We start from the raw sequence: 72,089 nt of genomic DNA, 5'->3' as shown, positions 1-72,089 counted from the left end.
GGGCATCGGGCACTGTGGCAAAACCATATGGTGAAACATCATGGCGTGAACCAAAGACTTCTTAAGGTTTGAGTGAACATGGAATTTTGATTCCAGTGGAAGTGTTTTACCATCTAAGACACGGTGTAGTGGATATAGTACATGAGCCAAATTCATCAATAATGATAATGATAATAACTGAACAAATCTAAATAAGAATGTAGCTGGGATACATTGACAGGAGTGGGAGCATGAACTAGCAAGTTCACCTTTCCTTCAGTCGTGTAAAGACTATTTTTGTCCACTATATATGTACACTACTCCAAACTATCACGGAAGAACTCTCACTTCTGTGTGTTTGATATCAGTCTGCATTCCTGTGGGGATTGTAAAACTGCTTCAATATTTGTTTTATTTTCTGCATTATATTTACCAGTGATAAGCATGTAGTCTAATATGCAATGGGCGTTTGGAATACCTGCCAGGATCTCAACTATTATTTGTTGCCCCACTGCAAAGGCTGGGGAAATTCCAGGTATCATCCACCCGTGTGTAATGAAAAAGCTCTTTGTGAATGTTAATAGTGAATAAATATCTGCAGTCTGGATGTACCTCCAACTGTAAGTACAGTTAATGTAAGTCAATTTTTAGAAGTTTTTCAGCACCCGCGAGGGAACTAAACCATAGTTTAATATGTGAGAAAGGATATTGATCAACAAGTAATTGAGGGTGAAATGCCACTTTGAAATCTCTGAAAATGAGAATGTCCTTATTTTTTTCATTGGGGAGGCACGTTCCCTGCTAGGAACCATAATAATAATATCTTAAAGGATCACAATGCTTTTCTATGGACGTTCTGTGTGCTCAATGCGATTTTTGCATTGAGCGTCGGGGAAGCGCCTCTAGTCAGGAAGACAGCCACTAGAGGCTGGATTAACCATGCAATGTAAACAACGCAATGTTAATACCTGGGGGACCTGGCACCCAGACCACTTCATTTGAGCTGGTTGTAGTGGTCCTTTAATGTTGCATTCGTTTCAATGATGCTTCTATTTTAGTTTTCAAAACAAAATAGGTGCAACTCTTAGTTTAGAAAATTTTGGAATAGCATTTTCTTTTTAATTGAAGCCTAATTGCCTTGCTTTTGACTTAACCTATCATGCTATAAAATGCAGTCTTATATTTTTGGTTTAGTGCTTTAATCCAAGTAGAATTTGACATTTTATTTTGGTCCATTCAGATTAATAGGTAACCGGTGTCGTGACTTTAGCACATTGAAGGTTTGATCCAAGATCTACCAAGCAATGGTGGCACTCCTTTAGGTAAGAATAAGATGCAGTTATACTGCTTTAGTTACAGCCTTAAATGTCATGGTAGGTGATACTCACCCAATAGGTTTTAGTATCTCATTTGAATATGTTTGCATGGTGACAGCTGGTGGAACATTTTGGTGTTCTAGTTCCAGTCAGTGAATGTGATTACAGAGACTGCTGCTCCTGTATCTATTTCTATAGTGAGAGATTTACCATCTATAATTCTATATGAACCTTTGCTTGCAGTCCTGAATTTGTCTTTTTATGTCTGTAGAATTGTAATTTGTATAATGGTATGTCTTCATCAGAAACAGTTTGTGGTTTACCCACTTTGAAATGAAACTTGTCTTTCTTAGTTTTATTTCTGAGGAACTTCTGCATACTCTTTTTGTATGACCAAGCTTCCCATAGCAGGTGCTATTCTTTAACATGCAGGTATTTGTCATGTGGTCTTTGTCACCATATCTGTAACACTGTGTCTGGAGCACTGATTGTTGGCTTGGGTATTGCTTATTTTGGTACATACAGGCATGAAAAAAATCCACTTCCTTCTTCCCCCTCCCCCCTCCCCCCTCTCTTTCTCATTCTTTTTTCCCACTCCCCCAGCCTTTGCCTCTCTACCCCTACTCCCCACCTTCGCTACGGGAATAAGCCGGAGCACGCGCTCATTGGTTATAGAAAGAATGATCATGTGGACATCCAAGCTGTATGGACAAACCAGATACTATATACCAGTGTGTCGTGATACCATAACTGCATTAGATCCGAGATATACTTGATAATCCCAGTTACTAAAGTTACTTAATATGTGGTTTGAGATCTTAGAGCAGTGATGGCGAACCTTTTTGAGCCCGAGTGCCCAAACCGCAATACATGCCAACTTTTTTTTCCTTAAAGTGCCAACACGGCAATTAAACCTGAATACTGAGGTTTAAGTTTAGAAAAAACAACTCGTACTGTTGTCCGAACTAATTAACACACACACACGACTGCTGAATACAGACACCGATGAATACACACACACACAGACTGCTGAATACACACACACACAGACTGCTGAATACACACACACAGACTGCTGAGTACACACACACACACACAGACTGCTGAGTATACACACACGCACAGACTGCTGAGTATACACACACACACACACAGACTGCTGAATACACGCACACACACAGACTGCTGAATACACACACATACTGCATTGAGGGGTGTAGTGTATGTGTTTGTGTGAGGTGCTGTGTTTGTCTGAGGGTTGCTGTGTGTGGTGGGGTTGTTGTTGTGTGTGTGTGTGTGTGCGTGTGTGTATGAGGGGTGCTGTGTGTGTGTGTGTGGTGGTGTGTGTGGGGAGGTAGGGGTGCTGTGCTGGGCGGGAGTAGGGGTGCTGTGGGGGGATAGGAGTGCTGTGTGTGTGTGTGAGGGGTGTTGTGTGTGTATGGGGGTTCTGTGTGTGTGTGTATGAGGGGTGCTGTGTGTGTGTGGGGGGGTAGGGGTGCTGGGCGGGGTTAAGGGTGCTGTGCTGTGGGGAGTAGGGGTGCTGTGTGTGTTGTGGGGGTGCTGTGTGGGGGGGTAGGTCTGCTGTGTGGGGGGGTAGGGGTACTGTGTGTGTGTGGGGGGTAGGGGTACGGTGTGTGTGGGGGGGGTAGGGGTACGGTGTGTGTGGGGGGGTAGGGGTACGGTGTGTGTGATGGGGGTAGGGGTACTGTGGGGGAGAAACGTGTTTTAAAAAAAAAAAGTATATTAAATCATTATCTCCCCCCCCCTTTTTTACCTTTAATGAAGGGGGGGGGGACAGTCATCCCTGGTGGTCCGGTGGTGGCAAGTACTGCTTCCGGGTCGGGAGGCAGGGGGAGGGATCTGTGAAGCAGCTCCCCTGTCCTCCCGCGCGATGCTGTGTGGAGCGCTGCCATGGTAACGTGCGGCAACGCTCCACACAGCTTGCTCACGGGAGGACAAGGGAGCTGCTTCACAGATCTCTCCCCCTGCCTCCCGACCCGGGCAGGCAGGCGCCTACTCTGCATTAATGGCGAACCAATGGCCGTGTGCCCACAGAGAGGGCCCAGCGTGCCACCATAGGTTCGCCATCACTGTCTTAGAGTCTCCTGAACTGTTCAACTTTTACAGCGCTACGAGTCTACCCATGCATCTTCTACTGCTACTTTTACTGTTTGAAATACCTGCGAGAGACCTGCGAGTCTCAATATTCTACCTTGCTATGTTTTGACAAACCAATACAAAAAGATATTTCCAAAAAAGAGAGAAACTCTTTGAGTTTGAGTTGTTAAAATTGCCTTCCACACAATACAACAAGCACTAGAAACCTACCTTTATTTGTTCTTTGGCTTCCATATCTCCTTAAAGGAACCATATAGACACCATAACATTGACATTAAGTTGTTATGGTGCCCCGAGGTCTGTGCCTCTGGCTTACTTTTAGGGGTTAAACCATTCACAAACAGTTTAATCCCAAAGTCTGTGCTCCAGTGCTGGATCACTTTACCCCCATTCCTTCCGCTTTCTAAAATTCTTCACATGATATATAGTGCCTGATTACAGTTCTATACCACGTGAGTAGTTCTTATTTATACTTTGTGTTTCATGTTTTATTAAATATGTTGCGCTATGAAGTTTTTCCCTCTTATTATCTTTTGATATAGAAAATATACTTCAGTGTTTAAAAGGAAAGTATTGTGTTTTGATATTTGACACATTGTTGTGATGGTTATACACCAATTCTTATATATATATATATAATTTGTGCACTTTACCTGTTTTTGTAATTGCTATACGTTGGGTGTGTGTTGGCACCATTGTACAGTGTTGCATGTGCAACTCAAATTATTTCTTAACGGAAATTTGGACGAAGCTCCAAAGCATTTTTAGTAATTACAAAAGAATATGTATTGATGAGACTGTTTGTGTTATATGCAATTATACTATAAAAGCCACAACAACCTCAACAAGAACGTCAGCTGATCACTCTCAGTAAATGAGCGTAGCTCAATCACGAGAACTTCTGGCAGAGAGGAGGTATGAAGTGCACTTGGTGGACCCCACGTAATAATTGTTACTATTTGGTTTGACTTCTCATATTGAGGGATGTCACCAGGGCACTCTTTGCACCATAACCACTACAGCCTGCCTTTCTGTGAAAAGGCTTCTCAACTTATTTTGTGGTTTATTTATCCTACATGATAAATGGAACTGCTGGGGTGAATTATAATTGAATTCCTTCGGGACTGAGGTTTTTGAGATAATGGGAATTGCCAATAAAGAATGAGAGACTCCTAATTGACCTTGGCCGGGCTCACTTCTTCTGTTTTCCTGTGGATTCTAAGCAGTTTTAGCCGTTTTAATGAATCATTTTCTTATTTTAACTCTATCTAAATGTAGGTTTTGAATATTGTGTTATGTGTTATAAATAGAGATTACCTTCAACCTGGAGTGTTCCTTTAAAAAAAGGAAAAATATTGACAAGGGTATATAGATGTTCCTTCCCTCTGGGAAATTCTTTATTGTGAATTCTGCAACCATCAAGCTGGATTATCTGAATTAATTAATTTCTCTGGATATTACATATAGGCTATTATGTCCCCAGGGCCGGATTAACAGAGGGGCTGATGGAGCTGCAGCTCCAGGCCCAGGCCCAGGCCCATTAAAAAAAAATAAAAAAATGTCTTTTTTTTTGTTCTTTACACTACTCTTGGGTTTGCCACCTGACTGGTATTTTACCAGCACAGCCGATATTTGAGGCTGCCTGGCCGTGCCGGTATTGCAGTATATACAAATGCAGATATTTTTTTCAGTATAAACAGAGATTGCTCTGCAATACCAGCACCGGCCAGTAGGGGTCACTATGTGTGGAGAGAGGCAGGGATTGGAAGTTACAGCATATCCCTCCCTGCCTCTCTCTACTCACTGATCTGCTGGGGAGCAGTTACACAGCACAGAGAGTTCAGACAGCAGCTCCCAACCTACAGAGACAGACTACAGTTCAGGGAAGTGAAGGATAGGAGGGAAAGGCAGCAGGGAAACATGAGGACACAGACACATGGGGACACTGAGACACATGGGGATGCTGTGAGACATAGGAATATTAGGAGACACATTGGGACACGGAGACACTAGGGACATGGTGTCTCCATGTCTCCCAGCCAGTGTCCCTAGTATCTCAGTGTCCCTATGGCTACCAGTGTCCCTTAGTCTCCCAGTGTCTGTGTCCCCAAGTCTCTCAGTGTCCAAAGTGTCTCAGTGTCCCCATGTCTCCCAGTGTCCCCATGTCTCCCAGCCAGTGTCATCATGTCTCCCAGCCAGTGTCTCAGTGTCCCCATGTCTTTGTGTCCCCACATTTTTCAGTCTCCCAGTGCCCCCATGCCTCCCAGCCAGTGTCTCAGTGTCCCCTAGTCTCCCAGTGTCTGTGTTCCCATGTCTCAGTGTCCCTAGTACATTAGTGTCCCCAAATGTCTCAGTGTCCCCATGTCTCTGTTTTCCTAGTGTCTGTGTCCCCATGTTTCCCATTGTCCCCAATGTGTCTCAGTGTCTCTGTGTCCCCATGGCTCCCAGTGTCCCATAGTCTCCCAGTGTCTGTGTCCCCATGTCTCTCAGTGTCCGAAGTGTCTCAGTGTCCCCAAATGTCTGTGTCCCCATGTCTCTCAGTGTCCACATGTCTCCCAGCCAGTGTCACCATGTCTCCCAGTGTCCCTATGTTTCCCAGCCAGTGTCTCAGTGTCTCCATGTCTCTCAGTGTCCCCATGTCTCCCAGTGACCCCACATTTTGCAGTGTCCCCATGTCTCCCAGTGTCCCCATGTCTGTGTCCACAAGTGCCCCCATGTCTCCCAGTGTCTCAGTATCCCCATGCATCCCAGCCAGTGTCCCTAGTGTCTCAGTGTCCTCATGTCTCCCAGTGTCCCCTAGCCTCCCAGTGCATGTGTTCCCATGTCTCACTGTCCCTAGTACCTTAGCATCCCCAAATGTCTCAGTGTCCCCATGTCTCTGTGTCCCTAGTATCTGTGTCCCCATGTCTCCCATTGTCCCCAAGTGTCTCAGTACCCCCATGTGTCTCAGTGTCCCTGGGTCTCGTGTCCCCGGGTCTCTCAGTGTCCCGATGTCTCTGTGTCCCTAGTGTCTGTGTCCCCATGTCTCCCATTGTCCCCATGTGTCTCAGTACCCCCATGTGTCTCAGTGTCCCTGGGTCTCTGTGTCCCCTAGTATCCGAGTGACACGGGAAACACAGACATGGGGACACAGGGAGAAATGAGGACACAGACACTGGGAGACTAGGGGACTGGGCGACATGGGGACACTGACACTGTGATACATAGGGACACTGATGCCAGGCTTGCCTTCCAATTCTTTGGAGATACAGTCCCCTTTTTGGGCATGTTCACCTCTTTTGGCAGTTCTCGTCACATGATTCGCGTCAGTAGCCCAACCTTTTACATCGCCCATTGACTTCCTGCTTCACTGGACACTGCTGTTAGGGGGTATGGATTTACTTGAAAGATGAAAGCATAAATTAGAGAGAGATTAGCATAGAGTATGTGTATTCTTATAGCTGCATTCTTTGAGTTTCCATCCAACACCATCTCCATTAGATACATGAAGCTTGGGAGGTATGACTGTTATGGTTTTTGGTCGATAAGATTCTGTAATTAGGCCATCATAATTGTCAGCACCAGGCCCACTGGGCTCTTAATCTGGCCCTGTATGTCCCACGGATAGACCCAGGAGAGGGATACAAGAGGAAAAAAGCAAACATGACTGTGCCTCTGAATTCAGGTCTCATTGCAAGCTAACACATGCAAAGAGCAAAGTTTGTTATGGTGCATAGATTTTAATAATAAATGTGTCACTTTAGTTAAAGTTGTGCAAAGGGAATTTAGACAACCCAAAACATCTATTTCATGTTTATCTATTTTGCTACAATCTTCGCTATTATTAATATAACTCAAAAAGCCTGCAAACATTCAGTGCCGAAAATGGTATTCAGAATCAGTCAGTGTTTCCATGTGACAGAGTATGTTTCAAAATTTCAACTGCTATTGCGCTGCACTTGACCGTTTTTCATGGACTTATCACAAAATTGATGCAGAATTCACAGAAAAACCATGGATGCTCTCCTGGGAATTTTCATGGAGTGAAAAATTGTGCAAAGGATGTATTAAAGCCTGATGCATCATCAAACAGCATGCACGGCCATGTAGAGTAGGTAGAAACATAATAGGCCCAGTATACTTGAAGGAGGTTAACGCTTTTTTATTTGGGTGGTCCTACATACGTGATAAAAACTTCATCTCCAAGTCAAGTCTCCTCCCATCACGTGGGGCACATTATGTCGAGGAACGTACGTGTGAATGGTGGAAATGCACTTGGCAAAGTACAGTCCATCATTTCACCAATGCTTTCCTGTATACCAGAATTATGACTCAAATCTCTGTGATGGGAACAGAAACAGACAAAGGGCTTTGTGTCCTGTGTCTGCTCTGGATGATGCCCTATGTCATTAATTTTTTCTCAACTCATTAGTGCAGTCAAAGTACACCAGGCAAAAAAAAAGACTGCATTCCCAATCCACTAATTGATTCTGATATCCCACTGGTTTGCTTTTGTTTGCCCGTGTAGTTCGTGACTCAAACACACATCTGCTCCAGGCATCTGCCAAATCAGTTGTTGGCGTTAGTAAGCACTAAACGCTCAGACATTCATGGATCTCTGGAGTATGAATCTGTATCCAGTCATTCTGTTATAAATAAATATATATGCCAACACATAATTGGCTGCAACATTAATTTAAGAGTATTGTCTGTATTAGTATAAATCTAGTTTGTGAGCCTAAATCACTGTTTACCCGTATGAAAAGGTTTTTGTTTTTATGGACTAACAGAATTTTGGAACAACAAGCTTTTTGGAGATCCTCCCTTTCTTTTTTTTTTAATTCTTTATTTTGTTGTGCAGAAAATTCCATACAGGTTTGTCATGCCCCAAAAGCAATTGACAAAGAGACATGGTACATGGTTTACATGTAGTAAGGCATTGATAGAAACTTGTGAACATTTCGAAGAAGTATTGACAAGTTAAGGAACATGCGTAATAAACAAGGCTTAATAAAACGGTCTAGATCTATATTGTGGTGTTTGCTGTCAGAGTATGTAAATCTATCTAGACTCTGGGGTGAATGGGGAGGTATGTCACAACAGCTCCATCAAGCATAGTGAAATAGGCAGGATATATGATTAGCCTGGCATTAATAAAGATTGCACATTTTTATATAGGGGTTACAGGTGGGGAACAGTGTCCTAATAATAATAATAAATGTCAGTAGGTAGTTAAACAAGATTGTGTGGTGGTCAAGCTATACTAACTGACATAGTCATCACTAGTGCTGAGTGTTTTAATATGCAGGAATGTGCATGTCTACAGGTTCATAAGCTTTTTGTAAAACATATCCATTCAGGCAAAGGTAACCAGCCTTCATTTCCTCTGCAGTATTGTCGATTGTTTCTGAAGTACATTTAAAACCAATGCTTGCTAATACAGAGCATGACACGTTGTTATAAAAGAAAAAGTTAAGTCACGCTATGCACATATCTAGGGTGTTGGATTACTAGCGGATCATTAATCTGTAGATATCAGATAATCATATTGAAGATTGGCTACAAGCTATGCCGTGATTGAGGGTGTGTGACTGGTGTGAGTTATAAGTCATCATTTGAGTAGTAAGAAATTACCATGAGGATGCCTAACAATTAAACACTTAAACACATAAAAACTATTGAACAGTTAGGAACATTCACGTTTTGAGGGTTGTTGTAAAGTTCTCTCCCGCTGTGAATCTCAGTTAGGGAGGCTGCGTGTTGGTCTGGTCAGCGTCTGTCATGGCATAACGGTCGATTAAGTGGGCCAGGTAGCGTAAATAGTCCAGGTGTAGTTCGGTACAAATCAGTCCGTGAGGGAAGAGCGTGACGGTAACTGAAATGTCCAGGCTGCATATTAGTGGTCGATCACCCCATCCCTTGTCTTGGTACCAGGGCCGGCGTGTCCATAAGGCGGCACAGGCGGCCGCCTTAGGGCGCACCGGCTCTGGGGGCGCAAAATTCCAGTGACCGGCAGGAGGGAAGTGCTCCCTCCTGCCTGGTCACCTCCTGGATCCCCGGAGCTGCTGCGCGGCGTGCGGCTGAAGTTGATCAGGAGGCGGCGAGGGAGCTCTCTGATCTCTCTGACCGGCTCCCTCGCGCGCCTTTTGCTGATGCCGCGGGAGCCGGAATATGACGTCATATTCCGGCTCCCGCGGCATCAGAAAACAGCGCCGCCTCCTGATCAACTTCAGCCGCACGCCGCGCAGCAGCCTCACTGGACCACCAATGAAAGACCCACGCCAGCACTCCAGGTAGGGAGGCTGGGTGGGAAATTTTAATTTAATTTAGATAATTAATTACTGTGTGTGCATGTGAGTGTGAGTGTGTGTGTGTTCGAGTATGTGTCTGTGAGTTTGTGTGTGTCTGTCAGTGTGTGTGTGTGAGTGAGTGTGTGTCTGTCAGTGTGTGTGTGTGTGTCTGTCAGTGTGTGTGTGTGTGTCTGTCAGTGAGTGTGTGTGTGTGTGTGTCTGTCTGTGTGTGTGTGTGTCAGTGTGTGTGTGCATGTAAGTATGTGTGTCTGTCAGTGTGTGTGTGTTCGAGTATGTGTCTGTGAGTTTGTGTGTGTGTGTGAGTATGTATTTTTCTGTAAGCCTGTCTGTATGTATGTATCTGTATGACGGTATGCCTCTGTATGTATGTATGTGTCTGTATGTCTTGTACGTATGTTTCTGTATGCATGTATGTAACTGGATGTATGTTTGTCTCTGAATGTCTGTATATATGTCTATGTATGCATGTATGTAACTGTATGCCTTTATGTCTCTGTATGTACGTATGTGTGTGTCTCTGTATGCCTGTATGTCTTTGTATGCATGTTTCTGTATGTATGTATGTGTCTGTATGACGGTATGCCTCTGTATGTGTCTGTATGACGGTATGCCTCTGTATGTATGTATGTGTCTGCATGCCTGTATGTCTCTGTATGTATGTTTCTTTATGCCTGTATGTCTGTATGTATGTGCCTGAATGTCTTTGTATGTATGTTTCTGTATGCCTGTCTGTATGTATGTGTCTGTATGACGGTATGCCTCTGTATGCATGTATGTCTTTATATGCCTGCATGTCTCTGTATGCATGTATATCTCTGCTTGTATGTCTCTGACTGTATGTGTCTGTATGTCTCTGTATGATTATTTCTGTCTTTGTATGACAGTGTACCTGTATGACTTTGACTGTGTGACTGAAAAATTATGCCTGTGTGCCTGTGGCTTGGGAGGAAAGACACACAGGTGAAGATGCATTTTTTTTTTTTTAAATTAGGGTTGGGGGCGCCAAAATGCATCTTCGCCTGTGTAACTAAAAATCCTAGCACCGGCCCTGCTTGGTACCTGGCTTCTTCGGGGTGTGAGAGTCTCAATGGCCCTGATCTTGTTGTGTTGTTTTACCCATACTTGAGTCGGGCTCCGGTTTCTGCCGGTCCGGCTGCGTGCAGCTCCTCCGCTGGCTTGGTGCAGTGCAGTGCCGGCTTGCTCTTGAAGCCTCTTCCTCTGGAGGTGCGAGATGTGCGCCGGGAGGCTCACCCTTGCTTTTTTCAGCCCGGGGTAGTGGTGCTGAATTTTAGTTGCTTTTGGGCTCCTGTAAGTGCCCGGGGGTCGGTTGCGTCGCCTCCGCTGGTGTAGAGTGCGTGGCGTGGAGGTTGCATGTTTAGCAGGTCGGTGAGTGGCAGACGGCGAGCTTCGCTGTGAGCTGTCGCCCTATTCCTCTCCTCTCGTTGCCCTTGCCTGACAGCGAGTTTGCGACAGAAGTTGGCGAAGATTTTGTCCACGCGCTTCATGGAAGTCGCAAGGCTGCCTTCACATGGCACGTCCGCCATTTTGGGACGTCTGATTTCAAAGGCCTCAGCTAACTGGGGCTTCTGCGGGATTACCTAGGCCCCCTCTTTTCGATGGACAGTCGATTATATACCGGCAGGGGGGGAACGGGGAGTCCGATCGCCTCTCCTTGTCAGGCAGAGTGTCAGCAAGGAGAACGGACGTTTCTCACCAGCTGCCTCCACCGCTTTTTCTCGGATATGCGTCGAGGTAAAATCACCATTCGATCGGTAATATGCCGTAGATTGTGGCTCAGGGTGTCCTCAGCAGGATTTGTCAGATTTGCTTGGGTATTGAGTCAGTTTATCAGCTTTTTCTTATAGTTTAGCCAGGAGCTCACTTCATGTTGCGACCGCTCAGAATGGCGTTTAGGCCCCGCCCCCTGGAGATCCTCCCTTTCTTAAATGATTATTACAAACCTTATATATAGTGAAACACCATAGGTGATGTGACCTTGCAATATCCAGTTGATGAATATTCAGTGAATTTTACTTCACCTTCAAAAGTGGACCCGGAAACATCACTGGAAAGATTAATTTGGCATATATAGTGTTATTACTTGCACCAAATTATTGTTATCCTGTAACAAAATCCTGTAATTATTGTAATGACATAATTTTTTAAGTCTGTTAAGTGATTGTTATATGTAATTGTTGGAAAGCTTGTTGATACCTCCAGAATGGGTGAAACATCCCATTATAGGCACCCTTATTAGTACAAAGGTTATAAACACACTTTCTCCAGTCAGTGCAAAACATGTTACTGGCTGCTTTGTAATAAGAATATATAAAGATGCACACTGCGGTCGTTGCGGTTTTATTCTTTTCTTTTGTCAATGCAAAAATGTCAAGAAACATGAAAAAAAAAATATTAGCTAAGTCTCTTTACTGTCCTTTTAGAACACTGGAGAAAACACACCATCTGTGATTACAAAGTTTGCACTAGGTTGCTAATTGAGATTTTCTCTGCTATCTACAAATGTACATGTGTAGTGTTCCACATCTGCCTCTTAATATGAAACAATTCTTCTAAAGAAACTGACAACTACCACATTCGTACAGATATACACACACACACACATTATATATACTGATTTTTATTAGTATTATTATTACTGAATGGAAGGTGCTGATTGGTTTTAGGGATCACAGTGGCACAAAGTATATCCCACTGCCTGCTATGATATGTAGGTACCCTGCTTGCAGTAGGGACACAGCTGTCCATTTTTAGGTAGTACAGCCAACAGGGGAAGTATTGTCAGACAGGCAGGAAATGTGAGCAGCAGGTCACATGACTGCTGGAGTCCTCCCCAGCACATCGCTCTTTAATCTCATCTGTCTCCAGGATCATGGCGAAAGGATGCTGTGTGTTTGTGCTCTGTGCTGTGATCGCCTCCTGCATCTTGCAGCAATGCTCTTCACTGCACACTAAGGGCTCCCTTCATCTGGACCACATCACTTTCTACAAGGTAATGGGGATCTTCAACCCAGTGCATCCCCATGCAGCTGTGTGTAACGTCATTCATTGCTCATCAGCAGCCCCCTCGTCCATGTATAATTCATTCCTTATAACAAACAGGTGTGTGCCGTCCCACCACAAATAAAATACTGCCTTCTAATTAACCCCATTGTACTCATTATATCACGGGTATTCTCTCCATCGAATGTTGATGCTAACAAATACATTAACCTGCTTTGCAATTCTTGTCTAGATCATTCTAATGCCTTGGTACATATTCTATCCAGACACTTAGGCTGGGCACTGATATAGTAAATATGTGATTTCCAAATCTGTATTAGCTTACACTGTGTCCACTTTTGCTGTGTTTTGTTTGCTTAGCATTAAAAAAAATGTCTCAAAAAAGGTTAGAGAGATTTTAGACATTGTTCTGAGAGAAAGTCACAAGCAAATGAATAGGTGTTTATTCACTAAACTGTGAACTGTAGCGAATTAAAATTTGAATGGCAAAATTTAGACAATAATAGCCAATGTGGAAAAATGTTTTCCAATTCAGCTATTGTCACAACTTAGCAAATTATACCAAAATTAGCTTTCAAATTAGATTTTTGCATTTTTCACACACAAACAAATATGAATGCTAACTTTGGCCAGTGTTTGTGACTAAGTGGCTACTAAAAAAAAATCGGGACATACCCCATTTGTAATACCTTGGGTTGTCTACTTTTGCAAATGGTCATGGGGGTAATTTTCATTCGTGGGCTACCATATGGTCTTAAAGGCAACATAACCAGCCGGGCAAGTTTCAATGTGTATAAACCGAAAAATGTAATGTTGTATTTCACCCTGTAACTTTCCAAAACACCATAAAACCTGTACATGGGGGTACTGTTGTACTGGTGAGACATTGCTGAACACAAATATCTGTACATTATTGCAGTAACAGCTAACAGTATTATAACCAGGGCCGCCACCAGAAATTTTGGGGCCCCTAACTCAGCTCAGGGTCAGGGTCACCGTTAATGGGACACAATAGTCACTAGAACAACTACAGTATAAAGTAGTTGTTCTGGTGAGTATATAAGCTCCCTTCATGCATTGTCATGTAAATTTTTCAGAGAAAAGGCAGTGTTTATATTGCTCCTAGGGACACCTCCAAGTGGCCACTCCTCAGATGGCCACTGGAGGGCTTCCTGGCTCAGAGCTGCACAGTAAGCAGCCCTGCTGTTTAGCGTCCCCACGCTCTGCATGGAGACGCTGAATTTTCCTCATAGAGATGCATTGATTCAATGCATCTCAATGAGGAGGTCCTGATTGTCCAAAACGGCATTTGGCCCCGCTCCCGTGCCAATTTTAGCCAATCCAATGCTTTCCCTATGGGAAAACATTGGATTGGCTAAAAAGTGGCCATTTTGATGATGTCACAAAGGGGGCGGAGACAGCGCCAGCTGACACGCGCGGCGCTGGAAATAAGGTGAGTTTTAAACTTTTATAGGGGGGCTAAGTGGGGGGGGGGCAAGCCACCTAAATGGTGAGTTTAGCACTATAGTGTCAGGAATACATGTTTGTGTTCCTGACCCTATAGTGTTCCTTTAAAATGCCATGCAGAACTAAAAAATAAAACAAATTATTAAATTCTCAATATGTTTTATATTTTATTCATATTAAATTATGTTTAATATATACATTTTTGATGAAAGCCGTGTTTCTCCTGAACAAAATAATATATAATATGTGTGGGTGCATTTAATATGAAAGAGGTGAATTACGGTTGAACAGACAAATAGAGCAAATTCAAGGTTTTTTTTAGGTTTTGTTTTGATCAGAACTTGTACAACTGCCTCGGTCCTTAAGGGGTTAAATAAAATTACAATCTGCAAGACTTAAAAATCGCAGTTTAGGGAGTAAGCAGGTGCGCCAGATTGTGTATTTTTTATGTTGTAGAAATTGGCCCAAGCAGAACCTTATAATATATGCATGTTCAGGTGAGTGCAGCCCTAGCCATCCTTGGTTTCATTTATTTATATATATATATATATATACACAACTCTCCAATGCCCCGCACTCAGTTTGCTGGTCTTGTACTTGCCTCGGTGCTGCCTCAGCCGTCAATGTATACAATGAGAAAGGAGTGCACTCGAAAGGACTTCTTAAGAAAAAATAATCGGTTTATTCACAAACGTGCAAACGATCAAGTCGATGTTTCAGTCCCCGTAGGACTTTTATCAAGACAATGAATAGCGGGAAAACAGTGATTTAAGTATGGTGTAGACGAAATCTGATTGGAGAGTGAGAAATGCGAAAGGTAATAATCTACTAAAGTTCTATATAGTGAAGCTTCGTAATAAAAAATGGATGAAATGATCCTACGGAGTAATCTATTATACCAGATAGCATACAGTCATGTGTAGACAAAAAAGTAGCAAAGACAAGTATTAGAAAGTATAAAAAACTAGATATTAAATGTAGCATAATATCAACACATATTAACTTCAAAGAGACTTAGTCACGGAGCAGATATACTGATATGATGAGAGCAATGTAAGTATGCTATAGACATAAAACAATGTAAAGCTAGATATCTTTTCGGAATGAAACAATTCAGAGGGTTTATCTCATTAAGCCCCCCTGGAGATAATGTCCCCAATGTAAAAATCCAAAAAGCTCTCTGAAGGAGCAAATTATCTCTGTTACCCCCCCCCCCCCCTCAAGGGAGCCGGGACATGTTCAATGCCCATGAATTTCAAAGTTGGCAATGTGTGTCCCATCTCAAGAAAGTGATTAGCCCTAGGGGTAGTTGCTGTACCACTGGAGAGTGCTATTCTGATGGTCGATTTGTGTCCCCTCATGCGTTCTCTTAAGTCATTCAAAGTTTTCCCAATGTACATAAGACCACATGGGCATACTATACGATAGACAACGTGTGTTGTAGTGCATGTGATACGTTGTCGTATCTTGTACTCTTTGCCTAAATGGGGATGGAAAAAAGATTTCCCTGGAGTCATATTGTTGCAGGCTGTACATTTCAAACATCGAAAGCAGCCAGAATTTTGATGTGCAAATCGATTTGATACTTGTAAATCAGTATGAACAAGATAATCTCTCAGGTTCTTATTTCTCCTATAGCTCATAATTGGAGTTTGTTGAAATACATCTGGTAATGTATTATCTTTCTTAAGCACCTCCCAATTGTTACGTATCATTTTAGACATATTCAGAGAATGTGAATGGAAGGTTTGTGGAAAAATTAGTCTTGTTTGTTGGTTAGTTTCCATGGGTCCATCTGTATATAGCCATAATGCCTTTGAATAAGCTCTTTCCAGTATGTATCTAGAGTAGCCCCTCTGGGTAAATTTCTCGAACATTTCTTGTACTTGTATAGCAGCCCTAGTGGAGTCAGAATTGAAGATTATGCTAGCGCTAGTGTACTTATAATCTTAATTTTAATAATGACAGGAGGCGAGTATTTTGCATAAACTCTCTTTACTAACTCACACAGCAGTAAAGAAAAGTGAAAACATTAACCAATCAAAAAATAGTAGGAGGTATAGTATTCACAGAGATGAGGCTCCTCCCCCTCTTTCGAAAGCGACATCAAATACAAGAGAACATATTTAAGAAAAACGGATAAAATCTTGAAACATGCACCAACGGGTGACTATCCAAAGTACGAAGTCCTAGAGGTTGGAGGATGGTCCGAACGTGTACCAATGGTTGATTTTCCAAATTACGAAGTCTTGGTGGCTGAAGGAAGGTCCAAACATGTCCATCCTGAGCGTAAACTGTAATGTCTTGAAGTTAAGCTGAAAAAGAGCGTGGGAGAGGTTAGGAACCGGTCTGGCAACTGTTTGCAGTATTGTAATAAACCCAACACAAACTCCAGCGATATATAATTAGTCTAGGTAATACATTGAACGGTAACAAGGTTGTAGCTAAACAAGGTACAAGTCCGCCTATACAAGGTGAGAATGGAACATAGAGAAAGGAAGGAAAACTCAGAGTATAGGTATACATACATGAGAGTAAAGGTATACTTACATGAGATCTCATCCCTTGAGGGTGCGGAGGGTGGGAAAATACTCGCCTCCTGTCATTATTAAAATTAAGATTATAAGTACACTAGCGCTAGCATAATCTTCAATTTTACCACATGACAGGAGGCTTCATATTTTGCATTTTTAACGCTGAAACAGGAGAGACGTGGCTGCCCCCGAGTTCGGGCGGAAGTAGAAGGTCCGAAAGGTTGATTCTCGTGACCAATCTGCGGCTCGTAGGATGACTGCCAGGGACGCTCCTGCGACGAAAGCTGATGAGGCCGCCGCACCCCGGACGGAGTGGGCTCCGAAGGTCTCCTCTACGCCCGCCAGAGATAGAATCCATCTTACCCATCTGGCCAGGGTGGTGGTAGAGACTGGTACGTGGGGTCTAACGTAGGACACCAAGAGTTGGCCCGAAGGTGAGATCCGCAGTCGGGATGTGACTTCCACGTACCGATGAAGGGTGGACACCACGCAGAGAAGCGGTTCTGTAGGGAAAAAGGGGTAGAAAACTGATGTGGAGTCGGATTTTGTACGGCGTGAAATTTGGAAGGTAACTCCCTCCGGGGAGACCGAGAAAGCGTTGATGTCGAATGCTCGCACGTCCGAGACTCTGCGGAACGAGACCAAACAACGCAGAAGCGTCAGTTTAGCTGATAGCTGTCGGAGTCTGTTGTTGTCCGGCCAGTCCCTAAGGAATTGTAGGACGATCTCGACATCCCACAGTCGGGAATATTTAGGTCTTGGAGGCCTCTGTAGTCTGATGCCCCTGAGAAGACGGCATACCAGTGGGTCTTTTCCAACGGGGATCCCCCGGGCCGGTACGTGGGCTGCCGTAATTGCGGAGCATACTACGTTGAGGGACCGATAAGATCGGCCCGTGGAGAAGAGGTGGGAGAGGAAATTCAAGATGGCTGCTATAGGTGCCGTAAAGGGATCGAAATTCCGCACACTGCACCAAGTAGACCAGGAGTTCCATGCTGATAAGTAACAAAGTCTGGTTCCTGGCGCCCATGAGTCCCATAGGAGGTCTCGAGACGTTTGCGATAAGTCTTCGGTTTGCCAGGCTCCCCTGAAAGCGTCCAAGCCACCAGCGTGAGACGGTCTTCCAGGATGAGCGGGTGTTGGTTCCCTCTCGGGTCCGTAAGGAGCGTCGGATAAGACGGTATGAGGAGAGGATCCTTGTAGGATACTGTTAGGAGGTCCGGAAACCATGGTTGACCCGGCCATAGGGGCGAGATGAGGAGCAGGGAGCCGCGTTGGGCCTTCAGGTATTGCATCGTCCTTGCCACCATGGTGAATGGTGGAAAGGCATACGCTCCCAAGGGAGGCCAAGGTTGGAGAAATGCATCTACTGCCTTGCTCTCTGGATCCGGGAGCCAGCTGAAGTACTCGTCTGTCTGCCTGTTGTTGCGGGAAGCAAAAAGGTCGAGGTGGAGGGGACCCCTCCTGTCCGAAAGACGTTGGAAGATCGCTGGGTCCAGTCTCCAGTCGCTGCTGTCCCCCCCAGTGGCGTGAGAACCAGTCCGCTGTCAGGTTCGTTTCTCCCAGGAGGTATTCTGCCATGAAGGAGATTCTTCGGGGTAGACAGAATTCGAAGATGTCCTTGGTGATCTTTGAAAGGAGCCTGGATCGGGCTCCCCCCAGGCGATTGATGTAGCGGACCGCCGAGATGTTGTCCATCCGGAGGAGGATGCAGCAGTCCGTCCGATCCCTCGCTAGGCTGCGGATCGCGAATGACCCCGCCAGGAGTTCCAAGCAGTTTATGTGGAGGTTGGTTTCCTGAGAAGTCCAAGTGCCTCCTGTCGATCCGCCCTCGCCTGTGGCGCCCCAGCCCCAAAGGCTGGCGTCCGATTCCAGGACGATGTCGGGAGTATTCCCGAAGATGGCTCGGCCATTCCAGGCTTCCATGCTGTCCAACCACCATCCGAGTTCTTCCTTGACTTCTTCCGTTACTGGAATGGACTGGTCGTAGGACGGGTTCTGGCGGAGGAAGGAGGCCTTCAGATGTTGCATCGCCCTGTAGTGTAGTGGGCCCGGGAAGATTGCCTGTATGGATGCGGACAGAAGTCCTACGATCTGAGCTAGGCTACGTAGTGGAATGGTGCGGCAGCGGATGACTCTGCGCAGTTCCTTCTTGATGGCTGTGATCTTTGAGATCGGGAGTCGTAGGGTGCTGGTCCTGGAGTCGATCTCGAAACCTAGGAACTGTATCGTCTGGGTTGGGGATAGTTCCGATTTTTGGTAGTTCACCACGAAGCCTAGGGACGTCAGGAGTTGAATGGTATATCGTGTGTGTTGCGTTAGACTGCACCTGTCTGAGGAGAACAGTAGCAGGTCGTCCAGGTAGATAATGCACCGAATTCCTTGAGTTCGTAGTCGTGAAACGACTGGTTTGAGAAGCTTGGTGAAGCACCACGGCGCTGAGCTTAGGCCGAAAGGGAGGCATGTGAACTGCCAGGGTTGGTTTCGCCATAGGAATCTGAGGAATTGACGGCAAGATGCGTGGATGGGGACCGACAGGTAAGCGTCCTTGAGGTCTAGCCTCGTAAACCAGTCCCTGTCTTGGAGGAGATCTCTCAGAAGATGAATGCCTTCCATCTTGAAGTGCCTGTACATTACAAAAGCGGTGAGCCCCTTCAGATTTATAACCGGACGGAACTCTCCGGATTTCTTTTTCACTAGAAAAATGTTGCTGAAGAAACCCTGTCCGTCGGGGGCCGGCTCTATCGCCCCTTTCGTTTCGAGCTCTCGTAGTTCGCCGTTGATCAGGCGGCGGTCCTCCTCGGAGCATTGAATGGGGTGTGGGTGAGTGAGCTGGTAGGGGGGTTCTATGAAGTCGATGACGTAGCCCCGAACCGTCTGGAGGATCCATGCGTCTGTGGAGATGGTCATCCAGTTCTGAAAAGACAGAGCAATACGGCCTGCGGTATAAGGGGTAAGTGAAACCAGAGGAGAGATATTGCTTACCTGTGGGGAAGCGTGCTCTGCCAGGGCTACGAGGTCCTCTGCCTCGGTCTGCTCCTCGGGTATAGGAGAAGGGTTGTCTGAAGCCCACTTCCGGGTAGAAGGGTTGTGGTCTGTGTGACCGGGGGCCAGAAGGCCAGAAACGGCTGGCTGCACGGCCCCTGTAGCGGCCAGCCCGTCCAAAAACACCCCGACTGGGGTAGCCTCTGAAGACTCGCTTCATGGATGTCTGAGCTTTATTCAGGGACGTAAAAATGTTAACATGCTTGTTCAGCTCTTTTAAGAAGGGTTCCCCAAATAGTTTGCCCTGTGCCAACGGTCCCAGTTCCTTGGTGCCCAATTCCACCAGTTTTCCGTCAATACGGAGTAAAGCTGCCTTGCGCCTCTCAGAGGAGAGGGCTACGTTGGTGTTGCCAACGAAACAGAAGCACCTTTGTGCCCATTCTCTGATGTCATGTGCCCATTCCTTGACCATGCTAGAGTCAAATTGGTCGGCTCTGGTAAAAGCGTTGTCTGCCAGGTATAATATGCGTGAGAGTGGGCCGATAGCGTCCAGCAGCTTGTCTTGGACCCCGTGGAATCCCTTCTCCACGCCCCGTCGAGGGTCGCGGCCGCCCCGGGTCATAAAGGTGTTCATCACCTGGTCAAACTCCGGGGTTTGAGTTACGTGGTCAGGAAGCGAGGGGCGCGGGCATTCTGAGCGTAGACGGTTGCGCACCGTTTTATCAAGAGGTTTGCGAAGCCAGCGGTGCATAAATTGGGAGAGGTGGTCGGGGGGTGTCCAGTCCCCAGAGCGTGGGTGGCGGATATTGCGAGGGTCAAAAAGACGTTGCCCTGTGGGGTCTAGGATGGCTGCCTCTTCCTGAGTAGGTGTGAGGTCGTCTGGTAACTGACTGTCATCTAGGAAGGTGCCTCGTAGGAGGCCCGTATGGGAGCCAGAGTCCGAGTCCCAGTTGTCATCTTGCGGATCAGAGTCCGCGGCTTGCCACTCATCCAACACGGCCATAGAGCGCGTGTGTTCTTCCCCCTCATCCGAGGAGTAGTGGGCAGGTGTAGGTGGGGCTGGCCTATGTCGTTTAGGCGCCTTACCCTTGCCCGGTGCGTCGCCCGCTTTCTCACCTTTCCAGTGACGCTTGGTGGGGCGTGGGTCCGCCAGTACGTGTGACTCCGAAGCCTCAGAGTCCTCGTCCTGAGGTTGGGTCAGCGTGGCTTTTTTAGATTTGTCGGTAGATGCCGACATAACTCTGGACAGTGCTTTTTCCATAGAGGCGGAGATGGCTTCCGCAATCATAGACTGGAAGTCCGCAGGGGTTTGGGATGCTTCCATCGTGATTATGTTGGCACAGGGGAGATGGCTAGGGGTCAAGTAACTAGGTATGCACTCAGTAACAATAAAGTTCGCAATAACAACACCCCAGCAGGATGTGTAGTAGTATAGGTACAAGTAGTAGTACCAGGAAAAAACAACCCCAGCAGGGTAAATTGGGTTTTTGTCTTACTGGGCTGCACCCAGGAATGTATATGTATAGATTTGTGAGGGTGGCACAAAATCCACCTAATCTGATACCAATATGGGGTTGGACTGTCCCTTTAACATATACATATATAGGTGGCACGAAATCCACCTGAAGGCAGCAGTGTAATAAGGGCTTCACCCTGTAGAATTAAGGGTGGCACGAAATCCACCCAGTAAATAAGTAGGGAACAACAGAATTGACAGTGGACTCACCACTGAGTAGGGCCAGCAGCCTCTGAGTCCTTACAGGACGATTGTGACCCCTGCCAGAGCGATAAGAAGCTTTTTCGGCACAAATCTTGTATCCCAGACGGCTGGGATATGAGGAGAGCGAGCGTTATGCGGTCGGAAGCCTGCACTAGATCGCGGAACTCCCAAAATGGCGGCCGAGAATCTCGCGAGACGCGAGATCCAAGATGGCCGCCGGGAAGAGGTTTCCCTGCGTGTCGGCAATACAGAAATGCGGCTGGGGAGCCGCAGGGGAGTAATAGAGACAGGGTGAGCGTTACCGTGAGGGAGAAATGAGCTGGGAGGCCAGCGAAAACTGAGGAAAAACTGAGGGGTCCCTGAGGGCAGGGGAAAGAAAGGGGGAAAAAACGAAATAAATCGAACATGAGATAAACATGTAATAAAGGGGTAAAGCCCCCTCAGGATAGGAGGGGGAAGTCCCCCAGAGGAAAAACAGTAATATAAGAAAAGAAAATACACATATACAGTAATATAGAAAAGAAAATACACATATATAATATGAATACAATGTAAATAAAGGGAAGAGCCTGAAACTCTGACCTGTCTGCTGATGGAGCAGTAAAGAAAGAGGGGGAGGAGCCTCATCTCTGTGAATACTATACCTCCTACTATTTTTTGATTGGTTAATGTTTTCACTTTTCTTTACTGCTGTGTGAGTTAGTAAAGAGAGTTTATGCAAAATATGAAGCCTCCTGTCATGTGGTAAAATTGTTTCTCAATACTCTAATAAACTGTGATACCGGTAGAGATTTTATCAAATTGGGAGGGTGATGACTAGTTGCGTGTAATAATGTATTTCGATCGGTATTCTTAGCAAATAGAGCAGGGGTAGGCAACCTTCGGCTCTACAGATGTTGTGGACTACATCTCCCTTGATGCTTTGCCAGCAATATGGCTGTAAAAGCATTATGGGAGATGTAGTCCAAAACATCTGTAGAGCCGAAGGTTGCCTACCCCTGAAATAGAGTATAGCCCAGTTTGTTATTTTCAATAAAAATTCGAAGGTCCAAAAAATGCATCTGTTTATTGCTTATTTGATATGTGAGTCTGACAGGTGAGTCAAGATGATTAAGTGACTGTAACATGTCAAGTAGTATTTGTTCCTTCCTGGACCAGATGATGAAAATGTAGTTGATATATCTAAAATACTTCAAGATGTAATGACCATATTCTTGTAGGATGTATCTGTGTTCATATACATGCATGTATGCGTTGGCATACATTGGAGCCATTGGGGCACCCATAGAAGTCCCGAAATTTGAATGTAAAATGACTTCTCAAACCTGAAATAATTCAATGTGAGGCATAATTCCATTAACTCTAAAATGTATTCAATGGGAGGCTCAATTTTCTCCTGACATTGTGATAATACCTGTCGCATTTCTTGTACTCCCTCCTCGTGGGGAATGATGGTGTATAAACAACTCACATCGATGGCCGCTAAATGGACCCCTTGTGGAGGGAGTTCAATAGACCCCAAGGCAGCTATAACCTGAGCAGAATCTTTAACATAGGTGGGTAATGCCATTAAAGCTGTCTTAAATTTAGTGTCCAGCCATCTTCGAATGGGTTCCAAGAGACCCCCAATTGCGGACACAATTGGGCGACCTGGTGGGCACTCTAAGTTTTTGTATACTTTCGGCAATGTGTATAAAATAGGGCACCTCGGGTGGGTTTCAAAAAGGTATTCAAATTCAGATGTAGTAAGGAAGCCTGATTCGAAGCCTCTCTGTAATGTCTGTTGGATGATTTTACTGAATTCATTAACTGGGTCTATCTCAGTATATTCGTAGACCGTAGAATCCGAGAGTTGTTTAAGGATTTCCGCCCTGTAATCTTCGTACTTCAAAATGACGATAGCACCACCCTTGTCTGCTAGCCGTATAATGATTGACATATCATTAGCCAAACTTTGTAAAGCCTCCCTTTCAATGTTAGTGATATTAGATCTAGAGTTACTTTTTGTGGTTACCACTTCCATGGTGTCGGTTTTAAGAATCTGGGAAAAACGTTTTTAATGTTGCATTGGAGGCAGGGGGATCAAAGGAACTGCATAATTTAAACCGTTCCATATCTTCCTCTTTAATCTGATCTTTTCGATGCAGGTTTTTGAAATGGTCTACTAAACTGAGTTTTTTGTTGAATATAAACTGATCAATTTCCCATTGAAATTTTTTGATCCTAGATGTAGGAACAAATGAAAGGCCCCTCTTTAATAGCATGATCTCTGCTTTAGTAAGGACTCTAGACGATAAATTAATAATAGGATTGTCTACCGTCTCCGTGGTGGTCGTCCCCTGTGACCAGTGCCTATTCCCTTTCTGCCCCCTCCTAGTGTAGTGATGATGTTTGGAGGGTGCTCTATTCCAGAATGACTCCGGCTGGTCGATTCCCTTATAAGACCTAGTCCTGGTTCTAAAAAAGATGATGAAGAGGAATCGATTTGTTCTGAGTTTTTAGAATATAATCTCTCCCTCTGTGAGATCCTTTGTTCAGAGTCAGACGCCGACTCTCCTGATGTAAAGTCAACTGTGGAGGCAATAGGTTTTCTAATGCGAGGCTTGTATGATCTATATGTGGGTCTGGTATTGTCTCCAGATAACCACCTGTATACTCAATGTTCCGAGTAATCAGCCTGAACTTTGGCAAGTTTTTCCCTCTTAAAGGGACTCTCCAGGCAGAGTCTTTTACTCACCTGGTTCCAGCGCCGGGAGCCTCGTGAAGCCGCGCCCCCTATTTCGTCAAAATGACGAAATAGGCGGGCATGAGCAGGGAGCAATCAGACGCTTCCATTTGGAAGCGTCATTGCTCCCTTGTGCGCATGCGCGGCTTCGCCGCACATGCGCACATACTTCAGAGGGCGGCATTCATGCCGCCCTCTGAAGTCCTGAGCGCGGTGTGCGCGAGCTGAGCTGACTGACAGCTCAGCTCGCGGTCTTTGCCCGCCCCCTCCTCTGCTGACAGGCTGGAGAGAGAAGGCGCGCACACAGTGCCTTCTCTCTCCTGCACACGTCAGACGTATTTTAATACGTCTGACGTGTACAGGGCCTTTTTAGGGCCCTGCATGATAGGAAGTCCCTCTCGTGGCTGTCTGAGTGACGGCCACTGGAGGTATTCCTATCAATCAATGTAAACACTGTATTTTCTCTGAAAATACAGTGTTTACATCAGATTGCCTGCAGGGAGCTATAGATCATACCTGAACAACTACATTAAGCTGTAGTTGTTCAGGTGACTATAGTGTCCCTTTAAACCTGACAAGATCGTTCTTGTATTGTTTCAAATCTTCTGTGAGTTTTTGAATCAGTGAATTACAGTTAGGTACTGCTATTGTGGTGGAGTGTAAAACTTCATAATCAGAGATTTTGAACTTAGTAATTTTTAATTCTCGACCTACCTCCTCGATGACGACCAGCATCAAATCCAAGGAACATTTATTGAGTATGCCAATCCACTTACGACAGACCTTTAGGGTTGTTCCTTCCAATAGTTGGAACGTTCCTAATCCTGAAGCCTCTGGGAATTTTTTTCATACGATAATAATCCGATAAGTAAGTGGCATTCAATTCAAGGTCTATTTGTTTGAGTTTTTGTAACTCTCTAATAATATCCCGTGGTTCAGAGGAAACAGGTAGGTCCGAGTCAGACTGAGGCCAGAGTATGGCTGCTGCTTCTGCTTCAGTGAATTGCAGCACCTCAGCATAATCTGCAAACACTCCCGCTCTGGTTAAAAATTCCTCCATATATATTATCCTTGTAAACAATGTTACTCTCCTGGGTCTGGTGCGTGGGATGAGCCCTGGCTAAACGGACTCATATAATAATACAACTCTCCAATGCCCCGCACTCAATTTGCCGGTCTTGTACTTGCCTCGGTGCTGCCTCAGGCGTCAATGTGTACAATGAGAAAGGAGTGCACTCGAAAGGACTTCTTAAGAAAAAATAATCGGTTTATTCACAAACGTGCAAACGATCAAGTCGACATTTCAGTCCCCGTAGGACTTTTATCAAGACAATGAATAGCGGGAAAACAGTGATTTAAGTATGGTGTAGACGAAATCTGATTGGAGAGTGAGAAATGCGAAAAAGAGGTTGTGATGTCACAGGTGATGTGTCAGAGTTCAAAGAGCATCATCCAAAAAGGATTTAACCCCATAAGGTGTGGAATGGTGCTAATGATGTGAAATATGTGAACGGCCGAGGTACAGAAGATCCGTGCTCTCAGCCATGTACAGAAAACAGGGATAATTATAAAGGGTCAAGAAGCCACCCAAAGGTAATAATCTACTAAAGTTCTATATAGTGAAGCTTCGTAATAAAAAATGGATGAAATGATCCTACTGAGTAATCTATTATACCAGATAGCATACAGTCATGTGTAGACAAAAAAGTAGCAAAGACAAGTATTAGAAAGTATCAAAAACTAGATATTAAATGTAGCATAATATCAACACATATTAACTTCAAAGAGACTTAGTCACGGAGCAGATATACTGATATGATGAGAGCAATGTAAGTATGCTATAAACATGTAAAGCTAGATATTATCTTTTCGGAATGAAACAATTCAGAGGATTTATCTCATTAAGCCCCCCTGGAGATAATGTCCCCAATGTAAAAATCCAAAAAGCTTCTCTCTGAAGGAGCAAATTATCTCTGTCACCCACCCTCAAGGGAGCCGGGACATGTTCAATGCCCATGAATTTCAGTTACTGGAATTATGCCTCACATTGAATTATTTCAGGTTTGAGATGTCATTTTACATTCAAATTTCAAGGACTTCTATGGGTGCCCCAATGGCTCCAATGTATGCCAACGCATACATGCATGTATATGAACACAGATACATCCTACAAGAATATGGTCATTACATCTTGAAGTATTTTAGATACATCGATGACATTTTTATCATCTGGTCCGGGTAGGAACAAATACTACGTGACATGTTACAGTCACTTAATCATCTTGACTCACCTGTCAGACTCACATATCAAATAAGCAATAAACAGATGCATTTTTTTGACCTTCGAATTTTTATTGAAAATAACAAACTGGGCTATACTCTATTTGCTAAGAATACTGATCGAAATACATTTTTACACGCAACTAGTCATCACCCTCCCAATTTGATAAAATCTCTACCGGTATCACAGTTTATTAGAGTATTGAGAAACAATTCTGACTCCACTAGGGCTGCTATACAAGTACAAGAAATGTTCGAGAAATTTACCCAGATGGGCTACTCTAGATACATACTGGAAAGAGCATATTCAAAGGCATTATGGCTATATACAGATGGACCCATGGAAACTAACAAACAAACAAGACTCATTTTTCCACAAACCTTCCATTCACATTCTCTGAATATGTCTAAAATGATACGTAACAATTGGGAGGTGCTTAAGAAAGATAATACATTACCAGATGTATTTCAACAAACTCCAATTATGAGCTATAGGAGAAATAAGAACCTGAGAGATTATCTTGTTCATACTGATTTACAAGTATCAAATCGATTTGCACATCAAAATTCTGGCTGCTTTCGATGTTTGAAATGTACAGCCTGCAACAATATGACTCCAGGGAAATCTTTTTTCCATCCCCATTCAGGCAAAGAGTACAATATACGACAACGTATCACATGCACTACAACACACGTTGTCTATCCTATAGTATGCCCATGTGGTCTTATGTACATTGGGAAAACTTCGAATGACTTAAGAGAACGAATGAGGGGACAGAGATCGACCATCAGCATAGCACTCTCCAGTGGTACAGCAACTACCCCTATAACTAAACACTTTCTTGAGATGGGACACACATTGCCAACTTTGAAATTCATGGGCATTGAACATGTCCCGGCTCCCTTGAGGGAGGGTGACAGAGATAATTTGCTCCTTCAGAGAGAAGCTTTTTGGATTTTTACATTGGGGACATTATCTCCAGGGGGGCTTAATGAGATAAACCCTCTGAATTGTTTCATTCCGAAAAGATATCTAGCTTTACATTGTTTTATGTCTATAGCATACTTACATTGCTCTCATCATATCAGTATATCTGCTCCGTGACTAAGTCTCTTTGAAGTTAATATGTGTTGATATTATGCTACATTTAATATCTAGTTTTTGATACTTTCTAATACTTGTCTTTGCTACTTTTTGTCTACACATGACTGTATGCTATCTGGTATAATAGATTACTCCGTAGGATCATTTCATCCATTTTTTATTACGAAGCTTCACTATATAGAACTTTAGTAGATTATTACCTTTGGGTGGCTTCTTGACCCTTTATAATTATCCTCATTTTCTTTACATGGCTGAGAGCACGGATCTTCTGGAACCCATGGAAGTCTGGATTTGGAGTAACACTCAAAATTAAAGTGGAAAAACACACTACAGGCTGATCCAACTTTGATGTAATGTCCTTAAAACAAGTCGAAATGAGGCTCAGTAGTGTGTGTGGCCTCCACGTGCCTGTATGACCTCCCTACAATGCTTGTGCATGCTCCTGATGAGGTGGCGGATGGTCTCCTGAGGGATTTCCTCCCAGATCTGGACTGTAATGCTTACATGTATTTAAATGGAGCACAACTGCAGATCTCTTAGGACTCAGATTGAGGACTAGGATTCTAGAGGATAATACAGGGACTGTATCTTTAATTAAGTATAACACAGGCACTGTATCTTTAATTACTTCGCTGTTTGTTTAAACGGAGTAAGCAGCTTCTAGCATACATGCAGTATAGCACATAGGAGTTTGCAAGTTCATGGAAACGGAGAAAATTAAGAAATTAAGTTGTAGCAGGAGTGATTAGTTTTGGAGTTCGAGGTAAGCAGGCTTGAGAGCAGGCTGTAGCAGGAATGCTTAGAGGACTTGAGAGCAGGCTGTAGCAGGAATGCTTAGCGGACTTGAGAGCAGGTAATCTCCTATTACGGATATAGCAAATGACTTGGCTTTCAATGGTGAAAGATCAGGGTTCCCGAAGATCTCCTCCGGGGAGGGAAGTTGTCAAGCAGGATGTGGAAGGTCCAGTTACTAGCCGTGGTCGAGGAGAGGAGAAGGAGGGTCGATAGATTTCCAGTCCAGGTTCGGTGCACAAATAAAGGTTTAGAGAAATCTTTTAGCCTGTTTGATTTCGCGGTAACGCTTTTCAATAATCCAGCGTCTTGTATCTGGCGCGGTCGCATTATGTAGCGTGGGGAGACCGCGTCAGAGAAGGGGGTGTGGCTAAGCTCCGTCAACCCGGAAGAGAAAATGTAATACCGGTAGTTAAGACATGACAGTACCCTCCCTGTAAGGAGCGCCCACAGGGTGCTATCAACATGGTTTAGACGGATAGCGTTTGTGGAATGCGGTAATTAACCTGTTTGCATGGATCACAGAGGAGTTTTCCCAAGTGTCCTCATCAATTCCGTAACCTTTCCACCTAATGAGGTATTGCAGGGAGCCACGATGGAGCCGCGAATCCAGAATCTTTTGGATTTCGTATTCCTCTTCACCTTGTACCAAAATAGGATCAGGAGTAGTAAGTGCATCTCAGAGGAAAGGGTCAGGAAGATGAGGTTTGAGCAAGGAAACATGGAAGACAGGGTGAAGTTTTAAAGTAGGTGGAAGCTTCAATTTCACAACGTTACGGTTTATAATTGACAATATTCGAAAAGGACCAAGAAAGAGGGAACTCAGTTTCTTTGAAGGACAGTTGGTGGACATGTTTTTTGAGGAGAGCCAGACAAGATCACCAATTTTATAGGCTGGAGGAGGTTGCCTCTTAGTATCAAAAAACTTCTTTTGATTAGACGATGCGAGTTCAAGATTTTCATGCAATTTAAGAAACAGGGAAGACATGTATGAAATTTGATTTGAAACGGTGGGGTTAGATGAAGGAATGGTATGAGTGGGAAACGAAGAGGGATGAAACCCATAATTGGAGAAGAAGGGAGTTATTTTACTACTGGTATGAACTGAGTTGTTGTATGCAAATTCGGCCATAGGCAACCATGTGATCCAATCATCTTGTAGGTGGGAACAATAACATCGTAAATATTGCTCTAAGCATTGGTTAACTCTTTCAGTTTGCCCATTGGTTTGGGGATGATAAGCTGAAGATAGTTTGCGTTGAATATGAAGAGAAGAACACAATGCGTTCCAGAATTTGGAGGTGAACTGGGTTCCTCGGTCTGATATGATATCATCAGGAAGTCCATGAAGTTTCACTATATTATCGAGGAATACTTTTGAAAGTTCAGATGATGAGGGTAATTTCTTCAAGGGGATAAAATGGGACATTTTCGTGAAGCAGTCCACTACTACTAAAATGGTGGTATGATGTTGAGAAGGGGGGAGTTCTACCAAGAAGTCCATAGAAATGGATTGCCAAGGCCTATTCGGAATCGGTAGATTCAATAATTGACCAAATGGGTGATGATGTTCAGATTTGGATCTTTGGTAGGTTAAACAAGTTTTGACATAGGATTCGATGGTGTTGTCCTGGCGAGGCCACCAATAATATCTCTTGGATAATTCTAGGGTCTTTTTTATTCCAGGATGACCAGCCAAAGGAGAATCATGAATTAATTTGAGTACTTTATTTCTGAATATGGGAGGAATGTAAATCCTGTTATTGAAATAATAGAGACCATTTTTCTTTGATAGCTTGGTTGACTTGGGAAGTTCAAGAGCATCTTCACTTAGACCTTTTATGTCATCTATAAGGGACGTTAGGGTTCCAATGACTGTATGAGGAGGAGTTCCAGGTACAGGAGGATCTTTCAATTCAAGATCTTGGTGAATTCTGGAAAGGGCATCCGCCTTTTTGTTTTTGTATCCGGGTCTAAAAACAATTTGAAAATTGAACCGAGAGAAGAAAATATTCCATCTTATTTGCCTAGCAGAGAGAGTCTTGTTGGAGTGAAGATATTCAAGGTTTTTGTGGTCAGTATATACCATTATAGGAGTTTGTGTTCCTTCAAGAAGATGTCGCCAGGTTTCTAAGGCTGCTTTTATACTCAGTAATTCTTTTTCTCCTATAGGGTAGTTTTTTTAAGCAGGAGATATGGAACGTGAGACGAAGGCAACTGGATGAAGAGGATCTTGAGGCGTTTTGTGTTGAGAGAGGACAGCTCCGATGGCTGTCTCTGAAGCATCTGTTTCCAGGACATAGAGAAATGTGGGGTTTGGAAGTTGAAGAATAGGAGCAGTTGTAAATCTTCTTTTTAATTCATCGAAGGCTTCTTGAGCCTTTTCATTCCAAGTGAAAGGATGCTTTTTGCTGTTAAGTAGATTAAGTGAATGAGCTACGTGGGAGTAATTTTTAATACATTTTCTGTAGAAATTGGCAAACCCCAGAAAACGTTGACATTCTTTTATATTAGAAGGAATGGGCCAGTTGAGGATACAGTTGATTTTGGAACTATCCATGCTTATCGAATGAGGTGTAATGACGTATCCTAAAAAGGTTATTTCATTAACGTTGAAAAGACATTTTTCTAGTTTAGCGTATAATTTGTGAGTTCTGAGTCTGGATAACACCCATCTCACGTGTTTTTTGTGTTCTTCAGGACTGTTAGAATATATAAGAATGTCATCTAAATAAATGATAACACAAACATCTAGAAGATCCCTGAAGATGTCATTTATAAAGTGTTGAAAGGTTGCGGGGGCGTTGCAGAGGCCGAAAGGCATCACGAGATACTCATAAAGGCCATATCTGGTCCGGAAAGCAGTTTTCCATTCATCGTTAGCCTTGATTCTAATAAGGTTATATGCCCCACGGAGGTCAAGCTTGGTGTAGATGATAGCTGTTTTTAACCGTTCAATCAATTCATTTATCAGGGGAAGAGGGTAACGATTTTTGACTGTTATTTTGTTTAAAGCTCTGTAATCTATGATGGGACGTATAGTCTGGTCTTTATTTCTCACAAAAAAACATACTGGAAGCAGCAGGTGAGCTGGAAGGTCTAATGAACCCTTAACGGAGGTTTTCATCCAAGTATTCCTTGAGGATTTTTAATTCTGATTCAGAGAGAGGATAGATGTGCCCAAAAGGGATGGGGGCACCAGGTATGAGGTCTATGGGACAATCATAGGGACGATGAGGTTAGAGTGTCTCTGCTTCCTTTTTACTGAATACATCTGAGAACTCAGAATAACAGGAAGGTATAATTGGTTCTTCAATAACCTGAAAGATTGGAATATGTTGTAGGCATGTTTCTTTACAATAAGCAGAACTAAAGGTGAGAGAGAAGGGAGACCAAGTAATTTGTGTGTTGTGGTTCCTTAACCAGTTGATTCCTAGTATAACCGGATAAAGAGGTGATGAGATAACATCGAATATAAGAAATTCAGTATGAGTATTATTAGTGGTCACTCTTACAGGAATGGTTTCATTTAGTATAGGGCCCGAGGATATGAAGGAGCCATCAATCACTCTGACAGAACCAGAAGTGCTTTTGTGAACACAAGGAATTGTATTTTTTGTTACAAAGGATGAATCGATGAACACCCCGTTTGCACCAGAATCAATAATGGCTTCAGTCGTAATTCTTTCTTTGTCCCACTGTAATATGAGAGAAATAGAGGAGAATTGAGTGGTTGATTTGGAGCGAAGTGCACTTAGTATAGAAGTGGTATAAGCATGCTTACCGCCTTTTGGACGTTTCAATAAGGGGCATTCTGGGATCAAATGATCTTGTGAGGCACAATACATGCAGAAGTTTAGTAGTCGTCTTCTGGTTTTCTCTTCTAGAGTGAGAGGACTTCCTATTACCCCTATTTCCATAGGTTCTGTTTGTAATGATGTTTTTTCAGGAGTTTTTGAAGGACTGAATGGTTTTTTCCATAATGAACTCGAGAGAGCTTTTTCGGCCTTTCTTTCTCTAAGTCTTCTGTCAATGCTGATTGATAGTTGAATCAGCGCATTTAATGTAGTAGGGAGTTCAGTTCTAGAAAGTTCATCCTTTACTGCTTCGGATAACCCAATTTGGAACTGGTTGCGTAGGGTTATGTCATTCCATTGAGTTCCTATTTCCCATCTTTTAAATTCAGCAATGTAGTCTTCGACGGGTCTATGTTTTTGATGTAAGGTTCTAATGGTTAAATCAGCTGTAGATTGTTTGTTGGGATCTTCATAAAGAAGAGACATGGCTTCAAAAAATTCATCCAATGAGTCTAAGATGGGGTCAACATTTTCCAAAAAGGAATGGGCCCAGGCCATAGGTTCACCTCTTAGAAAGGAGATAACTGAACAAACCTTAGATCTTTCAGTGGGATAAGATCTAGGTTTTAAAGCAATCAATAATTTGCAGGAATTAAGAAACTCCCTGTATTTGGATCGATCTCCAGAAAACTTTTCGGGATTACAGACAGCAGGGTCGCTAGCCGAGTGCATAACAGTATGAGGAGTATGTGTTTGTAAGTCTCTTACATATGTAAGAATCCGTTCATTTGTAACCTGTAGGTCTTGCATGACTTGGGCAAGTGTATCGACTCTTTGATTCAGCATAGTAAATTTAGAATCGAAATCTGCTGGATCCATTACAAAGGCTGGATTATTCTGTAATGCTTACATGTATTTAAATGGAGCACAACTGCAGATCTCTTAGGACTCAGATTGAGGACTAGGATTCTAGAGGATAATACAGGGACTGTATCTTTAATTAAGTATAACACAGGCACTGTATCTTTAATTACTTCGCTGTTTGTTTAAACGGAGTAAGCAGCTTCTAGCATACATGCAGTATAGCACATAGGAGTTTGCAAGTTCATGGAAACGGAGAAAATTAAGAAATTAAGTTGTAGCAGGAGTGATTCGTTTTGGAGTTTGAGGTAAGCAGGCTTGAGAGCAGGCTGTTGCAGGAATGCTTAGCGGACTTGAGATCAGGTAATCTCCTATTACGGATATAGCAAATGACTTAGCTTTCAATGGTGAAAGATCAGGTTTCCCGAAGATCTCCTCCGGGGAGGGAAGTTGTCAAGCAGGATGTGCAACGTCCAGTTACTAGCCGTGGTCGAGGAGAGGAGAAGGAGGGTCGATAGATTTCCAGTCCGGGTTCGGTGCACAAATAAAGGTTTAGAGAAATCTTTTAGCCGGTTTGATTTCGCGGTAACGCTTTTCAATAATCCAGCGTCTTGTATCTGGCGCGGTCGCATTATGTAGCGTGGGGAGACCGCGTCAGAGAAGGGGGTGTGGCTAAGCTCCGTCAACCCAGAAGAGACAATGTAATACCGGTAATAGTTAAGACATGACATGGACTAAAGCATCTGCCAACTCCTGGACAGTCTGTGGTGCAACGTGACGGTGGATGGAGCGGGACATGATATTCTAGATGTGCTCAATTGGATTCAGGTCTGGGGAACGGGCGGGCCAGTTCATACCATCAATGCCTTCGTCTTGCAGGAACTGCTGACACACTCCAGCCACATGAGGTCTAGCATTGTATTAGGAGGAACCCAGGGCCAACTGCACCAGCATATGGTCTCACAAGGGGTCTGAGGATCTAATCTCAGTACCTAATGGCAGTCAGGCTACCTCTGGCGAGCACATGGAGGACTGTGCGGCCCCCCAAAGAAATGCCACCCCACACCATTACTGACCCACTGCCAAACCGGTCATGCTGGAGGATGTTGCTGGCAGCAGAACGTTCTCCACGGCGTCTCCAGACTCTGTCACATGTGCTCAGTGTGAACCTGCTTTCATCTGTGAAGAGCACAGGGTGCCAGTGGCAAATTTTGCCAATCTTGGTGTTCTCTGGCAAATGCCAAACGTCCTGCACAGTGTTGGGCTGTAAGCACAACCCCCACCTGTGGACGTCGGACCCTCATACCACCTTCATGGAGTCTGTTTCTGACCGTTTGTGGCCTGCTGGAGGTCATTTTGCAGGGCTCTGGCAGTGCTCCTCCTGTTCCTCCTTGTACAAAGGCGGAGGTAGGCGGAGGTCCTGCTGCTGAGTTGTTGCCCTCCTACTGCCTCCTCCACGTCTCCTGATGTACTGGCCTGTCTCCTTGTAGCGCTTCCATGCTCTGGACACTACGCTGACAGACACAGCAAACCTTCTTGCCACAGCTCGCATTGATGTGCCATCCTGGATGAGCTGCAGTACCTGAGCCACTTGTGTGGGTTGTAGACTCATGCTACCACTAGAGTGAAAGCACCGCCAGCCTTCAAAAGTGACCAAAACATCAGCCAGGAAGCATAGGAACTGAGAAGTGGTCTGTGGTCACCACCTGCAGAACCACTCCTTTATTGGGGGTGTCTTGCTAATTGCCTATAATTTCCACCTGTTGTCTATCCCATTTGCACAACAACATGTGAAATTAATTGTCACTCAATGTTGCTTCACAAGTGGACAGTTTGATTTCACAGAAGTGTGATTGACTTGGAGTTACATTGTGTTGTTTAAGTGTTCCCTTTTTGTACAGTACAGTATTTTCAGCCCGGTGCTGATCTGCATAGATACATACACACTCAAAGTGATAGTACTCTAAGGACTTTGAATAAAAGCTATGTTTTATATATTGCATTATTCAAAGTATGCCAATGAAAAGATTGATGTTTCAGTTATTTATTATTTATTTTTACCAGTTAAACCAATATAACATCTCAACATTCACAAATATACATTTCTGACATTCAAAAACATAACAAAAACAAATCAGTGATCAATATAGCCACCTTTCTTTGCAAGGACACTCAAAAGCCTGCCATCCATGGATTCTGTCAGTGTTTTGATCTGTTCACCATCAACATTGCGTGCAGCAGCAACCACAGCCTCCGAGACACTGTTCAGAGAGGTGTACTGTTTTCCCTCCTTGTAAATATCACATTTGATGATGGACCACAGGTTCTCAATGGGGTTCAGATCAGGTGAACAAGGAGGCCATGTCATTAGATTTTCTTCCTTTATACCCTTTCTTGCCAGCCACGCTGTGGAGTACTTGGACGCGTGTGATGGAGCATTGTCCTGCATGAAAATCATGTTTTTCTTGAAGGATGCAGACTTCTTCCTGTACCACTGCTTGAAGAAGGTGTCTTCCAGAAACTGGCAGTAGGACTGTGAGTTGAGCTTGACTCCATCCTCAACCCGAAAAGGCCCCACAAGCTCATCTTTGATGATACCAGCCCAAACCAGTACTCCACCTCCACCTTGCTGGCGTCTGAGTCGGATTTGAGCTCTCTGCCCTTTACCAATCCATCCATCTGACCCATCAAGACTCACTCTCATTTCATCAGTCCATAAAACCTTAGAAAAATCAGTCTTGAGATATTTCTTGGCCCAGTCTTGACGTTTCAGCTTGTGTGTCTTGTTCAGTGGTGGTCGTCTTTCAGCCTTTCTTACCTTGGCCATGTCTCTGAGTATTGCACACCTTGTGCTTTTGGGCACTCCAGTGATGTTGCAGCTCTGAAATATGGCCAAACTGGTGGCAAGTGGCATCTTGGCAGCTGCACGCTTGACTTTTCTCAGTTCATGGGCAGTTATTTTGCGCCTTGGTTTCTCCACACGCTTCTTGCGACCCTGTTGACTATTTTGAATGAAACGCTTGATTGTTCAATGATCACGCTTCAGAAGCTTTGCAATTTTAAGAGTGCTGCATCCCTCTGCAAGATATCTCACTATTTTTGACTTTTCTGAGCCTGTCAAGTCCTTCTTTTGACCCATTTTGCCAAAGGAAAGGAAGTTGCCTAATAATTATGCACACCTGATATAGGGTGTTGATGTCATTAGACCACACCCCTTCTCATTACAGAGATGCACATCACCTAATATGCTTAATTGGTAGTAGGCTTTCGAGCCTATACAGCTTGGAGTAAGACAACATGCATAAAGAGGATGATGTGGTCAAAATACTCATTTGCCTAATAATTCTGCACTCCCTGTAGTCATGAGGATCAGTATATACAAGTATAAAAACAAGTTAATAAGCATAGTAGAGAGATTAAAAACAATTATTGTTGGCTGTAAATCAGTAGCTTATTACCACGTGGCACACAGAGCCGATAAAGAATAAAAAAGCTGTAAAAAGAATATCATATTGAGAATATTCTAAGAGATTTCAAACATAAATCTATATGGTTACTCTGAAAACAGAGAAAAATAAATTAAACAACGTAGCTGGAAAATATAAGACTTAAAGGGCTCTTCTGTGCACTTTACGCAAACAGGATACACATATCTTCCTAAAGCTGAAACATTAGTGAGACATTATTGAAACTTTTAAAGTGAGAAGCTAGCTAAGGCATTATGTATGAAAAAATGCCTGGGAAATTATATTATGTACTCCAAAAAAGAAGGACTCAAATGAATTCTAATAGTAATGGTATTAATGATTGCCTAGTCTAGGTGTATAAAAAATACCAAGACAACAAGAATATATATCCAAAAAAATATTGGTAAAGAAAAAGAATGGTACCTAGTGATGTCCCGAACGGTTCGCTGGCGAATAGTTCCTGGCGAACATAGCTTGTTCACGTTCGCCACGGATGGCGGACATATGCGATGTTCGGTCCGCCCCCTATTCGTCATCATTGAGTAAACTTTGACCCTGTACCTCACAGTCAGCAGACACATTCCAGCCAATCAGCAGCAGACCCTCCCTCCCAGACCCTCCCACCTCCTAGACAGCATTCAATTTAGATTCATTCTTAATTCTGAAGCTGCATTCTTTTTTTCTTTTTTTTTTTTTAGACATAAGTGTGTTATATTTGAGCATGCTAGGCTGAACGTGCGTGTATCATGGCTAGTTGCACTGAGGGTATGAGTATATAGCAGTACATTGTTGTGAAACATGGCTGTCATGTTTAGGGTGTAGCTTGCACGTCAGAGGCGGCTCTCTAATTAGGCGGTTTAGGCCTAAACCGCCTGTGGGCAGACTGTGTCAGGTCTTCAGTCACTGACCGAGGACCTGACACCAGGAGGGGGCCCGGCGGCTTGCCCGGTATGCCACCGGGTGCGAGGCCCCTCCTGGCTGCCCGGCCAGCCACCGCAGACACCAGTCTGCAGCTCCGCAGTGAGCAGAGCTGCAGACCATGTGTCTCGCGAAAACCGGCCAATCAGAGTGTTGCCGCGGGTTACCACGGCAACCAGGGCCGGACTGGGAAAAAAATTAGGCCTGGGCATTTTTCAATCAGAGCGGCCCCCTAAGAAGGGGGCGGGGCCAGAGAGGGTGTGTTTTGTCATCACTAATGACAAGCACGCCCCCTCTCAAAGTGAGCAAGTTGGTTCAATGCGCAGAGCCCCGCTGAAGAGCTCTGGCATTAGAAAAAGGCTTGCGCTGTGTTTGCTTTTAAATTGTCTCTGGTGTCTCCACAAGTGGGATACCAGAGGACAATTGGGCCAGGAAAGTGTATGGTGCATGTGTTTGGAGCCTGCTTGTGAAATTGCGTGTGTGTAGAGTGTGGTGTGGTATTGTGTAAATAGGTCAATTTCATTTGTGTTTGTGGTTTAATATGTGTGGCTAGGGGCTGTAGATACTGTGTGTATAGGGGGCATAGTGTTATAGGGGATGTAGCGAGTGTGTGCATACAGGCTGTAGTGTGTGTGTGTATAGGTGACGTAGTGTGTGTAGGGGTTGTAGAGAGGGTGTGTAGGAGATCTAGTGTGTAAAGGACCCAGAGTGTGTATAGGAGATTGTGTGTGTGTGTGTGTATATATATAGAGGATTAAGAGTGCATATAGGGTAAGAGATCTAGCGTGTATCTGGAGCGTAATGTGTGTGGTGGTGCAGTGTGAGGGGTGCTGTAGTGTGTGTGTGTGTGTGTATATATATATATATATATATATATTTGGACGTATTGTATGTGTGAGGGGCGCAGTGTGTGTGTATTTAAGAGGGGTGCTGTGTGTGAGGGTGTTTTTATCTGCCGTCACATTCTAGGTTTCTAATTTTCTTTGTCTGTTAACTCACTGAGGGTTATTTTATATATGTGTATGTGTGTGAGCGAGGGTGCGGTCTGTCTGAGGGTGCGGTCTGTCTGAGGGTGCGGTCTGTCTGAGGGTGCGGTCTGTCTGAGGGTGTGGTCTGTCTGAGGGTGCTGTCTGTGAGTGAGGGTGCTGTGTGTGTCTGAAGGTGATGTGTGTGTCTGAAGGTGATGTGTGCTGTGTGTCTGAGGGTGCTGTGTGTCTGGGTTTGCTGTGTGTCTGGGTGCGCTGTGTGTCTGGGTGCGCTGTGAGTGTTTGGGTGCTGTGTGTGTCTGGGGTGCTGTGTGTGTCTGGGGGTGCTGTGTGTGTTTAGGTGCTGTGTGTGTCTGGGGGTGCTGTGTGTGTCTGGGTGCTGTGTGTGTCTGGGGGTGCTGTGTGTGTCAGGGTGCTGTGTGTGTCAGGGTGCTGTGTGTGTCTGGGTGCTGTGTGTGTCTGGGTGCTGTGTGTGTCTGGGGGTGCTGTGTGTGTTTAGGTGCTGTGTGTGTCTGGGGTGCTGTGTGTGTCTGGGGGTGCTGTGTGTGTTTAGGTGCTGTGTGTGTTTGGGTGCTGTGTGTGTCTGGGGGTGCTGTGTGTGTCTGGGTGCTGTGTGTGTCTGGGGGTGCTGTGTGTGTCTGGGTGCTGTGTGTGTCTGGGGGTGCTGTGTGTGTCAGGGTGCTGTGTGTGTCTGGTGGTACTGTGTGTGTCTGGGTGCTGTGTGTGTCTGGGGGTGCTGTGTGTGTCTGGGGGTGCTGTGTGTGTCTGGGGGTGCTGTGTGTGTCTGGGGGTGCTGTGTGTGTCTGGGGGTGCTGTGTGTGTTTAGGTGCTGTGTGTGTCTGGGGGGGCTGTGTGTGTCTGGGGGTGATGTGTGTGTGTGTGAGGGGGCTGTTAGTGTGATTTTTTTTTAAATGTAAATATTTTTTTTATTAATAATAATAATAAAAAAAAAGTTATATCCCCCCCTCCCTTCTTACCTTTAGCATGGGAGGGGGGGAGCCGTTCTGCTTGCGATGAGCCGTTCTGCCTGGGGGGGACCATGCTTTCTTCCCTGGTGGTCCAGTGGTGAGAGTGAACTCTAACCTGCCGGCTAGAGTTCACTCTCGCGAGATCTGAGCGTTGCCGCGGTAACCGCGGCAACGCTCAGATCTCGCGAGAGGACCCGGCGGAGCTGCTGGATAGAGCTCCGCCGGTCCTCTCTGCTGCCTCCCTCACACCCCACAGCCGGCGGCCGCCTGTCAGTGTCTCTGGGCCGGTGAGGGAGATCTTTGATCTCCCCACCGGCCCATGGAGACACACAGCAGGGCCGACGCTCGGATAGCGCTGGCCCTGCAGGGGCTGGCAGGGGAGATCCTGTGATCTCCCCTGCCGGCCTCGGCCCCACGGCCATCGCGGCCCACCGGGTGTGCCCGATGGCCAGTCCGGGCCTGACGGCAACGCTCTGATCATCTCTGCGGAGCTGCAGACCGGGAGTAGTGGCCACCGGACCACCAGGGAGCCCACTGGACCACCAGGGACTAAAGGTAGGCTCTCTCAACCCCCACCACACTCAGCCTCCCTACCACCCTCCCCACCACCCTCAGCCTCATCACCCTCCCTACCACCCTCAGCCAGCCTCACCACCCTCCCCACCACCCTCAGCCTCCCCACCACCCTCAGCCTCATCACCCTCCCTACCACCCTTAGCCTCCTCACCCTCCCTACCACCCTGAGCCTCACCACCCTCCCCACCACCCTCAGCCTCCCTACCACCCTCAGCCTCACCACCCTCCCCACCAGCCTCACCACCCTCAGCCTCCCTACCACCTTCAGCCTCACCACCCTCCCCACAACCTTCAGCCTCACCACCCTCAGCCTCACCACCCTCCCCACCACCCTCAGCCTCACCACCACCCTCAGCACCCCACAACCCTCAGCCTCAGCACCCCCCACCACCCTCAGCCTCAGCACCCCCCACCACCCTCAGCCTCACCACCCCCAATACCCTCAGCCTCACCACCCTCCCCACCACCCTCCGCCTCACCCCCTCACCACCCTCAGCCTCAGCACCCCCACCACCCTAAGCCTCAGCACCCTCAGCTTCACCACCACCCTCAGCCTCACCACCCCCCACCACACTCAGCCTCACCACCCCACCACCCTCAGCTTCACCACCCCACCACCCTCAGCATCACCACCCCACCACCCTCAGCATCACCCTCCCTCACCACCCTCAGCATCACCACCCTCAGCATAATCCCCCTCACCACCCTCAGCATCACCCCCCACCCCCCTCAGCCTCACCCCTCACCACCCTCAGCCTCACCCCCCACCCCCCTCAGCCTCACCCCCTCAGCATCACCCCCTTCAGCCTCACCCCCTCACCACCCTCAGCCTCACACCCTCACCACCCTCACCATCAACCCCCCTCCTTCTCACATCACCCCCTCCTTCTCACATCACATCACCCCCTTACTCTCACATCACCCCCTCACTCTCACATCACCCCCCCTCACTCTCACATCAACCCCCCCTCACTCTCACATCAACCCCACTCCTTCTCACATCACCCCCCTTCTCACAATCACCCCGCTCTCCCTCTAACCATCACCCCCCTTTCCCTCTCACCATCACCCCCCTCACACCATCACCCGCCATACACACAACACACTTCAGTCTCAGACAAAAAACGCAAACATGCTCACAGAGACATACATTCTCACACACAAGGATACTCCCTGTCAGACACACTCTCAGGAACATACACAGGTACACTGTGCATCAATGTGTATATGTGACACTTTTTTGTTAGTGGGGCCTCATGTTTGAGTTTCGCCTAAGGCCTCATAAAGTCTAGAGCCGCCTCTGTTGCACGTTATCAACTGTGTATTTATATCAGCAGCTCCACCACTAGTTATAAATCAATTGTGAGTCGCCCCATGAGATGAGACTAGTGAATAACATAATACATGAACGGTTAAGGTAAAGGCATGTAAGGAACTACGACAATAAACTCTTTAGGAGGTGAAATAATGACATGTTTAAACGCTTGCTACTTTACGATTAGTTAATGTGCAGAGAGCAGTTCATGTGATCAAAGGCATGGTGTGGAGGGTCGGCTATAGTGGGACATGCTTGGCAGGCTGCTGTTTACTGCTTGTGCTCATCCGATCCCTTCTGGGCGCCAGGTGCAGACCCTGGGAGTCCCTGATACCTGGAACAAAAAAGGCAAGTCTCTGGCTGAGTGCCGGGTTCGCGGCTTGAGGTGGTGGAAGCCTGTTTTGTCGTGTGGTCGGATCTGTCCCGGTGGTGCTTCACGTCCGGTGCGGGATTGTGGTGGCTTAAGGTAGAGGCGAGTGATTGACGTGGGGCAGGCTCTGCATTTCTGTTTGTGCCTCCGGTCCCGTCTTCAACGCCTTTTGCGTTGGTGGATTTTAAATTCTTTATTTTATTTCTGCATGAAAATTTACACATAGCACACCTTGCCACAATAGCCAGAGCATGCAGAGTTGAACAAAGGTTTACGTCAGTTAGGCAGTGGAAGAAACTTTGCACATTCTTAAAGTTTTTTAACGCTTAACAATGAGTTATGTCTAGGCTGATTATTGATAAAAATAAAAATAAGAAATTGGATTAGCTCAAAACAGGTCATAATGGTGAGAGAGAACATTGCAGGCTAGTTGTTCAAGCGTACGTTACTACGTATTAGATATGCTAGTGGTTAGCTGTCTCTGGCTAAACATGCTGAAATTGCTAACGCTATTATATAAGCAGGCTGTGGCATTTTGTTTTTTGTTCTTTAAACTCACAATTTTTATAGTCTTACTAGCTTGACTAAACAGCTCTTTTGTCAGAGTAATACTAGATAAAATAAGTTAAAAGTTAAACTGAAAGTAAGAATAACAATAGAAATAACAATAATATGTGCTCAACAATGCTAGGTCAGTTGAGTTAATATAGGCGTTATGTATGAGCATGGTGTGTGGTCTAGCCATGGCCGACTAACGTATAGTGTATAGATGCTCTATGCCATGTGTGTTTAGGCCATGAGGTGTTGAGTGATGAGTAACATTGCTATAACTTGCTTGGTGTGAGTAAGTAAGTGTGAGGTTACTTGTATCTGCAAGCTATTACCACTGTGGGATGCGGGCATGCTGTGCAGTGTAGTTAGTGAAAGCTGATGAATGGTGTGGCAATACATTACATAGAGCTAAATTAGGTCGTAGAGTGTCCAGGTATATTATAAACATTCTAGTCCCGCTGTGTGCAGTTCCAACCCCACACTGCAGCTGCATCTCCTTGCCAGACCTATCATCCGATTCCTGTACGCAGGTGGGTATAGGCGCAGTCGCGGATATACAGCAGCAAAATGGGTCTAGCTTCAACCTACGCCTGTGCTCGGGATCTCATTGAAGCAGCTGTGGGGCGGTAGAAGGCAGGGGCAGAGATCAGCGTCCCTCCAGCCCCAGGCTCTGCAGAGAGCTCGCATCTCAGCTCCACGGATTCGGTAGCTCGGGGATATCTGGGGCTCCTGGTGTTTCTACGCCGCCTGCGGCGTCAGAGTGCTCCGCTGATGTAGACGATGCCGGGAGTGTGCCTTCCTGTGGGCTCTCAACCCAGGTGGGCCAGTGTATGCTGGTTCTTGCTGAGACTTGGTAGTTGCGCCCTGAGGGGGCCTGCTTGCTCCCCGCTCCGCTCACTACTCCAGCCCTGGATCGGCCCAGCCAGAGTATCTCGCTGAATCTGTGCTTTGACTGGCAGCCACCGGGTTGAGAGTCCTTCTGCACCTTTGGTAGGTGAGTGGCTTTGTGTGGGCAGGGGAGAGCCTCTTAGTCTCAGCTCCAGACGGAGCCAAAAGGCTGCGAAGATGGCGTCGATACTGTTGAGTGGAGTGTGTGGTTGCGCTTCTGCAGGAGGTCCACGTGAGTGCTCCGCCATGCCAGGAGTAGTGAGTTGCGGTCGTTGCTTTAGAGCATGCGAGCAACCTCCTGGGACCGGGATAACCCCCTCCGGTCCATAGGGGGGAGGGCAAGGGCCCGCAGTCAGCCTTCCAGCTTCGTTGGGCAGTGGGAGAGCGGCCGTCTCTCCCGTGTCTGCCTTGCTTGTAGGCCTCATAGTACAGTCGGGGGGTTCTCGCTGGTAGGTCTGCATGTGTGGTACAGTTGGATGCCCCTTAGTGTCACTGATTGCTTGGCAGCCTTATATGTTGAGTATAGACAAGTTTAGAGCAGTTATGCCACAATCTTTGCCTCCGTGAGCAGGAGCAGCTCTGCTTGGTGTCCGCTCAGCTCGGCGGTCAGGCCCCGCCCCCCCGCATTGGTGGATTTTAATGGGGACTGCTTTGCTTAGCTGTGGTGGAGCTTGTTGGGCTGTGGTGGAGCTTGTTGGGGCTTCCTGCTTGTTATTTTCTTCCAAAATTGATTAAAGAGTCTGTCCAGCTTAGACTCAATATCCTGCCATGCTTTGCTGGTACCAGGAGGACACGTGGCTGCCGCCATATTGGGAGAGTTGCAGATGAGTATGTCAGCCTGGGCGTCTGTGCTCTGTGCATCCATTAGCTCCAGACAGCCACCGGTCCGAGGGGGGGGGGGTGTAACGGAGCTCCTGCCGGGAAGTAGCTGCTTCTGGGCATCCCAGGATTGGGAGATCGTCCGCCTCTCCCGCCCGGTGAGCACCAGGCCACACTTGCCACGCGGAGGTAAGTAAGACTCTGTCGAGTTGCTGACCGCTATTAAGCATGTCGGGTCGGTCAGGTAGGAGCAACATTGCTGGGTCATCCCCTTCTGGGGTGAAATTCGCTTGTTGATAGCTGCTTAAAGTGAGATATTGAGGGAGCTCACACGAAGTGCGTCTTTCCTCCATGACAGCTAGGCCCCGCCCCCCGGAAGTTGCATTCTTAGTGAGAGGAGGGACAGTGTAGCTGCTGCTGATTTAATAGGGAAATCGATAGCTAGGCTAGTGTATTCAGTGTCCACTACAGTCCTGAAGGACTCGTCTGATCATATAATAGCAGTGAGTTTCCTTCACACGTGTGCGTTTCAGGGCCTGCCAGGGCACAGTGTCACACCAGTGCAACTCATATCTGGTGTAACAGTAGTGTACATTTAAAAAAAAAATACAGGGGGCTTGTTGTCACCTTTGTGTTGTACGTGGCTGGGTGGAGGAAGAGACCTTCAATGACATCAGTGAGGACAAGGAACGGGACATGGCTAGCTTGGTATCCAACCTTGTGCAAATGGGGAGTTTGCGGTTGTGCAAATGGACTGTTTGCGGTTGTTTGCGGTGCGTTAAACGGGGAGTTTGGTCTGTCACTGTGAAGCGGGCGTAACCCTTACACTACCTGATCGATACAACATCATACCTGATGTTTTGAAGCACGTTATTCCAAACAATTTAGGAATGTTAGGTGATTTATGCCCTTTATGGATTAAAACCTCTGCATTAACTATGTAATTTTCCATGGGAGTTTTGCCATGGATCCCCCTCCGGCATGCCACAGTCCAGGTGTTAGTCCCCTTGAAACAACTTTTCCATCACTATTGTGGCCAGAAAGAGTCCCTGTGGGTTTTAAAATTCTCCTGCCGATTGAAGTCTATGGCGGTTCGCCCGGTTCGCCCGTTCGCGAACATTTGCGGAAGTTCGCGTTCGTCGTTCGCGAACGGAACATTTTATGTTCGCGACATCACTAATGGTTCCTTTTCTATATGTTTATAAATAAAAGGACAGAAAAGGGTCCCAAATAGACCAAAAGAGTTTGAAGCAGAGTTTATATATATATATATATATGTAAAAAAAATAACGTGTTACACATCCAGACATTCAACAGAATGAGCAAAGCATATGTTCCTAGATGAACAATAATAAAGAATAATAAATAGTGATGTACCGAACTGTCCGCCGGCGAACAGTTCCTGGCGAACTTAGCGTGTTCGCGTTCCCGCGGCGGGCGGACACATGCGCAGTTCGATCCGCCCCCTATTCGTCATCATTGGGCAAACTTTGACCCTGTGCCTCTCGGTCAGCAGACACATTCCAGCCAATCAGCAGCACTCCCTCCCTTCCACACCCTCCAACCTCCCTCCCAGCATCCATTTTCGATTCATTCTGAAGCTGCATGCTTAGTGAGAGGAGGGAAAGTTTAGCTGCTGCTGATTAGATAGGGAAATTGATAGCTAGGCTAGGGTATTCAGTGTCCACTACAATCCTGAAGGACTCATCTGATCTCTGCTGTAAGGACAGCACCCCAAAAAGCCCTTTTTAGGGCTATAACATCAGGCTGCTTTTTTTTTTTTTTTTTCCTGTGTAATGTAATTGCAGGTGCCTGCCTGCCAGCTTCTGTGTGAGGTTCACATTGGATACTGTGCCTACTTGCCCAGTGCCACCACTCATATCTGTTTTAACAATAGGTTAAGCTTTACATTTCAAATAAATATTTTTTTTTTCACTGTAATAGAAGAGCAGTTGCCTGCCTGCCAGCTTCTGTGTCAGGTTGGATGCCTTGCCCATTTGCACAGTCAGTGCCACCACTCATATCTGTTTTAACAATAAGTTAAGCTTTACATTTAAAATAAATATTTTTTTTTCACTGTAATAGAAGATCAGTTAGTTGTCTGCAAGCGTCTGGGTGTCAGGCCTACTTCAGCGTGTTCTCTGCAGACCTGTGCCAGCGTGCTTTGACAGTTGCCAATCATATCTGGTGTCTCTATAGCGTGCTTTTACAAAGAAAAAAGGTTTCCAGTGTAAGCTAATACTCTGTGTCAGTGTGTATCATGGTCTCTGAGGACGGGGAACAGTCTCTATTCTGCTCTGTGTCAGTGTGTATCAGGGGCTTTGAGGACAGGTGTCAATGTTAGGTGATTTCTGCCCTTTATGGATTAAAAGCAGACTCTGCATCAACTGTGTAATTTTCCATGGGAGTTTTGCCATGGATCCCCCTCCGGCATGCCACAGTCCAGGTGTTAGTCCCCTTGAAACAACTTTTCCATCACTTTTGTGGCCAGAAAGAGTCCCTGTTGGTTTTAAAATTCGCCTGGCCATTGAAGTCAATGGCGGTTCGCGCGGTTCGCCGGTTCGCGAACATTTGCGGAAGTTCGCGTTCGCCGTTCGCGAACCGAAAATTTCGGGTTCGCGACAACACTAATAATAAAGATAAGTGATGCAGATGAATAAACAAAAATGCAAGCAGAAAGTATGAATACTATACAATGTATCTGTGGCTATTGGATACCTTCTTGGTTTACAAAAGGGAAAGCTACCCACTGTAGCCACGCTATTCTAGATTATATTATATATTGTCTATGTGAGATACCAAAATAGTTTATATAATCTGGTGAGTACCTATGCTGTGTGTATTTTTACATTAATGTACAGGTATTTAACCCCTAAAGGACGCTGGCCAGAAATTTTCCGTCATTGCAGTCCTCCCCTTAAGGACGCAGTACAGAAAATTTCCGTCCAATACTAAAATTAACCAGAGATTGACACAATCACGGCAATCGTGGGGTTAATGTTCCTGCAGTGTGCCTCCGTGTCTGACGCTGTGGGCATTATCACTGATTCAGCCCATCTGATCGCTCTGAGAAGTGAAACCTGATCTGTCTCCCTGCAGCTCCAGGTGAGCTGTGAAGTGTAGGGAGACAGATTGTGCTGATTTATCTCTCACTGTGAAAAGAAAAAGTGTTAGTAATAAAATCCCCCCTCACCTTTTTCAAATAAAATGTAACCCCTTCCCTGCCGTTTGATCACTGTCTGCAGTGATCAAAATAGAGATCACAGTATTTCAATGTGATCTGATTTTTTCCTTTAACCCCCTAAGGGTTACTTTTATTTATTTTTTAACCCTCAGGGGTTAAATTTATTTAGTTAGTTACTTAAATATTTGTAAAATATTTATTTATTTAGCAAAGGTGGGAAGACGTTAGTGGGGTTACTGTTAGGCTAGTTAGGGGTTAACAGTAAAAAAAACTTTTAAAAAGTTTAAACAAAGTTTTAAAATGGTAAAAAGTTATTATAAGCAAAAAAAAAGTTCTTTAAACTTATTTTTTTTTTTTTTTAAAGTAAAAAAAAATGTTTAAAAAGGGGGAATATGCATATTACCTCTACACTTGGTACAGGCTAGCGAAAAAATGATCCCATGCTATAATTCAAAATATGCCTTTTGAAATACCCTGTGTTGTCTTCTTTAGGAAATGGTATGCCTTTGTGAAGTAATTGAAAAAAACAACCTGCTAAAAAAATTCCAAAGTGGGGCATAGACCCAGCTTAAAAATTCAAACTTAAATGGCTGTGACTCAAATGTGCCCCTTCAACGTCGTCATATACCTGGTACATAGAGAGATATTGCTGTACTCAGATGACATAGTTGAGCAACATATGAAGTATTATACTGTCGTAGCACACATAAGGTTTGCATCATATATATTTACAAAAACATAAACAAAACAGTGTTTGAAACCTGAACATTGTGCCCTAAGCTTCCTTTAGGGTGTAGTTTATCCCGCTAGCTTCTCCCACTAGCTCGTCCTATCTGGGGGGTTGGGAAATCCAGTTCTAGCCTACAGGCCACTACAGTGGTCGCAGCTCTAGGCCAACGGCTCTAATCTATTCTTCCTTTATGATAGTACTTTGGGGCTATTAATCTTATTATGTCTGTTGTGTTTGGAGAGGCAGGGATGCCGTACCTTCATCCTTGTATTTCTAGCTTAGTGGTAGTTACGTGAACCTCTGTACATAAATATATGTCTTCTCCCATCGAGATCTAAGGATGCTTTTATGTTGGACTTATGTACTCGTCTATTTTTATGGTTTGGTTAATTTACTTGTTTTGTTGTTGGGTATATTTCCGGGGGCGGGGGGGTTATCGGGGGTGAGGGGGTTTTCCTGAGGCATGATCTACAGTCCGGGCATGGACCTAGTTTCAACGTGGACTATTACCCCTCGCCTGCTGCTCATTGACGCAAAGGACCTCTCTACGCCCCTACGCCCCGGGCCCTTTGGAATAATTGAGTAATTGTCTATAGTATTGACATAGATACATGTTCAAAAGGCATATTACCCTCTCTCGTTTTGTTTCCCTCGGGTGGAGGCAAGCAGTGTCCAAAAAGTCTGTAAAGAGTTAACGTTGTCCGTGGCATATTTTTGGTTGGCCCTGCGTGTGAGTCATTATATGGATGATGTCCGTCATCTCTTGGTGTCTGTCATTTAGCGTTGGCATTCTTAGATGTTTTGGAGTTTCTCGCTGTCTGCCATTCTTGATGTAGCGCCGTCCGTTTGGTCGGTTTGTCTTTTTCTGCGGCTAAGCTGATGCCCCAGGAATGCAGCAATCGGGCTCCGTCCTCTGCGTTTGAGGCTACTTGTGTTTTGCCGTCCCGTAGGATCAATAGCTTGATGGGGAACCCCCATCGGTACGAGATTTTCCTGTTCCTGAGTTCAGATGTAATGTCTTTAAATGTTTTCCTGCGTCTCACTGTTTCAGCCGATAGATCTGCATAGATCTGTATCGCTTTGTATTGGTTTGGGAGCTCTTGTTGAGGTTTTTTGGAGCGTAGGATGGATTCCTTAACATGGAAGTAGTGCATTTTAAGCATCACATCCTGCGGTATAGAGGCGGGTAGGTGTTGGGGTTTTGCTACTCGGTGCGCCCTATCCATGAGTAGCATATCGATTCGAATGTCAGGGGCTAAGGCGTGGAATAGGTCTGTGAGGTATGCCATGAGGTCTGGTGTCTGTACCTCTTCAGGAATACCTCGGACGCGGAGATTTTGGCGCCGGGACCTGTCTTCTAGATCCATGTTTTTTATTTCCTGTTTTTCCAGTTTTGCTTCTAATTCTTCTATTTTTTCTGCGAGGCTGTTGTGTGCTTCGGCGTATTAAGCCATCTTGCCTTCCATATGTGCTGTGCGATTACCGATATCAATGATATCATTTTAAAGTAAATGGTACAATGTAATATAAACACTACTGAAGACAATAATTGTAGTGAAATATATATACAAATACTTAGCTTGAATGTTACAATGCAGCCTCCCAAGATCATTACCCAGAGAAGACGACCTTTTCATATAACCACAAACACTACAACAAACTGCGTGATACGGCTGAGAATAATTCTAAAAGGAACATAAAAAATACACAAAATAGTTAAGTACAGTTTAACACATCTCATGCGCTATATATGAATGCACTCACAAGATAACGAAGAATAAATCGCTCATAAGGTGCCTCCCCCGGTGGATATGGGGGGCTGGTTATCCCTTGATTCCTCGTTAGACTTCTTAATAATGCTCAGGACTTCAAATGGGTAGTAGTAGAAAAAATATGCTTTTATTGATAAAAGGTGAATAATCACCATGATATGATAGCAATAGGATCCTTAAGGGAGATCCAAATCCCACTCCAGCAGATGAGAAGGATAAAACAGGAACAATAAATGCTTCTAAAAAAATTAATTTATTCCAGAAATAAAAGAACAGCATAAAACAGAGTCCATATAGTCACCAAAGTCACCAAGACGCGTTTCGCCTAATAGGCTTCCTCAGTTGGTGAATACTTGATATGTGCAGTCTCTTTCCTCTTTAATACGTTTGATTTTGGCGCCTTTTTCATCCGTGGAACGCACAAATTCGTCAGTGGAACGCATCACTTCCGGCTCGGTGTTCGCTTCCTGTATTGTCCGATCACGTGATCGGGCTGCTTGATGCTTCCTGTATTGTCCGGTCACGTGATTAAGCTCTTAGACGCTTGTGGAACGCACATGCGTTCCACTCCTCCCCACATCCGCCTCATACTCCAGAAAACGAGCGGACATGGCGGCCGTGGAACGCACCTGCGTTCCACCCACGAAAAATTTAAAGGGGAACTTCCCTTAAAACGAAATGACATAAATTATTGTTTGAGTAGGGATTAACACTGCTCACACCAGGACATGTCCTAATGTCGTAAGGTGGTTAATGGACCACTAAAGGCACCCAAACTACCTCATCTCAATGAGGTAGTGAGGGTGCAGTGGTCCTTTAGTTTTAACCCTCCAATGTACAGCATGGCTGTTTAATAGATATGGCAAAGGGTTAAATACACCTCTAGTGGCTGTCTACTTGACACCCACTAGAGGTGCTTCTGATGTGAGAATATATGTACAGATAATGACTCACTATGACATCTGCTCTCTCCACCACCTGAAAACAATTTGACAAAAACCCATGGAAAATGTACTCATAGTTATTTCACCATAACTACTACAAAAAGATAATTTAGCTATAGAGTTTACAGTGTCTACTAAATACATTATAGAAATCTGTTAAAATTGATTCATGAAAAAAAAAATCAGATCAGAGCGATGATCTCATTACACTTGAATGGGACAGTAGTCACGTGTGTGTATGTTTATGAGTTTGCATACAGCCAGGTTTAGTCATTTCTAAATGAAAGAGATTCCAGTCGTTTTCTGCATTGTGTGTTCTTGAATAGCAGAATAGATCCTTGTGAGAAAATTGAAAGTACGGGTTTTCGGGGGAAAGTTACTGCTTTATATTTCCTAAAACGATTCTCTTCACTTTTATGTAAGAGACCGAGGAGGTCTGATTTATTTACAGGGTTGTTCACTAAAGTGAATTTCAAATTTAAGACCAAAATAGTAAAACTGGAACAATTATTTAAGCCATGTATACGCAGTGGTGTATTCTGGATTTGTGCTGCCCTAGGCAGGACAAAACTCAGGCATCCCCCCCGCCCCACCCTTCCAAATTTCTCATCCTGACAGACACACACCTCACTGATGCATGCACTGACATACACTCACTTACAGATACATAGTCATTGTTACTTTCACTGAAAAATCACATTCACAGACATTCACACATTCACAGTTACACACGCACTCACATTTACTGACACACATATACACTAACTGACAGACACATACACACCACTGACAAGACACATGTATACTCACTGACAGACGCACACTCAGTGTATCACACACACACACACACACTGGGACACACACTCTCACTAACAGACACACACTTACACTCACTAATTGACACACGCTAATACTCACTAACAAACACACACTAACACACTTACTGATTACATTTTGGAGGATTTTCCCCTGTGGTCCAGTGGGGCTGGCTACAGCTCGGCGGGCAGTCGGTCACACGGTCGCTTTTTTTTGCCGCCCCCCTGAAAGTTCCGCCCAAGGCAAATGCCTTGTCAGCCTCACGCTAAATACAGCGCTGGGTATACGTCCAGTTCAGCTGACTTCGCTTTAACTTTGAAATTCACTTTGAATTCTAACTTAAGTCAATACTCCTGTTATTGCTCATAGTTGTACAGTAGTAGACAAGTCATTTATCCAACCAGAGTTAGTACACTATATAGCTAAATGATATTTGTTTTACTGTATAAGGGAAGGACATTTGATTATGTTGTATCAATAAATGCTAGCTTGAGAAGCATCAATGTGTATTTAATAAGCAAGTTATTTTGCTTTGTAGTTCAGTTGGCTAAAGGGACACTATAGTCACCAGAACATCTACAGCTTAATGTAGTTCTGGTGAGTATAGCCTGCCCCTGCAGGCTTCTTAATGTAAACACTGTCTTTTCAGAGGCAATAGTGTCCCAATGCGTTCTTAGAGAATGCATTGGATTGGCTAAAATCATCAAATCATATGTCAGCCAAGGAAGCAGATCGAGGAAGGAGCCAGATGCGAAGGTGCCCAGTGTGGCGCTGGAAAAAAGTGAGTAAATCACCTTTAAAAATATATTTTTTTTTAATTCTTTATTTATAAACAGCATCCGATCAGTACAGTGCCAAGAACATCAGAAAAGCATATACCATACATTGCTGCACACATTATGCATATAGTGGCAGGTTATACAGGCCAGTACATTAGAATTACAGGTATCAATCTTTTAAAACCAGAATGCAATATTAGCTCGATTCCCCAAGGAGTACTCCTGGATGACAACATTTTAATATGTTAAGAAATAAAAACAAGCAGGGTTGGGTAAATCAACTTTCTAACCCGGAGTAAGGGGGGCAGACCACCGAAATGGTGGTTTTAGAATTATAGTGTCAGGAATACACATTTGTCTTCCTGACACTATAGTGCCCCTTTAATTAAACAATTTTAGTAACTGTGGTTGATTGTTGTGGATTGCGTGCCATAAATATTTTTTTGTTAAAAGTGGTACAAGGTGGGTCACAGCAATGGAGAAGGGCCTCAAGAATTTCCTAATGCTGTTGATGCCACTGACCTGATTGTCAGAAAGTAAATTAAATAAAATACGACCAGAATGAGAATCAAAGTTTAACAGACTAGAAGCCACTTGGTATATTCCATCGCCTGTCAATCTTTTTTTGGTTTGCAGGTCGTTCCAAAGATTAAGTATGTACTGGTGAAGTTTGACACTCAGTATCCTTATGGCGAAAAACAAGATGAGTTCAAACAGCTAGCAGAGAGTTCGTCTTCCAGCAAAGACCTTCTAGTGGCTGATGTTGGTATATCAGGTAAATAATATGACGTGTGTGAACATGAACTGTGTAAATGACAACACCATCTCCACCACACTGCACTTACTGATTTACCACACTGCACTTACTGTAATATAGGCCAGACAGTAGACAAGCTGTAACGTTTGTTCAAGTTAAAGGAACACTATAGTCACCTAAATTACTTTAGCTAAATAAAACAATTTTAGTGTATAGATCATTCCCCTGCAATTTCACTGCTCAGTTCACTGTCATTTAGGAGTTAAATCACTTTGTTTCTGTTTATACAGCCCTAGCCACACCTCCCCTGGCTATGGTTGACAGAGCCTGCATGAAAAAAAAACTGGTTTCACTTTCAAACAGATGTAATTTACCTTAAATAATTGTATCTCAATCTCTAAATTGAACTTTATTCACATACAGGAGGCTCTTGCAGGGTCTAGCAAGCTATTAACATAGCAGGGGATAAGACAATCTTAATTAAACAGAACTTGCAATAAAGAAAGCCTAAATAGGGCTCTCTTTACAGGAAGTGTTTATGGAAGGCTGTGCAAGTCACATGCAGGGAGGTGTGACTAGGGTTCATAAACAAAGGGATTTAACTCCTAAATGGCAGATGATTGAGCAGTGAGGCTGCAGGGGCATGTTCTATACACCAAAACTGCTTCATTAAGCTAAAGTTGTTCAGGTGACTATAGTGTCCCTTTAAGCCAGCAACTTTGCTTATTTTTAACAACTGGTTATCCACATATGCATGGATGTAGGAATGGGGGGAATGGGATGGGGATGATTTCTACCAGGAAAATCTAGTGGAGATTTTGATATTATATTTTTCCTGTTTAAGAAGAAGTTGGTTATCCTATTCTACTAATAGGTTCACTAATGATAATATATAATTTTGTTGGGTTGGGATATTATGAAAGGCTGAAGGCACAGAAGGGGAGAGGTGGGAGTGACCACAATAGGGCTGAGGGGCACAAAGACACACAGAGGGGTGGGGGAACAAAGAGACACACAAAATGGTCTAGTGGGAGAAGAGAGACAAAAAAGGGGCTGGGGAGAAAGTGACACACAGAGTGGCAGGGTGGAGAAAGAGACACAAATGGGCTTAATGGGAGAAAGAGACACATACTGTAGAGGGGCTAGAGAAGGGGATAAAGAGACACAAAGGGGTTAGGGAGACAGAGACACACAGAAGGGCACTTTTTTTGGTTCGATGGGTGCAAGTAGCTGGTCTTGCCTAAGGTGCAAAATAGTCCCTGCCCCCCCCCCTCTATCCCCCCCACAAACTTAAAGAAACTATGACTCATATCCTCAAGAACTGCAATGTCTACTGTTCAATACCATACAGTGAGCAATGAGACAATTAATTGTTTTTGCACGTATTCATATTATTAAGTTTTAATTCTTGTTTTTGCATTGCTTAAAACATATGGTATTTATTTATATTTATCAATAGCACACACCACCAGTACCAAGTTTGTACTCTGCTTGATACAATAGGTATCTATATTGTTTGAAATATATGTATTTTTTTTAATGTGTTGTCACTTTTATAATACATTTACAACCTAAACACTTTTACTTTCTCTGGGGAAAAAAAAAGTTTAATATAATAGACTGTTTCACACAATTCCGGAGTGTTCAAAAGAATGTCTGCATTCTTCAATAAGCCTGGAAGGCTATAGCCAAATGTACTTATTCAGGATATTAACAGCTTAGAGATACGTGGAAAGGAACTAATGTGAACAGATGGGTTGTTTTGACAGTAGAGAAAATTAGACTCTTAAGAAAAAAAGTTATTCTTCCTCAGATGGGAATAAACAAAAATAGATTTCATGGTAAGATTAACAAAGACAATATACTGATGTATTGGCACGGTTTGTCTGACCTGTCGAGGATTATTGTGTCAGTTGTAGCAGATTTGGAGAATTAAATGGATTTGACAGATTATCAGTTTCATGTTTAGAACTTTTCCAAAAGTAATACTTGGAGTGATAAATAAAGCAATGAATTTGTCTGTGATCTGTTTGTATGTGCAATTACATGCTTCTACTATATAATAGAATTAGAGTTTGGAAATCCCATTTGACTACTTTTCTAATTCTAAGCTGCTGAGAATTTAGATTTCCTAGTGGATGCCGTAGTCTGTCTAACAAGCATCTGTGCCATGAAGATAGATAAGAATTACACTCTTGCTTATATGCACAGCCAACAAAATTCCCTCTGATGCTTGGTCAATTCACTTCACCATTGATGTTAAAGGAAGGAAGGTGATTATTGGAGTGTGACACTGAAACTCAAAATTGCAGACAATCAAATTCACGTGAAAAAGTATAATAATACCCAGTTCATGTTTGATTTTAGGAAGCAAGAAATTTTTGATTCAAATGTACATCTTGCTGAATTGTTCCTAGAAGCAGCAGTCATTGTTTTCTAATGTTACTCCGTGTTGAAGGTCAACCATATGCAATATAGCAGATTTTCTATGGGCATGCAAGGAATAAAACAGAGGAGTTTCAGCCAGCAAAAACTCAAATCCTTTTTAATGGCGTTTATTTAGCACTTACTTTGCCAATGTAGTCAATGTACATGTGACCACACCACACATATGCAGTTGCTTACACTGATGCACTTACGACTTGCACCTTTAACAAACCACCCATGAATGTATAAAATGAATATACTTAACAATCAAGCACGTAAAGATATAATAAATGCATGTACTCTAGAAAAAAGGAGGCATTATAATGTATCATTCATCACTGCTTATAAAATAAGTGTAACACTTACATATATTGATATGGAGCACAACTGCAGATTTCTTAGGACTTAGATTGCTGAATAGGATACTTAGAAAAAGAATAGGAACTGAGTATTCAATTATGGATAATACAGGTACTGTTTCTTTAATTACTTCGCTGTTTGTTTAAACGGAGCAAGCAGCTTCTGACATACATGCAATCTGGCACACTGGAGTTGCAAGTTTTATGGAAACACAGGAGTTTAGAAATGAAGTTGAGCAGGAGTGAATCGTTTTGGAGTTAAAGATAGCAGGCCTGAGAGCAGGCTGTAGCAGGAATGCTTATCGGGCTTGAGAGCAGAAAAGCTCCTATTACAGATATAGAATTTGACTTAGCTTCCAAGGGTGAAAAATCAGCTTCCGGAGTTCTCCTCCGGGGAGGGAAGTTTCTCAGACAGGATGAGGAAGGTCCAGATACTAGCCGTGGTCGAGGAAAGGAGAAGGAGGGTATGTAGATTTCCAGTCCGGTTCGGTTCACAAGTAGAGGTTGCAGAGGATCTTTAGCCGGTTTGATATCGCGGTAACGCTGTTCAATAATCCAGCGTGTTGTATCTGGCGCGGTCGCATTATGTAGCGTGGGGAGACTGCGTCAGAGAAGGGGGTGTGGCTAAGCTCCGTCAACCCGGAAGAGACAAGGAATTACCGGTAGTTAAGGCATGACAATAAGAAACAACTATAGTTAAAAACTTAATAAGAGACAAGTGCAAGAGATAATTTGTATTTTGGGCTACAAACAAACCACTCATCAGTCCACCTTCTTCTATTGATGTTTAGATGAGGTAACATTAAGGGACCCCTCTTTCTCCATGCAAAATATACAAGGACGCTCTTTACTTTGTCTATCAGTGAATTATCAGGTAAAAACAGTTTTGAGAGGTAGAAAAACCCTCCTGCCAATCCTTCAATACTGGTGCCAGAATGTTGAAGAATGTTGCTTTCACACTGTCTGATAAATAGGCATGTGCCTGGGCACACCCTAATCTAGGGTGCCCACATTTCCCGGATTGCCGTCCCTAGGGCGCTGCTTTGAAGGGGGCCTGCACTGGCTCTGGGGGGCAAGATACGAGTGACCCGGCACTACCTGTCACTCAGTGTAGCATTGCCGCTCGGAGCGAACCGTGGTACAGGAGCTTCCTGTACCTGGCCGGACGTACAGGAAGTGCTCTCTCAGTAAGCACTTCCTGTCAGTCCTGCTGGGTACAGGAAACAGAAGCTCCTATACTGCCAGGGAAGACGGGGGGGGGGGGGAGAGACCACCAGGGGAGACAGAGGGGAGAGACCACCAGGGGAGATGGGGGGAGAGAGACCTCCAGGGGAGATGGGGGGAGAGAGACCACTAGGGGACGGGGGAGAGAGAGATCACTAGGGGAGGGGGGAGAGAGAGACCACCAGGGGAGGGGGAGAGAGACCACCAGGGGAGGGGGGAGAGAGACCCCGGGGGGGAGAGAGACCACCAGGGATGAGGGAGAGACCACAATGGGAAGTGGGGGAGAGAGAGACCACAAGGGGAAGGGGGATAGAGAGAGACCACCAGGGGAGCGGGGAGAGACCACCAGGGGAGGGGGGTGAGAGAGATCATCAGGGGAGGGGGAAGAGAGAGACCACCAGGGGAGGAGGGGAGAGAGAGATTATCAGGGGAGGAGGGAGAGAGAGACCACCAGGGGAGGGGGGAGAGAGACCCCAGGGGGGAGAGAGACCACCAGGGATGAGGGAGGGAGAGACCACATGGGGAAGTGGGGGAGAGAGAGACCACAAGGGGAAGGGGGATAGAGAGAGACCACCAGGGGAGCGGGGAGAGACCACCAGGGGAGGGGGTGAGAGAGATCATCAGAGGGGGAGGGAGAGAGAGACCACCGGGGGGGGGAGAGAGAGAGACCACCTGGGGAGAGGGATGACCAGGGGAGGGGGGGGGGAGAGAACACCGGGGGAGAGAGACAACTAAGGGAGAAGAGACCACCATGAGAAGGGAGGGAGAAGAGAGATCACCAGAGGGAGTGGGGGAAGAGGAGAGACTCCTAAGGGACAGGGGAGAGGAGAGACCACTAAGGGACAGGGAAGGGGGGAGAACTCTAAGGGAAATGGGGGGCAGGGAAGATCACTAAGGAACAGGGAAGCAGGGGACAGCACTAAGGGGCAGAAGGGGAGGGGAGTCTGCTAAGGGACAGAAGGGAAGTGGAGAGTGGTTTGGTCACTAAGGGGTTAAAGGGGAACTGATACTTCCAAGGATATTTAAGAGGCATGCATTACTAAAATATATAAACAAGAATAAAGCAAGAAAAATATGAAATGTATGTAAAAACATTTCTAATCTTTCTATAAACTATGTCAGTTAACTTTGTAATGGAATAATGTTTATGTTCCCCCATCTTCATTTGCATTGTTGCCTTTGCCGTGGCCCTGCCTTTTTTCAACTTGATTTTGATGTAGTTTTCTAAATCTTTAATATAAATGTAAGAGAAAACAGAGTATATCATGGAAAAATAAATTAACACATTTTATAGGTGATTTTGAATGCTTTGTTCAGTCATCTATTTCCAGAGAAGTCACGGTTCCTTTTTTTTAATATTCAGAAAGACTCAGTGGAATAGAATATAGAAGAATATATTAAGAGTAATGTTCTAGATTAATATATATAGAATTTTAATATTAATAAAATACATCATATGCACACTGTGTGCAAGGAAGTTATATTTTCAAAATATAAATATGTAAAAAAAATTCAATGACAATGAAACTTCAGCCTGTCAGACATGTTTATACATTATACAAGGCTGAAAGAGTTAATATTTTCTGGAAGGTTTTTCTGCAATTGCAAAACTCTTTAAGATAAGGTAAACACTTCCGTTTACAATGTGAAATAATAAATAGAATGCTGGAGAGGGACCAGAGCTTAGAGGAAGTGTGGAGTGCTAGAGTGACCTACTGCTCAGGTAGTGCCGCAGCTTTCCAAATAAGTGGGTGTGGTCTAAACAAAGGTTAACATGTCTGACTTTGGCCAGTATAGTTTATTCAAAGGGACACTATAGGCACCCAGACCACTTCAGCTAATTGAAGTGGTCCAGAGAAACTGCAATGTTTACACTGCTGCACTAAGTCTGTCTCCAGTGGCTGTCTCGAAGACAGGCACTGGAGGCGCTTCCTGCATCCAAACGGACGTCCTCACACTCTTAATGAGGACATGCAGCGTCAGATTTTTCATCATAGGAAAGCATTTATTCAATGCTTTCCTATGGTGAAGTCTAATGCGCCTGCGTCATTTGCCATGGAGGAGGAGACGGAGCTGCGACAAAGCGCCGACGGACATCAATGCTGGAATAAGGTAAATAAATAAAGTGTTTTTAGCCCTTTATTCACTGCGTGGGGCGGCTGGGATGGGAAGACACACGCGAGGGAAGGGGAAGGCAGAGGGAGCTATAGAGCCAGGAATACAGCTTTGTATTCCTGGCATTTATAGTATCCCCTTAACTTATGACAGTAATGGGTAGTATAGTATCATGGAAAACCTAGTGGCATTGAGAATGCTCTCTCTTATTAGATTTCCGAGATGAATAGATTACATACCTGTACTGACAGTACGGACATTAGCAATTATTCAACAATGTTGTTTTCTTAGTATATTATTTAGTTATAGCCTGTCTAAAGAAATGATAGTTGGAAATCTAACTGTATACCAAAATATTTAATGAGAATGAATGGGTGTTCTTTTGTTTTTCGATGTGTAACCCCAATAAAAGGGTTACTCCAACCACTATGACCACTTCTGCTTTTAGAAGTTGTCATTGTGGTAGAAGTCAGTATGTGCAGCGTTTCTGCTTGAAACACCGCACATTTTGAGATATTGGCACTTGTGTGTTGGGGGGGTTAGCTACAGAACTCTGTTCTGCCTAATGTAAATTCGGTGCATATTTTATGTCCATAGTCAGTCCGTTCTGTATTGTACCTCCATTCTTGTCTGCAGCCCTCCCTGCTTCCCAACTGGCTCAGTTATTTATTTACATTTTATTTTTCCTCCCTCCCCTCGTCGGCTCAGATTGCGCGCATGCGCTCTGAGACAGTTAAATGGTCCACTCAAAGGCTTCTCCATGAATAGACCTATGTAAACCTGCAAAAAAATTTAAGCTGTAACTGTGATGGGTGGCCATTGATAGTCTGAAAGGAAAAGCTCACATACTGGCCTATATTATTGCCTACCATTGGTGCTTGAGTGAATGCTTCTGCATTAGCCGAGCAGTAGAGGAGCGGTGGCATGACAGGTGCCTGGGGACACTAGTTCTGTATTAAATCATTTGAAAATGTTTTAACACTGAAAGTCAAAATGCCATCAGGGTACACCAGACACCATAACCACTTTATTGAGATTTGAAAAAAAAAATTCCCAGAAAACCTTTAAATTTGAAAAAGAAATGAAAACAAATGCAGGGAACCACTATTTGAAAAAGGAACACGGGACAAGCAAAAGGATTGGGAATATTCGATTTCTTAAAGGGATATTATAGGCATTAAGTTTTGTTTCTGTTTGTGCATTATAGACACACTTCCCTGGTTTTGACTCACACAGCCTACATGAAAATAAATTGGTTTAATTTAGATCTGAACTTACTTTGCAAGTTATTTTCTCCTGCTCTGTAAATTGAACTTTAATCACACACAGGAGGCTCCTGTAGGATCTAGAATGCTATTAACAGTACAGGATATAAATTCTAAATTAAACAGAATGTGCAATCAAGGAAGTTTAAACATTAGATCTCTCTTTACAGGGAGTGTTTAGGAAGGCTGTGTACGCCACTTGCAGTAAGAAATGGCTAGGACTGCATTAACAAAAGTGATTTAACTTCTAAATGGCAGATAATTGAGCAATGAGACTGCAGGGTCATCATCTGTACACCACAACTACTTCATTAAGCTAAAGTTGTTTTGATGCTTATCCCTTAAATGTAGAATATGGCATCCTCTGCAAACAATGTAAATCCTATGTTTATTGTTTCAAGAAAACAGTTTGTTATAATGTTCTTACAGTTTTGTAATGTTATTCAACAGATTATGGAGATAAATTGAATTTGGAGCTTGGTGAGAGATACAACTTGGATAAGGACAACTTTCCATATTATTACTTCTTTGTGGATGGTGACATTAACAATCCAATAGTCTACACTGGCCCAGTGAAGACAACAGCTATCCAGCGTTGGCTAAAATCTAAAGGAGTATATATGGGAATGCCAGGGTGCCTTGAAGAATATGATGGCCTGGCCGGAGACTTTATGAGTTTACCTAAGAAAGAAGAGCGTGCTAACCTACTGAAGATAGCTCACGCCAAGTTGATGGACCTAAGTGAAGCAGACAAAAAATCGGCAGAACAGTATGTTAAAATCATGGGTAAGATAATGGAACAAGGGGATATGTTTGCCAACAGTGAGCATGAGCGCATTGCCAGTCTGATTGAGAAGAATAAAATGAGTGAATCTAAGAAGGAGGACCTGCAAAAGAGACTTAATATAATCAGTAGCTTCCAGAACAGACCACAAGATAAGGAGGAACTTTGAAGGCAATAATTATTGTGTCGCGAACCCTCCGTTGTATTTGTCTAATTCACACACAGTAAAAATTCTCCAACACTCCTTCAACATTTACTCTCTAATGCTCCTTCGACATTTACGTGAAACAAAACGTTTGTGCAGGAGCAAGATTTAGAGTTATCTACACCTACATAAACCACATGGGGAGGGTTATTTTAGAGCAGAGCAACTGACCACTTTTTATTGGCTACCTGAAATACTAATGAGAGAGTGGATTGTGAGTAAAGTAGCTTTAGTGAAACGTTTCACTGATCATGAAATATTTATAATTGTGGAGATACATCTCTTTTAGATCATTTCCTACGTAGTAAAATGATGATGTGCATCTGCCCTGTTTGGTACAGCATCATCCTAAAGTATTACCGTATGAAAATCAAATTTACGTTGGGCAATTTTATGCTCTGTTCTTGATTACTTTTTTACATTAGGCTACTTCCAATGTCTGTGGCACAGGCTGGCATAGAAGTACGTTAATTTAGTTCTACAGGTATAAATCATAAGGTTGTTAGGAGCAGGTAGTCACATTTTAGGAGCTATGGCTCTCTTATTCCAGGAGTTTGTTGAAACCTGGTCTATGTGAGATGAAACATCAATAGCAGAAGGTAATGAAAAGTTCTAAAGCACACTGCGTGGATAACTTCTCAAAGGATAGATATTATTAGACACACAATATCTATTACACATGTAAAATAGAGGATACTTTGCAGTAACGTGTATTGTGGAAAACAATGTCATTGAAGTGGTCTGGAGAATTAATCCAAGAAACCTTGAAACCTCATTATTTCCCTGCTATTCAAGGGTTAAATGAACACACCGGGCACCATAACAACGTCATTGGAATTAAGTTGTCATGGTGCCAGAAGGTGCCTGTCACCAGCTTACCTTTATGAGTTAAACTGTTCATGAATGCCCTTCCGATGCTCAAAATATTGAATGTGGATGCCTCAGCCAGGAGTGCCGCTGATTGAAAGAATCATTGGATGCACTAAGCATTCACAAAATAGCATGAAAAACATATATATTTTAATTTTTCTCAAGCCATTTTGTGAATGGGGAGCTACTGATTGGGTTAGAGTGTCAGCTGATACTCTTGGTCAGTCAACAATGCCCTGGCCTAGGCTTCCTCGCTCAAAACTATAAGCAGTGGATAGATAGGTGGCAGTTCAATTGCGTGCTGGATTCTGGTCTTTGGGGTTAAACCATTTGTAAATGCTTTAACCCCTAAAGGTAAGCCAGCATCAGGGATTTCATGACACTATAACAACTTAAGTATACAATGCAGCACTGAGATATTCATGTTCTGGGTGCCAAAGATTGGTAGGAATTACACTGCATAGCAGCAGCTGCTGTCCTTTAATGGTTCCTCCAACCACCATGACCACTTTAGTGATTTTAAGTTGTTATGGTGATAGGAATCTGTATGTTCAGCGTTTCTGTTTGAAATGCTGCACATACAGAGAAATTTGCACTTGTGTGCCGGGGGAAAGTTACACCCCTGGCACACATGACTTGTGCGGACTGGATCTCTGTTCCATCTTGCCTAATGTCAATACTGTGCATAAAATAGGTCTGTTGTCAGCGTGGGGTGAAGTGCCCTTCCTCCCTTACCAACTTGAGGCCTCCTCCCAACTCTCTATCAGTTAACTAATGCTTGTTTTTTTTTAAGTCTATTTTAAAATGGTTGAAAAAACCCTTTAATTCCCCCTCTGGATAATAGGTCACGAGAAAAGCTAAAGAGGCAGAAGTACACAGTTTTCCTTCCCAGCCCTCTCCATGCCTGTCATTATTTGTCTGAATAAATGATAGCAGTGGTTGCTCAGAAGTGTAACTCCCACTAATCTCAGGCAGCACTGCTTCTATAGGGAGTGCAGAATTATTAGGCAAATGAGTATTTTGACCACATCATCCTCTTTATGCATGTTGTCTTACTCCAAGCTGTATAGGCTCGAAAGCCTACTACCAATTAAGCATATTAGGTGATGTGCATCTCTGTAATGAGAAGGGGTGTGGTCTAATGACATCAACACCCTATATCAGGTGTGCATAATTATTAGGCAACTTCCTTTCCTTTGGCAAAATGGGTCAAAAGAAGGACTTGACAGGCTCAGAAAAGTCAAAAATAGTGAGATATCTTGCAGAGGGATGCAGCACTCTTAAAATTGCAAAGCTTCTGAAGCGTGATCATTGAACAATCAAGCGTTTCATTCAAAATAGTCAACAGGGTCGCAAGAAGCGTGTGGAGAAACCAAGGCGCAAAATAACTGCCCATGAACTGAGAAAAGTCAAGCGTGCAGCTGCCAAGATGCCACTTGCCACCAGTTTGGCCATATTTCAGAGCTGCAACATCACTGGAGTGCCCAAAAGCACAAGGTGTGCAATACTCAGAGACATGGCCAAGGTAAGAAAGGCTGAAAGACAACCACCACTGAACAAGACACACAAGCTGAAACGTCAAGACTGTGCCAAGAAATATCTCAAGACTGATTTTTCTAAGGTTTTATGGACTGATGAAATGAGAGTGAGTCTTGATGGGTCAGATGGATGGATTGGTAAAGGGCAGAGAGCTCAAGTCCGACTCAGACGCCAGCAAGGTGGAGGTGGAGTACTGGTTTGGGCTGGTATCATCAAAGATGAGCTTGTGGGGCCTTTTCGGGTTGAGGATGGAGTCAAGCTCAACTCCCAGTCCTACTGCCAGTTTCTGGAAGACACCTTCTTCAAGCAGTGGTACAGGAAGAAGTCTGCATCCTTCAAGAAAAACATGATTTTCATGCAGGACAATGCTCCATCACACGCGTCCAAGTACTCCACAGCGTGGCTGGCAAGAAAGGGTATAAATGAAGAAAATCTAATGACATGGCCTCCTTGTTCACCTGATCTGAACCCCATTGAGAACCTGTGGTCCATCATCAAATGTGAGATTTACAAGGAGGGAAAACAGTACACCTCTCTGAACAGTGTCTGGGAGGCTGTGGTTGCTGCTGCACGCAATGTTGATGGTGAACAGATCAAAACACTGACAGAATCCATGGATGGCAGGCTTTTGAGTGTCCTTGCAAAGAAAGGTGGCTATATTGGTCACTGATTTGTTTTTGTTATGTTTTTGAATGTCAGAAATGTATATTTGTGAATGTTGAGATGTTATATTGGTTTCACTGGTAAAAATAAATAATTGAAATGGGTATATATTTGTTTTTTGTTAAGTTGCCTAATAATTATGCACAGTAATAGTCACCTGCTCACACAGATATCCCCCTAAAATAGCTATAACTAAAAACAAACTAAAAACTACTTCCAAAAATATTCAGCTTTGATATTAATGAGTTTTTTGGGTTCATTGAGAACATGGTTGTTGTTCAATAATAAAATTAATCCTCAAAAATACAACATGCCTAATAATTCTGCACTCCCTGTATATTAGAAACCTCCTAACAGTAACAATGTTACCCAGTGTAACGCAGATTTGAAAACAAGATATGCTCGTACACACATATATACATGACAAGCAATTTAAGATTAAAAAATGTCAGTTTTAGCCACATATAATGTCTATAAGAAAAGTAAACAATGTGGAAATGCTAAACATCAGACAGATCTGTTCACATGACGGATAATCCTAACCTATAGACACGAGACAAATTGTAGCATTTAACAGGGTTACAGCAGAGATTTAATGTAGCATCATCTCATGTACGAATCTTTTCAGAAATTATATTTATGTGTCTTCTGCTATAAACTGTTATGGAATAATATATATAAAATAATCTAGTAATAGTTGTCCTATGCAATGTGTTTCTTTATTTAAAAATGTATATTTGAACAATTTATTAAAATCCAACAATTTAAAACATGTTTGTTTCAATACTGTGTTCTTAAAGAGACAATATGGTCACCAGTATGATTTTAATGCATTTAGCCTTATTAATGTGTTTAGAACACTCTAATTTTTGTAGTTCTTGAAAAACATTTTTTTTTGCACAATGCTCCATAAACCTGCCTTCTTGGCCACACCCTTTCATTACAGTACTCACTGAGTGAGCACTTCCTGTAAGTCCGCCGGCGGCCGTGTACAGGAAACAGAGGTTCCTGTCCCGCGTTCAGCGCCGCTCTGCCATGCTTCATTGAGAGACCAGCAGGAGGGAGCGCTCTGCGCCTCCCTCCTGCCGGTCACTCAAATCCGGCCGCCCTCCATGAGGAGCGCAGCATGAGGAGCTGCACCGGTGATTCTGGGCACAGGGACCCGGCGCCCCCTGCTAAGGTGCGCCCTAGGCGGCTGCCTAGGTCGCCTTACAGGTAGCGCCAGCCCTGCATCCATGTGGTGTAATGTTTAGCCTATACTTCCTTTGATCTACATTCAAGCTGCAGACAGACACAACAGACAATATCCTTACTGTATGTTTACCTGTGTACCCTGTCCTGATGCAGGCTACTTGACTTCCAGTTGTTAGTTCCTGAGCTGTGTAGACTGATCAGGAAGTCTTTCTTTAGATTGATGGGGCATCACTAAGAAGGGATGCTTATGGTGCAGCATTCTGTAAAATATTTATATTTTTTGTGCAAAACCTGAATTTTGGAAGAAACCCCTCCCTCCCCCAACAAAGATTTATGATGTCATAAATAAAAGTTGTATTGATACCCATTGATGTCACTTTAATAAAATCAGAAAAAAGGTTAGCCACTCAAAATATGTACATAACTGTTAAATAAATAGCAAACATTAAAATTGAAATGGTAGAGGTGATAAATGGCAACAGCTCAGAGAAAGAATTTTTTTTTTTTTTTTTACATTTATGGGATCAATTAAATCGAGAAGAAACCCAGCTCTATCAGATTTAGAAATAACGTGTGAATCCAATCAAACAGGAACCAATGATTCTGAGAAGTAAATTTATTCAACTTCATCCAGTTGGCCATCTATTTAAAACAATCTCCTTCATTTAATAAATGTAGAGTCCTTTGACCTGTATATAGAGCTTTTCTGTCAAAGAACACTGTGTCAAGCTGGTAACTACCACGCTCAGTCAGAATTATATCCATCAAGTTGCACGTGCACAATGTAGCCATACTCTGGAGGAAACGTTTAGCTGATAAGATTTTTACAGAACAAAATATTAAATAAAATAAAAAAAATTAACTGTATTGGCACCATAACAGCTTCATGTAAATGTAGTTGTTATGGTGCCCAAAGGTCCCTTGCGCTTTCTTACCTGAAGGGGTTAAACCATTCTCGTACAGTTTAACCCCAAATGTTGCTTTCCACCAGAGGCACTCTGTGCTTTTTTTACCTGAAGGGGTTAAACCATTCTTGAAGGGGGCGGTACTGGACCGCCGAGCTGAGCGGCCGCAGGGGAGACCAGCTCCCACACAACAGGACCCAATGGACCTATTTATCGGCTTTTTTTGGGGATAAAAATACTCACCACCTGCGGCCCTCGATACACACGGGCTACCGGAGCCGAGGAGAGGCTTGCCGCGAGGGTTTTAGTCCCTCGGGGGAGAGGCCCCTGCTACACCAGGCGGGGGCCTGCCTGGCAGTAAGTGGAGTGGACGGCCGCCGCTCCACTATCCTGCCCAATGGAGCCCGCATGGAACACCGGTGGAATCAGCCCTGATCCCCCCCCCTCTGGACCGGGGGTGTGACCCCGGTCCTTGCCACAAAGCCATAGTTGGAGACTCTGCCAGATCACCGAGCAGGCCCAGGGCCCAACCTAAGATGGCAGAGGTCGAGAGAGCGGGAACCAGGTTGCAGAGTCCACTGCAGTATACATGCACCATCTGGCCTGGCACACGCGACACACCAAGCAACCCATACCTTGCAGAGACACCCAGGACCAGAGACACACCGGGAGCAAGGCGCTGGTAACCCGGCTTGTACTGGAGCAGTCCTGCAACCCAGCAAAACACCAAGAGACAATCACCCCGAGACACAACGCAATGCCCCGATGAGTATGTGCTAGGACAATAATGGACTCACTAGCTATTGTCTTACGACCTTAGCAACACGCAGCTAGGACTGGGGCCTCAAGATGAGTGTGCTGCAGTATGTTTATTGCTCATTGTTTTTACACAAAAAAGTTTGTTCTTAACTGACACCCTGCTGCACTCTCCTCTCACTAATCTAACTCCTATGCTCTGGCAAAAGCTACATCTCTATCCTTAAATCTTTTCGTGTCATTAACCTGCTATTATAGAGCCTTGTTCTGAAGTCTTTATGGTCGTTGCCTCTGCATTGGGGATGGAACTAATAAGCCTGTTTTTACCTGGAATTACTAGTAAGGTTGATGCTTTCACGACTAACAAAGCTTGCTCGTATCATAAAAATATGTCTGTTTAATGTAACCTAGAATGTCAGCAAGACGCTAGAACTAATGAGATTGTCTCCTCAAGACAAGAATGTTGATATATTCCAACTTAAACATGAATGCCTAGCTTAAACCTAGCGTGTTTTACACTCTCAAAAAAAAAAAAAAATGTGCTGTTTCTGAAAATGTCATACCAATGTTTCTTACCATGTTTCACACTGATGGTTTCCTAATGATGTTGTGACATTGTGAGCATACCTGTATTCACTCAAAAGCACGTCAAAAATAAAGAATTGCAAAAAAAAACATTCTTGAACAGTTTACCCCAAATGTTGCTCTCCACCAGAGGCACATTGCGCTTCCTTACCTGAAGGGGTTAAACCATTCTTGAACAGTTTAACCCCTAAGGTTGCTCTCCAGCGGTGTTACTCTTAAACTACATTAAAGAAACTGGATGCCGCTGAATACAGGAAAATCCAGTGCTAGAGAACAACCCTTCAGGTAAGAAAGCACCAGGGACTTCTGGGCACTATAATAATGTAATATTGAGGAAGTTGTTATTGTGCCTATTCAGTCCCTTTAACCCCTTAAGGACACATGACATGTGTGACATGTCATGATTCCCTTTTATTCCAGAAGTTTGGTCCTTAAGGGGTTAAATATATGTAATAATCTGATTATAGAATGTATATAGATACGTCTAAATAATTGCCACTTTGAAATTTCTGAAGCCTAACACCAGGGTATAATGGAAGGGTTTGCAATATTTTTTAATCTATGGGTATTGCATTTTGCCATCTATTATTTTAACATGCAGCCATCAATTGCCATAAAATTCACTGTTCACATCTCCCTATGTTCCTCAAAATATTTAGTACCTCAATTCAGTAGTTCAGTTTTATTTTCCAGATGAAAGGCACAATATATTTATTATGATTTTTATTTTTTTGTTGAGCGATATTCCTTTCATGCGACAATTCGCTAAGAAATAAATCTACCAATATTTTGTGTTGCTACAAAGGCTAATTAAAGACATACCAATTTAAATTTCCCAACTCGCAATTTTGACAGCTTGGTTTGCTGGCCAGACCTATACATGTTAGCTGCCCACCCATTTAAATTATCTACACAGATTTTGCAAAAGTAGACAAGGTATTTAACATGATCATTTCATTGCGTTAATAAATTGTTTCTTACCTTACGCCTTATGTTTTAATGCAGAAAAATAAATAAAAAGTTTCCATTTTTTTCACTAAAGTGAGAATTCAAACTGAATTCAAAGAGAATTTTCAATTCAAGGCAAAAGTAGTAAAAGTGGAAAAATTTTCGGAGCCAGCAATGCTTTCAGCTCCTTTAGTCGCTACTTTTGTTCAAAGCTGGTTAATGGCGATGCTAGAGGTGGAGTTATATTTCCCGGCAGCGGTCTGAAATATCTCTTATACGCTCCTTGCACCATAACTACTTCAAAACACTGAAGTGGTCATGGTGCTTGGAGTATTCTTTAGGTTTTGATATTTAGATATTTAATTTCTTTACAATTTGCATTCTATTAAATAAATCCCATAATTGATTTACCACCAATAGTGATTATCATCTCACTTAAAATATCTATCATCCTGCCTACCTACCCAATTATGTTATCAATGTAAAGAATTTATAAACTTCATTAGAAAGCCTTTGGGAGCAACCTTGCCCATGTAGAAAGTTGATAAATACAGAAATTAGTTTACTAGTTACAATTTGTTGCCTCTGTACTGCAGCTAATTACACCAAATTATGTTCTTGTTACTCCAAATTTGTCACTACAAATTCGGAACCAAGCGAATAATCCTAAAGTGGCTCTGTCATCAAAAATTAACTTGAACCAATCTGCTTTCCATAAATCTGAATCTCTTTAGAGAGTTTTCGTGACATACATAAAGGAAAGCAAGGACTACTTTAACTCGTGTGTGGCAGTCAGGCTGACAAAACTCGGCAGTGGGCGGGGCTTAAAGCAAGGTTCTGTTTCAGTTGCTAATCAGATTTACCCACAGTCCTTCAGTAAAACCAATCCCACAGAAGGGCGAAAAGCAGACATCATGGTCAGAGGAAAACAAAATGGCTGCCCTTCCGGTATAGAAGATCCTGTACAAGGAATTAGACATTTAAATAAAGGTAAGTGGCAAGATGGGATTCAGTGCGAGGATGAGAAGTCAGGGAGGAAGGCTACTGCTATTAGACAAATATTTATCTGAATCTTTATTTCCTGGATAACTGTGGCAGCAAAGAGAAATAAATCGTGAAACAATGTCTTCTTGCCATGTGACCTTCAGTGCTTATTTCTGTTAAGTGCAACATTTAGGAAGGATTAGGCTATGGGTCCTCAAACTCCGGCCCTCCAGATGTTGCTGAACTACAACTCCCATGATTCTTTGAATTACATAGATAGCCAAAGAATCATGGGAGTTGTAGTTCAGCAACATCTGGGGGGCCGGAGTTTGAGGACGCATGGAGTAGGCCAAGATTTAATGCTATGCTAACTAGGCCAATAATTTTTTGTAGGCCTAACCAGGGTTCAGCTGGAGCCATGGCAATCAGAGGCGGCGTGGCAACTTTTGAATTTGTCGGATAATTTAGTTTAGACATGAAATTCCAGGACGTCTGTGTGGATGGTCCTAGGCACCCCGTGGACCCCCAAATAAGGGAAAAGTAGACGGATTGTTATAATTGAAGAAAACTATTGGAAATAGTTATATATAAAATATCACAAAAACAGCAGGAAACAAATTACTCCACCATAGCAGATGTGCTCCAAGTTCTCGGTGCCAGCAGCAATGTCCTTCAGCTTCTTTACCTTTAATACCCAACAACAAGCGTTTCTGCGGAGGATACTCTCTGGGTGTACCTCTTAAGTGAATAAGAGTAAACTCATCAACACTTATCTGAGTTGATGAGTTTACTGGTGAGTATTGGGTTGCAGTGAGGAGACTGTCCCAATGCTAGAATAAAGGCAAATTGGAGTTAACTTTTATGAAACCTCGTGCAGTGCTGTGTTAATAAATACAGCCATATACTTTTTGCAAGTCCTGAGATTGCTCTCCTTCTTTGTATATTCGTTGTGGCGCAGACTTGTATCTAGGCAAACTATTAATGCAGATTGAGGGGTCTGTACATATATGTATATCATTTATTTATTTTAATTGCAGTGTTCATTAAACTCTTGAGAGTTAAAGGTCTATTTTATTTTATTTCGGACTTCATCAATTAAAATCACTTCTATTTCAGCTCTCGGAGAGCCTCCACACAGCAGCTCCTATCCCCTTATATGGAATGACCATTACTGATGACGTGTGTCAATAATGCTTCCAAGAGCATATGGGGATCTACTGTTCCACTTTGAACTGCAATGCAAACTGAGTTCGGCAGACAGCCATAAGGTGTTCCAAAGTGGATTTATAAAACTGGCTGATTTATTTTTGGAATTGTCACTTTTATAAAAATAAGACTGCAGGGACATGCAGTTGACCCATAAAGCACTTCAGCAAGCGGAAATGCTTTAGGGGACTGGATAGTTCCTTTAATGGTTAAAAAAGTTGTCCAATTTTCTAAAAAAAAGGAACACATCAGAATAGAAAAATGTATATATATTTTTAATTAGTGTCTTCCTTTAATAGCAATATATGCAATATATGCAAACAGCTATATTTGTGTCCGGCGTCCCTTCCCTAGGTAGCAGAAGACTTGAAAAACCAGTTAAAACTATTTGCATTTGGGCTCACCGGGTTTCATATGTAAATTAACAAATAAAGCGATACAACAGACATATCCCTTTTTGGGGATTTTTTTCAAGCAAGCAAAAATAGAACAGGGCAATTACATTCTGAAAATTCAAAGCTTGAGCGTGACATAAAATCATGTGATTCAAAGTTAATTCTTCAAGCTGTACTGAAAATAGAAAAACAAACTTTACAGATTTTCCGAGGTTGTGAGATGCAAATGGGTGTAGATTATTTTTTGCATTGCTGCTGTTTTCCAACAGCAAAAGTAAACTGGAGGTTTGGTCGGCAATGCATTAAAAATACAAATACAGTGACATATCTATTGTAGACATCTACAAGTATGTGGTGTATTGGTATGACATCTTCTTTGCATATAGATTCTTCTTTGCATAATGCAAGTACCGTAGGATGATAATGCAAAGTATACGTATATCCTCTACCAGAAAGTGCCTTTATTTAGCCATATGAAAAGGAGATTGGGGTGGGGAGGAATATGCAGTCTAATGCGTTTCGAGTGTTTAGCATGCTGTCAAAGACTAGAAAGTACACATTTGACACACGTACATGTTCTGCCCCAGATCTTATTTGGTGGAAATAACTACATAAATACCACTGGGAACAGAGCGTGATTATCCATAAGGTAACCATAAGCACCTGTATCCCTATTTGAAGAATGAAGTAGGGGTCCTACACTGGTAAACCTGCCTAAGGTACTGTGGGATCTTAATCCTTCCCTTATTGGAAGAGTGAACATTCTTTCTGTGTAAACGTTGGCATACACAATGAATGATCTAACCCAGGGCTGGGCAGACAGTAGATCCCCAT

The 72,089-nt window shown here is 43.8% G+C and overlaps 1 protein-coding gene across 1 annotated transcript; it reads left to right on the top strand.

Moving 5' to 3' along the window:
- Positions 1 to 12,556: 12,556 nt before the first annotated feature.
- On the top strand, positions 12,557 to 62,162 carry ERP29 (endoplasmic reticulum protein 29). Its single transcript, XM_063456977.1, has 3 exons — positions 12,557 to 12,713; positions 52,711 to 52,849; positions 60,672 to 62,162. Exons 1-3 carry the CDS (start codon positions 12,594 to 12,596, stop codon positions 61,172 to 61,174), a joined length of 762 nt encoding a protein of 253 aa, XP_063313047.1. The 5' UTR covers positions 12,557 to 12,593; the 3' UTR covers positions 61,175 to 62,162.
- Positions 62,163 to 72,089: the final 9,927 nt, after the last annotated feature.

This window comes from Pelobates fuscus, chromosome 5 (assembly GCF_036172605.1).
Source record: "Pelobates fuscus isolate aPelFus1 chromosome 5, aPelFus1.pri, whole genome shotgun sequence".
Taxonomy (NCBI): Eukaryota; Metazoa; Chordata; class Amphibia; order Anura; family Pelobatidae; genus Pelobates; species Pelobates fuscus.
The sequence above is the reverse complement of the archived record's forward strand: the minus strand, read 5'-3'. Positions and strand labels throughout refer to the sequence as shown.

Coding starts and splice junctions, on each gene's coding strand:
- ERP29 (XM_063456977.1), top strand. CDS start 12,594: ATGGCGAAAGGATGCTGTGTGTTTGTGCTCTGTGCTGTGATCGCCTCC. Junction 12,714..52,710: donor ACCACATCACTTTCTACAAG/GTAATGGGGATC, acceptor TTTGGTTTGCAG/GTCGTTCCAAAGATTAAGTA. Junction 52,850..60,671: donor GGCTGATGTTGGTATATCAG/GTAAATAATATG, acceptor GTTATTCAACAG/ATTATGGAGATAAATTGAAT.